A 70,154-nucleotide genomic window follows, 5' to 3' on the forward strand; every position below is an offset into this window, starting at 1 on the left:
CTGGAAGGAAAAGATGAACCTACAAGAAATTTGTGGTTAAAGTTGACGAAAATTCACAGTGCCGTACTTCTGACTATGACTATTGATTATCGTTTGTATTTGCCCACGTTATTTGTTCTTGCATAATTAATTACGTTACAAAAATGAAATGACACAATTGATAGTATAGTAGCCCTCAAATTTAAGGAAAAATGAACGTATGTAGTAATCCGTACCATATATACTAGATTATTGACACGTAGTGTGGCTGACATTTGTCTCAAATGATATGTCGGTTTCACAGTCTAGCATGTTAATTTAGGGTTTGTTTTGACATTGTTTTTTATTTTTAGTTTATAGTTTTTTTAAAAACAAAAAATCAAAAACAGTAAACAAAAAAAAGGTGTTCCACTATTTTGTTGTTAATTTTAAAATTATCATGATTTTAATGAGTTTGTCTAATTTTATTTTATTATATGATATACATCATATGAGCTTACAAAACAAAGAAAACATAAAACAGAAAACCACGGCCAATGACCAACGATCCAAGGTGTTTATTGACATTGCCTAATAGGCTAGTAACAAGATATGTGTAGGAGCAGGGCCAACTTTATGTATATGGTTTCTAATTTTCTACAACTACACAACTAAAGCCCAGGACTCGCTTTTGAGAATTTTGACCTTCTAGCTACTTTATTTCCCCAATAATTCTCTAGTGTATTGTTAATTGTTTCTAAACCTTAGGATATACGACTGTGTTTAGATTTAAATTCAATTATACATACTATGATGTCTTTAATTTTTATTTTCGTTTTTTTTTTACACTATTTTTGTTCAATAAAGGCATTGGTTTTTTTTGGAAAAAGGCATTGGTGTTTAAATCTTCTAATGCGATAGATTTTTAATTATTAAATTACTTTTAATCCGTTTGTGAGAGTCTGTCCCAATTTTTTTGGGTTTTTCCCAATTTTTTGGGATTTTGATTCTCATCTATGGATGAGAATTTTATTTTTAGGGTTTTAATAACAATTGAGAAGGTGACTTGGATTCATATGGGTTTAGGGTTCGTCATCAACTCTACGATCAAAACATCAGCGCAAATTGCGAAGGTCTCTAATTGGAATGATGCAAAGACATCGAAAATCACTACTCGCGTCAAGTTTGAAGCGGTGGAGTGTGAGCTATGCCCGATATGCAAAATAGTTATGTTTTTTTATTGTAAAAGTTATGTTATTTTCTCTAGATCTGTGGTTTACAAATCTTTATTATTGTTGTAGATGCCGTATGACTATTTATTAATGATAATATTCTTCTTCTTGTCAAAAAAAAAATGTTATGATTCTTAGTTAAAATAACGTATACAGTTAACGATAATTTCATTTTAAATAAATTTTGGCAATATTAATCTCATTATTTGTTATCATTATTTTAATTGCATACTTGTATCTATATGTATCGCATACATTTAGTTGTGATCGGCCCCTTAAAGAAATTTTTTCAAGATTTGTCACTGACCAAAACGATGTCAAACGAACCCTAATATGTTAGTTTAAACGAATTTACGGTGTGAAATGAATATCTTTTTTTTTTTTTTTTTGAGGAAACGTGTGAAATGAATAGCTTACGTGTATGTAAGTTGGAGATAAGGACGGAAGCTAGATAATTAATCTTTATTGGAGTGTGTTTGTGCTCATAAACGGGATATATGTAATAGGTATGTTTAAGAAAAAAATAAGTAGAAGTGGAAGTTAATAACAATTTTTTTACTTTGTGAGTGGTGCACTGAAAGCTATTTTAAGGGTTTTTGGTTATTTTTTTATATAAAAAGTACACATAATTGAAGGAATATGTTTTTTTTTGGGTAGCTCTTGGTTAATTTTCTTAAAAATTTAATTAAATTTAAAATATAGAATCGGTCTAGTATTAATTACGAGGATGGAATTGAACTTTGGATTTATTTGAATGAAAGTTGAAAAAAAAAACTATGAAATTATAGTTCCTCTGTTTTATAATGTTAGGCCCTGTTTGATTCACCTTAAAAAATAAATATTAAGTAAAAATAATTTCAGTTCAGTAAAAATAAGTTCAGTTCAGTAAAATTAATTTCAGTTCAGTAAAAATAAGTTCATTTCAGTAAAATTCAGTTTTCTTAAAGAAGAATTATAATAGAAAATCAGTAAAAATAATTTCAGTTCAGTAAAAATAATTTAAGTTCAGTAAAAATAATTTCAGTTCAGTAAAATTAAGTTCAGTTCAATAAAAATAAGTTCAGTTCAGTAAAAATAATTTTAGTTCAGCAAAATTAAGGTGAATCAAACAGGGCCTTAGTCCTATTTAGAACATTTTAACTCTTAACAATTATAGAGGGAATCTTTTAGATTTTTCTCCATATATAATAACAAACATACTCATATGATATCTAGTATAGTTTTATTCGTCTCGATAGTACTTATTAATGTCTAATTTTTAAAATATTTGATAGTGTTAGATTAAAGATATTTGTAATAAAAAATTTGCATTGATATACGTAAATGAGATTAACATTATGAAATGGATAGATTATAATAGATTTCTGGTGAACAACTTTAATTCACTAATTAAGGGTCTGTTCTCATACGTTGAAATTCAGTTCAGTTCAGTTTAGCTCCTAATTTACTTCTCTTACAAAATATTCATTTCAGTTCAGTTCAGTTCAGCTCCTAATTTCCTTCTCTTATAAAATATTCATTTCAGTTGAGTTCAGTCAATAAGAACAAACCCTAATACTCATTATCAATTGATTTTAGTATGGAGTTACAATACAATTAGACTTTCCACTAACATGCATAGATGTGTTTTTTGGATACCCTGTCATCCATTTATTAGTCTAAATTTGAGATGGTATCGTAATTTATGTCAATTTAAGTTTTCTTCAGCCTCTCTCCCCTCTTCTCTACTCTCTAAAAATCCTATCCTTCAAATAGTGTCGTAATTTATATTATATTAGCCTTCTGACCCGTTTAATACACGGGATTATTCATAGAAAATGGTATTAAATTTTTAAATACTAAATATAAATTTGTCGTGCTAGTTGTTGGGGGCCTTGGGGCGAAAAAGTGAATTGAAGCACATACAGTCAATTTGGTTGAAAATTCTATTACTCCTACTATGTAGATAGTTATATACTTTAAGAGTCATTTTAACCCTGACATTCCAAAACCCCACCTCTTAATTCTCATGCACCCCCCCCTCTATTTTGCCTCCAAATAACTTCCACTTCTTTAACAAAAGTAAAAATTTATTTTTTTTAAAAAAAAGTAAAAATTATTCTCCAAATAACTTTCATTTCTCCGTATTATTTTTCCTAATCACATACTAGCCGAAAAAACTACCTATTTTTATTATATTATCCAATATTTTTTTTTCAAAAACACTCTAATTTAACAAGAAATCTATATTATAATTGCCCTTTTTTTTTCCTAATTTTTTTAGCACAACGCTTGAAAACTTAATCTTTAAATTATGTGCAGTTCTTTTTTTTTAACTAATATTGCCACCATAAGAAATCTTTAGATTAAGCAATCTTGCGTTTCCCAGCTAATTAATTAAACTACTCGCTACTTAGAAGCAGTAGTGTTTTAGTTCGATTAGTAATCTGTAATCATTATTAAAAACTCAAATTATTAAAGTCCTTTCAGAAGTATTTATGTTGACAAAATTTAATTCTAAATCGATCATGAGTTCCACGGTATTTACTTCCACTCTTAGGGGACATTTAGTTAGTGTATTTTTAAGTTTGAAACGGAATCGATTAACCATACCATGTGTTTTAAGGCATGGTATGATTATCCCTCACTTGTTGTTACCTCTAAAAAACTTGGGGTAGCAAATACCCTAATCCTCCTCTTAACAAATATCAGTTTCATGGTTAAACCAAATAAATAAAAGGTAATAGTTAAATAATTTTGTTTTCTTTTCACTCCGTTTCCGTTTTCCGAACCAAACGCCCCCTTAATACTTAAAACCGGTTAGCCCACATATTACCGTAGCTTATTAGATGACATTTATATGCATGTATATGCCGACTACCTTCACATATACGTAGTACAACGGTAATCAATTAAGTCTAAAAATGAAACTACGTGGTACAAGCATATATTAGTATATATACGTAAGTAGTAGGCCCCCACCCCCTCTCTCTTGATTCCTCCATTGTTATAAATTATAATACTCGCGAAACCACAATAGTTTCAAAATCAAATAACCCTACTAAAGTTTCTTCATTAACTCCAAATAACATTGAAAAAAAAAAAATGGGAGGAGAAGATAACAATATGATCAAAGAAACCTTCTTCATAACCCATGGAAACCCGATTTTGACCGTGGTAGACACTCATCCCTTAAGGCCATTCTTTGAAACATGGAGTGAAAAAATATTTTTGAAAAAGCCGAAGGCGATACTTGTGATCTCTGGTCACTGGGAAACTAATCATCCTGCTGTTAATGCTGTTCATATCAATGATGTTATCTATGATTTCGATGACTATCCTGAAGCCATGTACCAGGTAATATTTTCCTATTTTCAAACCTTGCCTTGTTTTATACGAAGTACTAGTTTAAATAAAAAATAATAATTGTTACCATAAATATATTTCGTAATGATCTAATATCTTTACTTTTTTTCATAATTTTCCAACCGGATACAATAATTTTAAGTAATGTCACACCTTCTCTCTCTCTTTAAAAAAAAAAAAAGTAATTTCACAAGACTCACACCTCACACGTCAAGTTAGTCAGGCTTGACATTTTTTTTTTGTCTAAACGTAGGGTTAAATCTTTATGGAAATATTATACACTTGATTATGTGAATCAAGTAACAAAATTTTTTATTTGGTTGAATATGGATCAGTTGAAATATCCAGCTCCAGGGTCACCAGAGTTGGCTAGCAGTGTAGAAGAAAATCTGAAAAAATCCGGGTTCGACACGGTGCACATTGACAAAAAACGTGGGCTTGATCATGGTGCATGGGTGCCTCTTATGTACATGTATCCGGAGGCTGACATTCCGGTATGTCAGCTCTCCGTTCAGCCAAAATTGGACGGAACGTACCACTACAACTTGGGACGGGCGTTGGCGCCGCTGAAAGACGAAGGTGTACTCATCATTGGTTCCGGAAGCGCAACACACCCTTTGGACGAAACCCCTCATTATCATGGTGGTGTTGCTCCTTGGGCTGCTGACTTTGATTCTTGGCTTGACGTAGCTCTCACTAAAGGAAGGTAAATTGCACGAGGGTGACGTTTTTAGCTTAGCCTTTGATGCACATATTTTCTAATACAAGTATCAAGTATAAATTGTAGGGATGACAAATGATGAAATGACAATGGGTCAGATCTTGTCTACGACCAATCCGGAATGGATCCAAATCCATTTTCTAAATGTGGCTATATGCTGATCCAAAAATCCTAAATCCATAGGTAGATATGATGGATAAGAATCTACATGAAAATCTTGTTCTTTTTTCAGGAAAAAAAAAAAAAAAAAAACCTCTTATTAGTCTATGAATTATGTCAAAATCTGATAAAAAAATTGCTTTAAGTTCATTTATTCGACTTAAACAAATATCCTAAATTATTTTATAAGCTATTTATTGTTAACTTTTACTTGTACAATTTTGTTGTAAAATACCAAAAAAAAAAAAAAAAAAATGATCTTGGAAACATAGTTCAAATCCATATTCGATTTTCAATTCGAAAATGTACAAGTCCAAACTTGAATAATAAGCCCCAAATTTGAAGACCTTGATCTAGGAATGGAAACGGAAAAATAAGGGGTCAGATTTGAACCAAATCCAAATTTAGACCTGGATCTAGCTAGATTCGTGGATTTGAATTTCCATATCCAAATTTCATATGTAGATCTCTGGATGCACATATAATTAGAGATATTGATTCTTAAAAACATGTATTGGCAACTGTGATAATAGAAATGTGTCAATTAAAAAAAAAAGTAAGACATAACGTAGTCTATTGGGTATTATTTGATTCGTTTCAAACTTTCAACGAATATATTATTAATATTCAATTGTTATATTTTTCATTAATAAGTAACTAACGATATTTGTGATTAAAGATTTACATTGACAAACGTGCACAAAAAACCAAATGGAGAGGGAGGGAGAAATGCATAACTCACACAAACTGTAAAACAATTTTAACAGAATTTTCTTATTTATTTGATGGTGGAAGCCTGGTAGGTAAAAAAAATTAAATTCAAAAGTTGTTCCACGATATGATAGCCCTAGCTTTTTGGTAAACATTTGAATTGAGTGGGCAATGTGGATCTTGCTGCAGGTATAGTGTAAGAATGTTGAAATTATAATCTAAGATATGAGAGAAGGGAAAGAAAAAAAATAATCCTTGTATTTAATCAAACTTACAATAAAAGCATTATATAGTTATATACTTATATAGGCATAACAAACAGACAAGGGATGCATAACGCCATAACCCCATATTCCCACGTAACAACTTACTGTCCCACGATATATCCAACAAAGAATTGGTAAAATACTCATTGTTTGGGTCCAATTTAGTCCAAATTGGGCCTAAGCACTAAATGATCCAATTAAAAGCCCAAGGTCAAGGTTCAACTCTCCAATTGTGCAAAAGTCAAGGGTCAGCCCACAAAGCAAGCCAATTGGGCTAAGGCCCAACCTCTCCATATATGATGAGGTATAAAAGCTATCATATTGTCTCATTCAAGGGGGGATTCATATTCACATTCATATTCATTCATAGATTCACATGTTGATTCATACATTCTGAGATATTCCATAAAAGCCTCAAGCTACAAACTCTCTTGCATAGTGTCTTCCTCTTACACATTGTACTGACTTTAGCATCGGAGGGGCCTTCCTCGGCAACACCCCCGAGGCTAGTTTACGTGTGTTTACTGTGCAGGAAACCTTCGGCCCAACATAACTTGGACCGAATCCAGTCTTCTCCATTTCAGCGGACCTTCGGCAAGGTCCCATTGTTTTCACCCGAAACAATTTGGCGCCGTCTGTGGGGAAGACTTTCAAAAATCTTTAAGCCAAATTCCTAACCAAGATCATCTTGCAATTATTCTAGCAGCAATGGCTAAGAACCGCAAGAGCAAAAGCCTCCGTCAAGGAGCGGGCGAAAAGCCTAAAACCCCTACACCATCGCCCTCGCCGGACCGGAACTCTCCCAAGGGTGCCGGCTCGGGGGGAGGATCATACAAGGAGGATTCCCTATCTCCCGTAATTCATGACTCTCAATATAGGCCGGGCCACTCTCGGTCTAGCAGGGGTCAATCCGATCACAGGACATATTCAGTGTCCCAAAGCCAACCATCGGCTGCGCGGCCTCATTCCCACACTCGGCCGAGGACCCCTTTGACGGGGCCCAGTTCGGAAGAGGTGGCAAGAGCGCTGGCAGTACTCATGGAGGCGATGAGGGCACAAAATATGCCACCACCTCGTGATCGAACTCCTCCGCATACCCGGCATTAGCGGAGGAAGTTAGACCATGATGGTGGGAAGCTTCCTTCCTTCCGGGAACTGGAAGAGTGGGAGGAGGATTCTTGGAAAAATGAAAAACAGAGGAAAAAGAACCCTCAATTTTTAAAAGGATCCTCATCCTCAAGACCAGAAGCGCATAAGAGCAGCAGCTCAGCTTCTCGGCCAGAATCTACTCACCGAGAACCTGAGACTGTTCGCAGAAGCGTCCTTGACCGACTCGGCGGCCAGGAACCGAGCGTGCGTAGTCGCCTCTCGTTCCCTGTAGCCGAGGCCCAGACTTCCCAGCCAGGGACGAAAACCACTCCTACCTCTCTAAGAGGGCGGAGCGCGGTCCCTTCGGCCAGGAACAAGGGCAAGGCCGTTATGCTACCCGCTAGTTCACCATTCGAGCAATGGATACTGGAAGAGCGCGTACCCACGGTTAAAATCCCTTCGCACATCACATATGACGGGACCACGGATCCGAAGGACCACGTGGCCTCGTATGAGACTCATATGCATCTTTGCCCCAGATCCGAGGCGACTTGGTGCAAATATTTCCCAACCACTCTCAAGGGGGTCGCGCAAGCGTGGATCTCCAAGGGAGTAAGGCAAGGCTCCATAACAGGGTGGGATGATCTGTCCTCCAAGTTCAGGAGCAAGTTTTCCACGGCAAACCGCCGAGAGAAGACTACCGCAGAGCTCATGAGTCTGCAACAGGGGGAAACCGAAAGCCTTCGAGACTACCTGACCCGTTTCAGTAACGAGTCATCAAGCGTCTCCCAGCTGGACCAGGGGCTAGCCGTTTTCGCAATGCAGAATGGCCTTCAGCCAGGAAAGTTCCTAGACTTCATGGTCATGCATACCCCGCAGACCTTGGAGGAAGCTCTTAGTGCTTCGGATAAGTTCATCCGAGCCGAAGAATGGAACAAAGCGAAAACCCAACCTCAATCCGGGGGAGGGAAACAGAGGCAAATACCCTTGTCTGAAGGCCAAGGCCATAAGGCAAAGGGAAATTCAAAGGCCCCGGAGCAATCTTTGGCCAACGACCCAAAGAAGGAAAGATTTGCCTCATACACAGGCAGATACGAGTCCTACACTCCGCTCTCTCTTCCACGCGCCAAAATTTACAGTGTGACGAAGGAGGAGCAGAGTTACCGAAAGCCGAGACCACTCCCAGAGTGGTATCAGCGAAAAAATAAAAATCAGTGGTGTGAGTTCCACGAGTCTTCGGGCCACAACACTGAGGAGTGTATCCAACTGAAGGACCAGATAGAGGACATGGTCCGGAAGGGATACTTGAAAAAATACATCGCGGATCACCGCGAGAAAAAAGAATCCGAGAGGTCAGCAAAGGACCCTCGGCAGGACCTTGATTTCCCCCGGAAAAACAGTAAAAAGCCGGAGGGGAAATTCCCTCCGATCAATGTTATCTCGGGAGGAATATACTCTCGGAGGGAGCACAAGCGCCACCTTAGAGCTTTGACTCACCAGGTGAACAACGCTGACATTCAATCTCCCCAGCCGCCGGTGCCGAACATGACGTTCACAGCCGCCGACTGCCGGGGGATTACGTTCCCTCATGAGGATCCGTTGGTGATCATCGCCACGGTGGCCAACCACGACGTCAGTAAGGTCCTTGTTGACGGTGGCAGTGGAGCAAACATTCTGTTCCGAAAGGCGTACAATCAAATTAAGCTGAAGCCCAAGCACCTTACGCCAGTACCCTATCCGGTATCCGGGTTCAATGGGGCTTCAACTTATCCAGATGGGAAGGTGACACTTCCTGTCACCATCGGTTGCGATGAGGCAGCCCGGAACGTCATGATTGAATTTTTGGTCATCGACGCTCCTTCAGTGTACAACGTGATTTTGGGGAGACCCATAATTCACGAGATCCAAGGGGTCGTCTCAACTTATCATCAGCTGATGATTTACGTCTCAGACGCCGGCTTCCCCGAAAGGATACAGGGCAACCAAAAGGACGCCCGAAGGTGCAACTACCTCAAGCCATCCAGTAGTCGCCCAGATGACGACAAGGATGAGGAGGAGAAAGAAAAAGAAAGAGAGCCAAGCACAAAAAAGCCGAAAGACCTAAGTGCTTCGGCCCAAGGATCCGTGCCCAGAGAAAAAGGGCCCGAAAGGGAAAAGGCTAGCTCTTCAGCTGAGCCGCAAGACTCAGAGAGCCAGCCGAAGAACACAAAGACTGGGACACCTGCTGACATTGGCAGCAGACCAGATTCTGAAGAGTCCAGTCCATCGGCAATGGACATGGACCAACAGACTGAAACGGTTGAGTTGGCCGAAGGAGACGCTGAGAAATGTGTAACAATCGGGATGGACCTTGATCCGAACACCCGTTGCGAACTTATTCAGCTCCTTCGGGATAACAGAGATGTGTTTGCTTTCTCGGCAGCTGATATGCCCGGGATAAGTTCAGACCTCATCTCCCATAAGCTTAATGTTGACCCGACGTGTCGACCAGTTAAGCAAAAGAAGCGGAATTACTCCGCCAATAAGAACCGAGACATCGCAGCCGAGGTCAAAAAATTATTGGAGGCAGGATTCATTGAACCTTGCCAATATCCAGAATGGTTGGCAAATGTGGTGATGGTTCAGAAGCCCAATGGTACCTGGAGGATGTGCGTTGACTTCACGGACCTAAATAAGGCTTGTCCAAAGGATTTCTATCCCTTGCCGAGAATCGATCAGCTAGTCGATTCGACAAGTGGCCATGCCTTGCTTAGCTTCATGGACGCATTCTCGGGGTATCATCAGATCTTTATGCACCCCGACGATCGAGCCAAGACAGCATTCGTCACGAACGCTGGGGTGTACAATTACAAAATGATGCCCTTCGGATTGAAAAATGCGGGGGCAACCTATCAAAGGCTGGTGGATCAAGTTTTCGCCGATCAAAAGGGCCGAAACATGGAAGTCTATGTTGACGATTCAATCGTCAAAAGCAAAAAACTAGAGGACCATGTAAAGGACCTGGCTGAAACTTTCGCCACATTGAGAAAGCATCAAATGAAGCTGAATCCGAAGAAGTGTGTCTTCGGCGTGAAGTCAGGGAAATTCCTGGGGTTCATGGTCAGCAAAAGGGGGATTGATGCCAATCCCTCTAAAGTCAAAGCGGCGCTCGACCTTCCTGAGCCGAAAACGAAGCGGGATGTTCAGCGGCTCACCGGAAGAATGGCAGCCCTCTCGAGGTTCATTTCCAGAGCTTCGGATAAGGGGTTACCTTTCTTCAAAGCCCTAAAACTCCCGAAAACAAAAGAGCTTGTTTGGGAGGAAGAGCAAAAAGACGCCTTTCAACAGCTTCGGGAGCATCTGGCTCGACTCCCAACGCTGGCTAGCCCAGCTGAAGGAGAAACATTATACTTATATGTGGCCGTTAGCCCGGCCACCATCAGCGCAGTATTGCTGAGGGAAGAGAGTAAGAGTCAGCAACCGATCTACTTCGTCAGTCATACACTGACGGATGCCGAGACTCGCTACCCTCTACTCGAGAAAGTTGCTTTCGCGGTAGTAGTAGCTGCTCGGAAGCTGAGGCCCTATTTTGATTGCCATCAGATAGTGGTCTTAACTGATCAGCCGTTGGAAAAAGTTCTCGGCAAGATTGAAAAATCCGGTAGGCTAGCCAAGTGGGCTTTTGAGCTCACCGAATTTAGCATCAGCTACCGTCCGAGGGCTGCCATTAAGGCTCAAGCCCTAGCGGATTTCTTGGCCGAATGCTCATACCAAGAAGCGCTAGACAGTGAAAAGAAAGTCTGGACCGTGTTTACGGATGGGTCTTCCACCGAAAACGGTTCGGGGGCAGGAGTAGTGATAACTTCTCCCGAAGGCAAATCCTTTGAGTATGCACTAAAGTTTTCTTTTAAGGCCTCGAACAATGAAGCCGAATATGAGGCAGCAATCGCTGGCCTAAAATTGTGCATCTCCTTGGAAGCCGATCATGTCTGCTTAAAAACAGACTCTCAGCTAGTTGCATATCAGATCAGTGGCAGCTACGAGGCCAAAAAGCCCTCCATGATAGCTTATCTTGCCAAGATCAAATCAGTCATTGCAGAGCTGAAAACTTTTGAGGTTCAGCTGATCCCAAGGGGTCAGAATACTCAAGCCGATGCACTCTCCAAACTTGCTAGTTCATCTTTTACCGAGCTGAACAGGTCTGTATATGTAGAAGTGCGTCGAGAGAGAAGTGTCGACGAAGCACCTGAAGTGTGCTGCGCTGACCCAGAGCCTAGTTGGATGGACCCCATCCTAGCTTTCAAGCTTCGGGGAGAAACTCCTGAGGATAAAGCTTTGGCCTCCAAGATGAAGAGAACCAGTTCTAGGTTCATTGTCTTCAGGGGGGAACTTCTGAAAAAGTCCTTCTCAGCCCCATTGCTGAAATGTGTGGGACCAACAGATGCAGATTATATCCTACGGGAGATTCACCTCGGCATCTGTGGGAACCACATTGGGGGAAGAACCTTAGCCCACAAGGCATTGAGGGCTGGATATTACTGGCCCACCATGATCGCAGATGCTAAGGAGCTGGTTCGGAAATGCGAAAAATGTCAAAAATATGCTCCAGTTATCCATCAGCCAGCAAGGGATCTTCAGCCGATCCTTAATCCACTCCCATTTGCCCAATGGGGACTGGATATACTGGGACCATTTCCAGAGGCTGTGTACCAGAAAAAATGGCTGATAGTTGGTGTCGACTACTTCAGTAAATGGATCGAGGCCGAAGCAGCCTCGAACATTACAGAGCAAACTGTCAGAAAATTTATCTGGCAGAATATCATCACTCGCTTTGGCATCCCGAGAGTATTTGTCTTCGATCATGGGAGGCAATTTGATAACTTACCGCTGAAGCGGTACACAGATCAGTTCGGCATCAGACTGGCATATTCAGCGGTATGCCACCCGCAAAGTAACGGACAAGCCGAAGCTGCAAATAAACAGATCTTAAATGCCCTCAAGAAGAGGGTGGAAGATCAAAAGTCCAAATGGCTAGAGGAGCTCCCTGGAACCCTTTGGTCCCTTCGGACAACTGAAAAAGAGGCAACGGGCCACTCACCTTTTGAACTGGTGTATGGTGCCGAAGCCGTCCTTCCAGTGGAAATTGGCTCTGAGAGCCTTCGAGTGCACCACTTCTCGGCTGAGAATGAGCGACTGATGAGGGAATCTCTTGATTTCCTCGACGAAGTAAGAGACTCAGCCCGAGATAGAATGGCCGCCTATAAGCAGAGAATCAGCAAATTTTATACTCGAAGGGTCCATGCAAGGCCTCTCAAAATTGGAGACCTTGTCCTTCGGAATGCTGCTGCAGTTCAGAAAGGCCGAATCCATGGGAAACTCTCAGCTACATGGGAAGGACCTTATGAAATTTATGATGAGCTTCAGCCAGGGACATACCGACTTCGGCAGTTGGATGGAACTGAGTTGAAAAATCACTGGAACGCTGATGTACTGAAAAAATACCATGTGTAAACCCTTCGGGGCAGAAAAATCTTTGTAAGTACATTTTGAACTACTGAAAGGCCTTGGAGCCGCCATTTATATAAATATTTACAACTTTTTATCCTTTCAAAATTTTCTTTGTTCTATCTACTCTTTAAGGGTTTTTTATTCAGCCTCGTCTGAAACCTTCGCCTTCGGGTAACTGGGTTTCAGATTGCTGACAAAACTCGTCTTTTTAAAGAACACTGGTCTTTCAGCTGAAGTCAAACTTCAGTAAGACTTGTTCTCCAAAGACATGAGTCCATGGACAATTCTGGGATATTGCCTTAACTGAGCCTTGTATCCCAGAGAGCCATTATCCGAAACATTGCCTTAAGTTGGCCCTGTGTTTCGGGTATCCATTTTTCAAAGATAGACAGAAAATCAAGGATAACAGCAACAGTTGAAAATTTTTAAATCAGCCTCGTCTGAAACCTTCGCCTTCGGGTAACTGGGTTTCAGATTGCTGACAAAACTCGTCTTTTTAAAGAACACTGGTCTTTCAGCTGAAGTCAAACTTCAGTAAGACTTGTTCTCCAAAGACAAAACCATGGACAATTCTGGGATATTGCCTTAACTGAGCCTTGTATCCCAGAGAGCCATTATCCGAAACATTGCCTTAAGTTGGCCCTGTGTTTCGGATATGCGTCTTTTTAAAGAACACGGGTCTTTCAGCTGAAGTCAAACTTCAGTAAGACTTGTTCTCCAAAGACATTAGTCCATGGACAATTCTGGGATATTGCCTTAACTGAGCCTTGTATCCCAGAAAGCTAATATCCAAAGCATTGCCTTCAGTTGGCCCTGTGTTTCGGATATCCAACTTTCAGATGAAGTCAATCTTCAGTAAGACTTGTATCCCAGAAGCATTGCCTTCAGTTGGCCCTGTGTTTCGGATACCCATTTTGAAGAAGTGAAGAAATTGCTTATTCAGCTGAAGTCATACTTCAATTTTTGGGGGGGCAAGAAGCACTATCAGTGCAAGTATGTTCGGCAGAATTGAAGAAACAGAAACAGTAAAGCATTCAAAAATAAAGCAACTGAAGAAAAGAGCATCAGATATATAATTCATGCTCAAAAATTGAGCTACAAGTTCAATTTAACAGTATCGGCAGCCGCCCACAAGCGGAAAATAACAGCTGCCGAAATACGTACATAAGCAAAAAAAATAAAACTGCTGTACGACAAGGCAAGCTGAAGCAAAAAACAAGGCAAAAAAATTCAGAAAGCGGCAAGTCTAAAGTTAAGCACATGATGAACCGCAAGATTCTGAAGACGACTGCCCGAGTTCCTATGCTTCAGCCTGAGGATCAGACTGATCAGCGTTGAGCCCCATGGTGGCCTCAGCCCAGCAGCAGAAGAAGCGGGCTTTGCACTCTGCCGAGCCTCCCTTTCCCTCTGTTCAGCTTCCAACTCCATTCTCTCAGCTTCCTCTTCGGCTTCCTCGGCCTTAAGGATATCAGCTTCGGCTGGAGTTGCATACTTCATATGAGGGTCTTCGGGATTCTGGACCCACTCAGCACACTTAGACCAGTCTAGCTTCGGATCAGCATGAAGGCAGACTCTTCGGCATACTCGGAACCCGTTTCTGAAACCCATCTCATATTCCTCTTGGGTATAGACACGGACTTTGAGTAGAGCCTCAGCATCAGCCAGCTTCTTCTGGGTCTCCTCCAAGTCTTCCTTGGATTTCTTCAGCTCATCAGCGAGCTTGGAGGAGGAACCTTTCAGCTCGTTCAGCTCCTGCTGAATTTGGGAAGCCTTTGTCTGGGCTTGGGCCACTTCAACTTTTTGGATCATCAGTTGATCCTCAGCCTCATGGAGTTCAGCTCTCTGAGCTTCGGCAGCAGCAGCAGCCTCTGAGAGTTGGACATCTTTGGCATGGAGCAGCTCTTCAGCAGCCATTCGGCTGGCTTCAAGAGCCTCTAAACGTTGCTGCACTTCAGCTTGTGCATCAGCTCCTTCCTGAATTCGGCTCTCAACAGCAGCCTTGAATTTGGAGACGTCCACTCCCATATGCTCCTGGAGGAAGTTTTCCACTTCTATCAGTGGGGGAAAAACTTCCTTCTCCATAGCGTCGCAGAAGGTTTTGAGGGCTTCAGCAGCTCTTTTCTCATACTCCTCACCCTTCTGCTGCTTCTCTTCAGCTGCTGCTTGCTTCAGCTTAGCAAGCTTTACTTCCTCTTCAGCCACCTTCTTGTCGTGCACAGCAGCGTCTACCCTATCTTGTAGGGTATCTATCAGCTCTACAGTGAGAGTCTGATTGTGCACGAACTGAAAAAAGGAAGACAAAAAAAAAAAAAAAATAAATAAAAAAAAAATATAAAGAGCTGAATTTCAGAGGAAATGAAGACAAGGAAAATTACCTGCATCATCAGCAGTTGGTTAGACCTGGCTGGGTCAGGAACTGATCTGCTGGATTCGCCCATCCCAGCAGTGGCCTTCAGCGACCAGATCCTTGCCCTGTCTACTTCGGACATGCCAGCAAAATCGCCGAAGTAGGCTGCAGCTCCTTCTCGGTTCTGACCCCATATGAGGTCCCAGATGTGGTCTGGGATTGGAATTCGGGGGGCCGAGAAACCCATTTCTCCAGAATGCAGAGTCTGGAAAGAAGGGAAGGATGACGATGGAGCTTGATTAGCTTTGGTTGTCTCAGCATCATCCTTCTCAGAGGAGTCAATTACTATGACCTCCTCTTCTTCAGGGGTGAGGACGAAAGCCTCAACCTCTCTTGCGATATCTGCCGTGAAGCCCTCAGCACTGGACATCACGGCATCCTTGTTTTGGTGCTCAGCAGCACTCTCCTTAATTTCTTCTTGGACCCCTCCCTTAGATTCGGGAGTTTTCTGATCCACCTCCATCTCAGGAGGTGGCGGAGGGGTCTTTTGAGGTGATTGGGGTGGTGGCCGGGGAACCCTCGGCGATCCATTGCCTTCATCGGGTTCCCTTATTGCAACGCCGATGGTCATCGGCCTCCTCTGAAAGTCATGAGGGCCGATGATGGCCATCCTTCGGCGCCTTTTCAGAAGGGGCTGCTCGTCCATATCTGAGTCTGAAGACTCTTGTATTTGGTCTTCGGGACGAACAGGAGCTTTGCCTTCTCTGTGTCTGTTACTCTCTTCAGACTGTAACAGACAGGGGGGAAGAAGAATGTAAGTAAAAAAAAAAAAAAAAAGAAGAAAAGAAAAAAAAAAAAAAAAGTTGTCTGAAAGCTCACCGAGGTCTTCAGCAAAGCCTCGTCTTCTTCAGCTGCTCTAGCTGCAGCTTCGGCTTCAGCAGCTCTGGAGGACCCTTCTCCTCCTTCGCAAGCTTCGAGAACCCGTGCAACCTCTTCGGCTGTGCGGGCAGCTTCAGCTTCTTCGTCCAGCAGCTGAAACCAGGGGTCTCTCTTCTTCCACCAAGGCTTCTGCCTCTGATATAGAGCAACAGCCTCAATTTGGAAGTGGGAAGAGTCTAGATGAACTTCCCTATGCCTCGGCTCAGTGATAGACGGGGCCCGTTCAGTTACAACTCGTTCTCGGTTGACACCAAGACGAGCGTAGTTAATGCCAACGTTGGTCTCGTCCCGCTCTGAAAAAAGGAAAAGGGAAAGATTAGCTCAGATAGGTTGGCACAGCATAAAAAAGCAAAGCGAGAGAAGAAAAAGAGGTAGTTAAAAAGCCTCGGCCCCAGCCGAAGAAGCTTACCATCCTTAAACTTTCGGCTGAGGCCAACAGCTGCTAGCATGTTCTCTTGGAAAACGTAATGCGTATCGGGGAGCCAAGTCTCCGAGATATGCTGCATTCGGCCACTGCCCCCCCGGTTCGGCAGCTTGCCGAAGATATGTTGCTGATCCAGGTTCGGATCCGCCCCGTTATCTGCGGGGGGACCTAGACTTCCCATTTCGGGATCAGGCTCAGCGAGGTACCGGGGAGCGCTGAAGACGCAAGGGTGGCCCGGATCTGTGGGTGCCCTAACCCAAATCCATTGACCTCTCCAGTCCTTGTCTGAAGAGTCGTTTGGCCACATGGTTAGGTATTGGGGCCGGGACTCAATCCGGTACCACCCAGAACCATGGCTTCCGTGCCCACTTTGAATATTTGGCACTAGCCGATGGAGCTTTTTGAAGCAGTGCAGGTTCGGCACGTACTTGAAGAACTTGCAGACCCATAAGTAAGTCATCACCCTTCGGATGCTGGTGGGGGTTAACTGACATAGAGAGATGTTGTAATGGATCAGCAAGTCTCGGACGAATACGTCCAAAGGGAACCTCAGCCCATACTGAAGCTGTCTTGTGTACACCCCCACATACCCCGGGGGTGGACGATGGATTCTATCGGATGCCGAGGGCATTCGGCACCAGTACCCATCAGCTTCAAAAATGCCGTAATGCAACTCAATTTGCTCGGCAAATCGATATTGATCGGCATTCTCCACCCACCATGAGTAGGGGCGGTTCTTTATCATGGCTGAAGCAACTTCGGCATTCTCCCATTCTGAAAACCCGGGGAGGATATCCCAAAGGACAGCGGGAACTTCATCATCCCGTCCAGAAGCGCTCGGCTCCTCCGTTCTCTGAGGAGGAGCCGAGGAAAGGGGAGTCGCCCTAATCCCTTCAGCAGGGTCAGACTCCGGCCTTTGACCATTCCAGGTCCCAATCCTGTTCCTAGGATCGGGAATCAGCCTTGCTCTTCTTGGAGCACGGGCTCTACCTCTAACTCCTCTTGCCATTGATTATTTCGAAGAAAAAAGTCGAAAGAAAAGGGGAAGGAGTTCGAATTCGAAGAAAAATAAACTGAAATCAAAGGAATTTACCTTAATCTGAAGCGAAAGTTGCCGATTTACGAGTTCGTAGTGGCAAGTCTCAGTTTCTAAGCTTAATGCTCGGGGAATTTGCGAAGTTTTGATGCGGGTTCTTGGTTTCTCTCTCGAGAATTCTGGGTTTGTGTTGGTGAATAAGTGAGGAGAAATGACGCGCCTCTGTTTATATCTCCAGGTACGGGATACGAGGAGTCTGCGTTTTAATTTCTCTTAAGTACTCCACTAAGTAACCGTTAAACACATGATCTTGTGATTAAACTGCCCATTATCCGTCCAACTTCCACAATCATTAACCGTTGTTATCTCATTAGTTACGGTTTAAATTCAAATTTTTGGATTAATTAAATCATTTACTTCCCTCCTTTTCTGAATTAAATCAAACCCGACCCGTCATCCTTCCAAATCGGGTCTGGGGGGCAAGTTGTTTGGGTCCAATTTAGTCCAAATTGGGCCTAAGCACTAAATGATCCAATTAAAAGCCCAAGGTCAAGGTTCAACTCTCCAATTGTGCAAAAGTCAAGGGTCAGCCCACAAAGCAAGCCAATTGGGCTAAGGCCCAACCTCTCCATATATGATGAGGTATAAAAGCTATCATATTGTCTCATTCAAGGGGGGATTCATATTCACATTCATATTCATTCATAGATTCACATGTTGATTCATACATTCTGAGATATTCCATAAAAGCCTCAAGCTACAAACTCTCTTGCATAGTGTCTTCCTCTTACACATTGTACTGACTTTAGCATCGGAGGGGCCTTCCTCGGCAACACCCCCGAGGCTAGTTTACGTGTGTTTACTGTGCAGGAAACCTTCGGCCCAACATAACTTGGACCGAATCCAGTCTTCTCCATTTCAGCGGACCTTCGGCAAGGTCCCATTGTTTTCACCCGAAACACTCATTAACTAATATGGAGTAATACGTATATAACTATGATTTTTCTGGTATATTCAGGTTTGAAGAAGTGAATACATATGAAACCAAAGCACCAAACTGGGAATTGGCACATCCATTCCCGGAGAATTTTTATCCATTGCATGTTGTCATTGGGGCGGCTGGTGAAATGTGGAAGGCTGAGCTTATTCATAATAGTTGGGACCATGGTACCTTATGTCATGGCTCCTACAAGTTTACTTCCACCTAAATTAGTCTATCGCTAATTTAACGCACACACGCATTATTGTTGTCCTTGTTGTTGTATTGTGTCTTCTTTTTCAAGTATGTACTCCGTATGTATTATTATTATCTTTGATGATTGCTATGAGCCTATGATTATATTAAAAAGTTAAGCAAATAAAGAAGTTTGTAAAGTCAGTGCATAAGTGCTGAAAATCATTGTTATCATATTGTGCTTCTTAAGTTTATATACAGTGGCGGACCCAGGATTTTCCGACTGGTGAGTCACAATCGATAATCAAATATGTTAAAATCTTACATGAAAACAGTGAACATAGGAAAGAGAGGTGGAAGGAAATACCAAAGTAAGGCACCAAATGTATATATAGAATCTATGTTATTAAGTTGAGAATATAAAAACTTGTTGAGTAATTTGTATACATTCTCTAACCGTAAACAATCAAGCATTAGACATGAAGAGCAAATCAATCCATAGAGTAGCATAGGCCAAGAATAACACCACTTAAGCAATGGTAAAAAGAAAACTTACCAACTTTCTTCTGCGTTTCTTCATTGATTGAATCTAGATGAGCCTGCAAAGACATAATGGTAGAACCGTAAAAACCAATTTGTGACTTGGCCACAAAACATAAAAAAAAAAATTAAAAAAATAAAAAGTCAAATCTTATTTATATAGGTTTCTCAAAACAAGCATATTGGATGTGCAAAATGAAAGAAGTAACATATTCGATCATACACATCATAGAATTTGACATAATTAACAAAAAGCTTCACATCAAAAGCCCCAAATATAACCAAAGAAATGAAAGCCTAGCAAAATTGGTCGTGAAGATCATCCAATTACAGTCCCAACCAAAGGGGTTAGACGAAAACATAAGCATTGATACTCGATATTCAGTATCTGACAATATACTACTCATAAGATTCTCTCCTCAAATTAATCCAAAATTATCGAGCCACAACCATTTCGACATCCATCAACAAAATACACCCAGATGCTCCCCACTAATCATCCAAAATCCAAACTGGAACCTAACACACCATAGATAACAGTTCCATCATCACTAATCAATTAAGTATCAATGAATACTAATCTATAAAACCATATCAACATATCATACATTCATACCATTATTTAAAAATCCTGTTAATCGACAATATCACATTCAAAGAAGCTGCAATTGCAAACAACAATGATACCAATAACCAATTTACTGAGCTGCATACATACCAAAAATATATATTGACCCATTAATCCATTTCGACAGTCAAAACCAAATAACAGGGATTAATAACCCCCCTCAGTCAATAAACAAAAACACAATAAATTACCAAACAATCAACAAAATTAAAGGGCATTATATTATAAAATGAGCCAATCGACCAAATAAAGTCAAAAAATCGAAAACAAATCGATCAAATAAACCCCAAAATAATCGAAAACCAATCGACCAAATAAAGCCAAAAAATCGAAAACAAATAATGATCAAATAAACCCCAATAAAAACGAAGCGATTTTGCTGAAATACACCCACAAAGATTGAACCAAAAAAATTCGAATACACATTGAACATGTCGAAAACAACAGGAACATATATGCAAAAATCCACGACAATCAAACCCAAAAATTTGAAACTAAATCAAGACAGAGAAACAAGATCGAACCTGATAAATGTGACGATGGGAAAGTCAATTAGTCATCTTCCATAACCTCGGACGCGAAGTCACGAACAGAAGAATGGAGATGAGGCGATTAACAATGGAGGCGATTAGGCGGAGAAGGCGAAGTCACGACTCACGATTCACGAAGAGAAGAATGGAGGCGATTAGGCGGAGAAGGACTGAAGGAGAAGTCACGATTCACGAAGAGAAGAATGGAGGCGATTAGGCGGAGAAGGAGAAGCCAGAGCACGAAGAGGCTAGGGCTTGAAAGCCTTGAACTCTCCGTCTCTCCTGTAACTGATTTTAATTTTTTTTTTTTTTTTTTTTTTTTTTTTTTTTTTAAATAACTTAAAAAAAATTTTTGGGCCTGGTGAGTCACTTGACCCACCAGGTCTAAGCCCAAGTCCGCCACTGTTTATATATGAATACAAATTTGCTCTACACGATATTATTAAAAAAAAAATAATTTCCTCTTGTAAAAAAAATTTATAATGTATTAGATTAGTTATACTCCGTATTAACCTATTTATGAATCTATATGAAATTACACAACATTCACATCACCGACAAATAAAATAAAAAAAAAGCTGATTTTATTTCATCCAAGTAAATCCTAGCAAACCTAAAGTTACAAACTCATAAAAAAAAAAAAAAAAAAAAAAGATGATATTGTCATCCTAGACATATTATACTAGTAGTATGAAATAGCCAACATCGAAAACTAGTTCTTTGATTTCTTTCCCAGGAATACAGTTGTGAGCACAGCTTGGGTTTCCAGGGCCGCTTTCAAGATTGCTACCCCCTACATACATAAAATGTAATAGCAACAAGTCACAATAATATATATAATGATAAGAACTGAATTAAATTTCTTGAATGAAATCAAACAAAAGCATGCGATTGTCGATTGATTACCTCTTGAAGAGTAAGTTTAACCTCTTTTTCAGCAACAGAAGCAATATCACTGATATCGAACTTGTTAAGAAGAGTGATACTAGAAATGGTAGACATAGGCTTAACTTCTAAATTATCCATCACCATGTATGTGAAACACAGTAATTATTACGACACCTTCTTAACATATCCATCAGTTTTGCTACTCCAAGCCACTGGCTCTGATGATATTTCCGGGGCAACATAGCTTACCTCAGTAGACATTTTGTTGTTACATTTTGGACAAGTTGCTTCAGGGTCGTCAGTAACATACTCACGGTGACACTCATTCGGATAAGCAGGCGAATTTGAAACACAGTAATTATTACGACAGCGAGAGCAGAAGTTAGCATCAGTTGAGCAACACCTGTAGTAGTGCTTCCTGGAATAAGTTGTTGGTGCATCATTGAGCGACAAGAAAGGGGCACTGGCAGCAGTTTTTGGGTTAAGAACAGAATTTATATCGAAATTAGCCTGTAAGTAGTCACTACTTAAAGACCCGATGCTTTCATAAAGCGATCCAAGGCCACCAACCATGACTTTTACACCAAGGAGTTTGACAATGGTACCTACAGGTAATGACATAATGTGGAACAAAAAATCCACAAAATCCTTATTGGCTTCAGCAAATAAAACTTTGTTTGCATTTGTGTCTATCAGGAGTTTCAAACTTACCTGGCTCTTTGTTGCCATAGTAATTTCGAATTTTCGATAATACTGCTGGATCAGATGGAAAATTTATAAAAGGTTTGAGATCATATTTATACACTCCTACTTATACTGGAATTCTTGATCTACCCTTGAGATATGAAAAGGCTGGAAATAATTATTATTGGCAGTTGCAAATGTGCAAAATGCCAAGCATTTGAAGAGTAGGCATAAAGTCGCCTTACATATTCGTAACTTGTGTTGTTTGAGTTTCACTTCATAGTTACATGTACACGAAAAGGCACCAGCCAGTTTCACTTCATAGTTACTTCATACTTATAAATAAAATACTCTGTAGTACCACACTTCACTAACGTTGTACTGAATTAGTTGAATCAGAGTAATTAATCCAGTAATTAGAGGTTGAAAATAGGATTGTGATACAAAATAAACGCAGCATAAAAAGGCAATTTTTTGTGTCATATTATGAAAATAGCAAAAAGACCAAAGATTTATTTGTGATGATATAATAATCCAACAGATAATCAAAAGGTCATGGATTCATTCATACTAATGATTCACCAAACAAGAAAACAGAAACATCGTGAGATAACCCGAAAGGCAAGTTCTTAGCTAGCCAGAAATAATTAACAAAACAGTCCTGCTTCGAGTGACGTCATCAGTAGTGGTTAATTGAACTATATAAGTGACTACTCCCTTATAGTCACTTAGATATAAGAGTTATATCAGAAATGGTAGACATCGGCGTAACCTGCAAATCATCCATCACCATATAAGTGACTACTCCCTTCACATACCCACCACTCCCATTGCTTGACGACGGTGTACTACTAATACCAGCTGCTGATTCAGCAACATTATCTTTTGGTAACAATAATAATGGAACATCATTAGTCCTTGTCTCTGCCTGCAGCACAGAGTCTCTGTCAAAGTTCGGTTGAAGATAGTCTTCATTTAAACACTCGATGCTCTTGTAAAGCGATCCGAGACAACCAACCATACCACCTTTACCATTCAAGAGCTTTATGACAGTACCAACAGGCAAAGACATAATATGGAACAGAAAATCCACAAAGTCTTTGCCTGCTTCAGCAAACAGAACCTTTTTTTATTTTGTGTCTACTAATAGTTTTAAGCTTACTTTACTCTCGTTTTCCATTTCACTCTGGTTAGTCTTATTAACACTTCTCTTTCTTTTTAGTTTTTTCATTTTTAGAAAGGGATTCTATGCTTTCATGTTGATTAAGGTTAGGTGTGAATTTATATATGGATTATTGGTGTATTACAGTAGCAGATGAGTAATTAAATGTTGCATAGCATGCATGCGCAATAGTAGATTTGAGTTCCAATACTTTCCCACCTATAAACTTTAAGTTTTTTTTAGGGAATTTCAATAGCCTGTTTGTATTTTTTTTAATACTTTTTCCTAATTTTTAAAAAATGTTGTATGCAGTAGGGCGTACTTTTTTTTAATTATTTATTTAACATTTACAAGTATTACAGATAGAGTAGATTATGGTTATTTACTAGGTCAAAAGAGTACTAGGAACAACTAAATAAGTGCGTTTGATAAGGTAGTGCTTGGATAATTTCTCTCAATAGTCAATACATATCTTATAACTTTGTTGTTTTTGCATCAAATAATTTGACTTCGTTTTAAAAGGTACATTAAACAAGATACATATATGATAGATTGCGGGAAATTCCATGTGACAAGTGCAAAGGAAGACCCTGTTTTTCGAGGTTATACCGACATGTACAATAATGCATGCCACTTTTATTTGAATAAATGCCATCTAGATCTTCCTTTAGATCCACTTCCTCTAGACGTACTCGGGTGCAAGTCAATACATTCGAGGAATACATTGGTCAAAACAGCTCGAGTTTCCAAGGATGCCTTCAAAATTGCTACCCCCTGCAAGCATAATTAATAAATACTTTAGATACTCAACTCATGTTTTAGTACTATGTATTAGGGGTAATGTTATATGTAACTCTAAGGGCTAAATATAAGCATTAAATACACTATTGAAAATTCTATAAAATTAGGAATTCATGACAAAAACACGCGTAAATCAGTGTAATTAGTGTTTATATTTTTATGATTTCTTAACTTTTTATGATTTTCAAGTGTTAATTTAATGTTTATATGTAACCCTAAGGGCTATGTATGACATTTTCCATGTATTAGTTATAAATAGTTAGATCGTAATTGTAATCAAAATTTGAAGAATATATATGGATGAGTACCTGATTAAGACCAACTCGAACATTCCTCTCGATCAATGAAGAAGCATCCTTGACATGAAACTTTTTCATAAGAGTAACAACAGAAGAGGTAGACATAGGTTTGACTTCCAAATTGTCCATTACCATATAAGTCAATACTCCTCCCATCACATATCCAGCACCAGTTTTATTGCATGGTTTTTCAACATCCTCAGAATTAACTGGGCCATCATTATTATTTATGGACAATGAAGGAACACTAACATTGCTTAGATTTTCAACCTCATCCTCAGAAGCTAGGGCATCATCATGTATGGACAGCAAAGGTACACTAACAGAACCTCTTGGCTTCAACACCGCGTCTCTATCAACATTTTCTTGCAAGTACTCACCATTGAGAGACTCAATACTCGTGTAAAGTTCGCCTAGGCAACCCGCCATGTTTTCCTTTGATTTGATGAGCTTCATAAGGGTACCTAATGGAAGTGACATGACGTTGAAGAGGAAATCTACGAAGTCTTTACCAGCTTCCGCATAAAGAACCTTTGCCTTATCCCCCTCCATGTTTACCAACAGCTTCAAAGGCATTGTTACCTCCATTTCTTCTTTCATTCTTTGCATTCTACCCACATTTAAAATGTTAAGCCAATGATGATTAGTATTATTGATTATCTTCTTATACAATGGTCAATTTTTCTTGGTTGACTTTAAGAATGAAAATCCAATATATGTACCAATAGACCCTCAAAAAAATTACCTCGAGTCCTCGACCACGTAAAGGAATGCGCAGCTGAAAATTAAGACTTCGTATTGACGTTTTCCCCTTCTATCCCTAGCAATTAAGATCAATGACACAACTTTAATTTTTAGCCTTCAACCCATTAAAAAGATTAAATTTGTTCAACATATAATATTTGAAACAAAAAATCATTACGGAATATAATTTACAATAAAATATAAACCATTAAAGAAAAACAAATTCACCAACTAATCCCTCAATTTAACAAAAGAAATTCAATCGATTTAATTCACAACATGATTTAATAGCTTGCAATATATTTTACACTAAATGGAATACAGCAAAATCACCAACCAAAACATCAATAAATCAACACGGTAGAAAGAACAATGGAGAGAAGGGTGCAGGTGGTGATTTCGAAGGAAATAAAAAGAAAAAAGAGAGGAGAAGCCTTCATACCAAAGATACGAGCATTGTTTTTGGCTTCTAATTTTTTAAAACAAAATCTTTAAAACTACTTTAAGGGGTTTTAGTCTTTAGATTTCTCCGAAAAAGTTGTAATGATGTTTTTAAAAGCTATTTTGCCACTCTGTTTTGTTCTATTTTGAGGAAAAATTTCAACAACAAAAACTAAAAATGACAACGATGCGCTTTGAATGAATGAAAAAAAAAAATGACAACCCTTAATTATGCTAGTTAGTATTCACAGTTATCCTGACAATTAGAGCTAATACAAATATGTGATACATGGAACTATGGAAGTCAATTAGAGACAAATTATCTAGACAGTAAAAACACAATGTAGTTGATAAAAATGACTTTGTTTTATTTTTCTTATGAAATACTCCTGCATTCATGCTAATCTATTAGCTATAACTCTATAAGTTGTTTTGAAGAATAAACTTATGTTTTAAACTTAATTGCGCAATAAAATTACTATGGAATAATACTTCTAATAAAAGTATAAAACCACATAAGTGGTTAGTCATACACAATGACGGGATATACAAAATTAATCATATCAAATTGATAGTCGTCAATAATAAATGTCTAACGTGAGTGTAAAATGAAAATTTTTCTAATTTGAAATATTATGCTTAGAGCTATTAAAATCTAACTCGATTTGATTATTTTTTTTATAACGGTTAAATTAATTAACCCCATTTTTAAAAAAAAAAAATCTACTACATAATCAATTTGTATGACAAACTAATCCTACGTCAATGATTCTATAAAATTACCCAAAATAGTTAGTCACTATACATTACCGACTATAATAATTTTTTTTTTTTACAATGTGATATACTATGAGCCGACCCGCTAAAAACCCGAAACTGGCTTGAAAAAAACCCGAAAAGTCCGATTACACCCTTAGACGGTTAGACATTAGTTGATGGTCATTAGGAAACACGTGCATAGAAGTGGGTTATGTAACTCGCACACCAAATTGGCCAAATGTATAAACCCACCGAATAGGCCCAATTGAAAGTCCAATACCCTAATTAAACCCTAGCTTCGTCTCCTCTTAAACTTTCAGCCCCTGCCTCTTCCCCCTTTCCCTTCCCCTGCAATCTTAAGCTCAACCGCCAGAAAAACTCAAAAATGGTGAAGGGTCGTCAAGGCGAGCGCGTCAGGCTCTATGTCCGTGGATCAATCCTCGGCTACAAGAGGTAATAACCCAGATTTCTCTCTTCAAATCTTCAACTGGGTATTGTTTGATTTTCTCAAATCATGAAAATTTGATCTGGGTTTTGATTGTTGTGTTCTGTAATTAGGTCAAAGTCGAACCAGTACCCAAACACTTCTTTGGTTCAAATTGAAGGAGTTAACACTCAAGAAGAAGTAGCCTGGTATTTGGGTAAGAGATTGGCTTACATTTACAAGGCTGAGACTAAGAAGAATGGGTCCCACTATCGTTGCATTTGGGGCAAGGTTTGCAGACCTCATGGTAACAGTGGTGTTGTTCGTGCTAAGTTCACCTCCAACCTTCCTCCTAAATCCATGGTAAATCAATTTTTATTTGCGTTCTTTGTTTTTTGATTCAAAGTTGTTTGAAAAGTTGATTTTTTGCTGATTTAGTTGTTTATATTGTTGTTGCAGGGTGACAAGATTAGGGTTATGATGTACCCCAGCAATATCTAAGGTATTTGTTATTGTTAATTTCATTTATAGTTTATGATATTGCAGCTTTATCCATTTTGATGGTAAATTATATTGGCATATTATAATGATATTGAATATGCAGTTCTATGTATGCTATGTGAATGAAATTTTAGCCCATTAGTTGGATATGCTCTGTGACTAATGTGATGATCAGGGGTTAATCAATTGCAAACTGTTTAGGGTAATGTAGTGTAAATGTTGTTGATTCTTATCGTTTTGTTGTGGTACGCAATAGTAGAAGGTTTCATGTAGAAATATTAGTACAGTAGTGCCAATTATGCTTGTATCTATTGGTGTTTCATTGGAGCTTGGAGAGATGAGTGCATATCAGGATTGAAACTATTAAAGACTGATCATGTGCTAAGATGCATTAGGTACTTCCGTACTTGGGAATATAAATGTACCATTTAATCCTGTTAAAATACACTGAGATGTCATTATAGTCTAGTAGAAAACCCAGTATTTTAGTTTAGGACTTAGGAGCTTAATATGTATATGTAACTAGGCTCTAAGTCATGGGAGCGTCCTGAATTAAAATTACCGAATGTTGATCAAATATTATAAAATTTTAAGTTGAATGGATTAGTGAGCTGTTTAGATCTAATGAAATTGTTGTTTAAAGCTGTAACTTCAGACATTCCTAAGTCCTAAGGCAGGATAGTTGTAACAAAGATTGTAGTGATTATCTATAATTGAGTTGTTGAAGAAGGTAGTTTATCAGTGTGATTATGTTCCAAGTTGTTAGATCGCCTTAGATGTTTTTTTTTGGTTAATTATGTAGAAAGAGTTGCGGCACTAACTTGACAATAGTTTTAAACCATTGTTCATTGATTTAAAAGCCAAAGACCTCTCCAAATACACTTCCACAAACCAGTGAACCACAACTAGTGAAGACATTTTGTAGTGTCAAGTAGAAATAGATAGATGTGATTTCTGAAATGCTGTTGTTCGAGTTAGAAATCAAACTTTCTTGGGTCAAGAATAGTTTTATTAACTATAGTGATTAGTGAGTTTGGCTTGTTTTATGTAGTGTTGTGATAAGCCTCTTGGCTGTTTAGAGGATGATCGTTTTTGAAACCCTGGCTCACTTTCTACTGCCATTCATGTTTGCCTTTAGGTTTCCCATCATTCTTGATCTGTGCCCGACTTAAATTCTTTTATTCCTTCACTTTTGAATTTATTAGTCTTCTCCATTAATATGATTATCCAGTTGTATACTTGTATTATTTATATGCAGATGAACCTATTATAGAGTGATACCCTGTATGATTTATTAGTAGATTCTTGCATTTTGGAGTTTCTGTTTTCATTTCTGTTTATAAACATAACAAGATTTGTTGGCTAATTACTTGATAAACAATTGTCTTGCAGAAATTAGCAATGAGAAGAGATGGTGAAGTGCAGAATTGTTGGAGGATAGCTATTCTATTGAAATCCAAGAAGGGCCATTTTCTTGACATTTCTAACTTGTATGTTATGTGGTCATCATTTTTGCACTAGGATGTATTGAAGATTTACCTGTTTCTGACATCTGAAATTTTGGGTCTAAATTGATATGTTTAGTATATTACTGCTGATATTTATGATCGCTTGCTTCATGGTTCATGATTGTTCATTTTGTGATGATCTACATAGTCTCTCCAATACTTGCTGCTTTATGTGCTACAACTACTGGTTTTGGTAGGTAACTGCTAATTCGTAAGCTGGGTGTAGCAATGGAGTAGAACTTTAGAGCACTCGTCTAGAGCTGTAAAAAGCAAGTCTGTTAAGAGAATTTTCCCACCCAAGACATGAACCAATATCTGATCTTCATGATTATATTTACTTGGCATGACTCAAATGCTAGAATGACCTAAGTCGAACTGTGTGCCCAATTTTGTTGACTCATCTAACTGAGAAATTAGAGTCAGCGCAAGTTTCTATGTGGTAGAAAATGGTCATTGATCATTCAGTGTCCCTTGTAAGTTGTATACGGAGTACTTCTATGGCTGTAAGCTTTGTAATTAGTGAGCTTGCATCTTCCAGTTCATAGGTTAATTTTGTGGAAATTACCTAGTGTTTTAATATCAAGATTTGTGTTTCATGTCAAATGAAACTAGCTTGTCTCCAGGGTGCTGATTGTGTTCCAATGACACAATCATTGGTACCATGCCATTTGAGTTGTGCTATGTCAAGCAGATTTTGGTTGTAAAACAGAAAATGCGCAAGACTAAGTAACTTAGTATAGTATATAAAAACTCTGAATTTAACACAATTAAACGCACTTCTCAGTATAAGAAAGAGTAATTGAAATCATGGTCTCACAAATACATGAAATAAACTTGGGAGTAAGGTAACTCCTTATGTCACTTTAAAAAGCTAAGTTGATGCAACTATTGTTACTTGTGAGCAATGATCTTGTATTCTTCTATCCCTTTTTTGTTTGCCTTATACTCTACTTGGAGTCTTAGAGTGCTCCTTTGAGATTTGTTTTATTGACTTATATATAGCTAGAAATTTCAGTACTCGCACTTGTTCTTTCTTTCCCTCTCCTCATTAACCTTACTTGCAGCCCCATGTGTGGAGCAATAGAAAAGGATCAGAGGGAATATATACTTGGTACAAATCGTGTGACTGTGTGAGCATGACTACCCAGTCGATAGTCCAGTATAAGGTGCATGTATGTTACGAGTATGATGTTTGCACAATTTATGTCAATAAATAAGGGCATGTTCACATCATTATTTTTCTTCTAAATTTAAAAATTCCAAGGACTACATGAAAACTTACCTAGATGACATTGTTAAATTATAATTACACATTTTTACAAAAAAGAAAATAAATAAATTATAATTATACATGAACCGAAAGTAAAAGAAAACGTATATGATTCATGATGTGCATGTGTTCCTTGTATCGGATTTCTGTTTGTTCTTGATTTATTTAAGAAGGGTCAAGTTGCGTCCTTCCAATTATTTTATATTCGTAGTACCTGTACTAATTACACCCTTGGGAATTTGGCCTTTCAAAAAAGGCTATATACGAGTACAAATTATTGTTATGTTTGAAAGTTAGTTAATGGGTATCTTTCTGTGACAAAGAATATAGAAAAGATGGTTAGGTAAATGGTTATTTTATTAGGTTTAAGTAGTTAGATTAATAGGTTATTCTACCTTTGTTTTAAGTTTCATGATACGGTTATTATTTATATGTTTTTACCGTTTACCAAACAAATTGAATTTCAGTTCAATTCAGTTCAGCTCAGTTTAGTTCAGTTCAGTTCAATTCCTAATTTCCTTCTCTTATAAAACATTCATTTCAGTTCAGCTCAGCTCAGTTCAGTTTAGTTCAGCTAAATTCAGTCAATGAGAACAGGTCCTTAATCACAAAGTAGAAATAAAAGCAGCCATAAAAATAAAATTAATACAAAGTACTTCGCTAGGAACTTATAGTGGCATGCCTGGAAAATCATTGCTTAAGAAAGTACTGTAGTTAATTTTATGAAGTATTATGGTTATGTACTTCGTAAAATTTCTGTTTATTTTACAAGAATCTCTTTGTGCTTTCTTTAAAAAAAAAAAAAAAAAAACTATAATTATGTGCTTATCTTGAATCAAAATATCTAGGATAGTTTACCATATTTCTTGATCATACACTTAAACAATTGATTAATTTATCATAAAGATCTCCTTGAATTGTTCGAAACTGATTTCACTCTTTATGGTATATCCATATATGTAAACTTGTAAAGTATGAAATTGAGTGGATCATCATCTTCAATCACATGACATTTGCAAACAATAAGGTAAATTATCACTAAAGCAAAAATTAAGTTGTAAATCCACATGGTAGTAGACCCATAAATTGTTAGTGGGAGAATCGTAGAAAACTTAATAAATTAAAGCGACTACTTTTTTAGTCATGGTACGAACTTAAATAAGACTTCAAAAATTGTTAATTTTCCACATTTGCTTGGTCCTCCCTAGGGTTGGGTGAGTCACTCAAATAATGTCGAGAATTAAAATAATAAATGAATGATGAGATTATTACCTTTACATTTTTTAAATGAGTTGGAGTATAATATTATCTCCAATATAAAGACATATATTAGAGCTTATGTTGACATGTCTTAGCTATTAAAGTTCAATATTTTAGATATAGTCGAACTATACTTGGTAGATCATGGCGGATTAGTGGAAGTTCATTCATTCTTATTGTGCACACCTAATAAATAAAAAAGTAATCAATGAGAATTATTGCAAAGTGTTTATTTCTAAAATAATATTGAAAAATTGTTATTTTATTGGGTTAGTTATTGAAATTTAAAATAAGTGGATGCCGATATGTATGTATTTTGTATGATTAATTTATACAATTTTCATGAATAAATAATATAATTAATTTATCAATTGGTTGGCAAGTTAAGATCAACCATTTTAGTTGAATTTTATATAAGCAAATAATTTTGTATTTTATTAATCCTTATAAGTTAATTATGTATCATTGGAGAGGGTTAGAAGATGATTTTCAAACAATCAAATGCTAATACTCTTTAAATTTCAGACTTGTTCCCTTACCCAAATGCTGAATTGCATAAGTACCTTATCCATCCATTACTCATCTCACTCATTTGCTTCTAACACCTACCAAATTCAAGTATGCAACACCAAATCAAGTACTCCGTATTGTAATTTAGAATATTGATCAACACAATTGTTTGATAATTTAACACACATTTTATAAAGTGAAATTAGCACTAACTCTAAAGTCTTACAAAATTTACAAATTAGTATAATCTCAATTCCATTTCTCATTTTCTTTTTGTCCTATCATATTTGTGTTGATTGGGTATATGAATTTTGCATTTATACCCCTATTCTACGCAAAAAGACACATTTAAAGTCCACTTACGCTATTTTAAATTACCAATCTTCTTTTACCGCAGTGGTGAATCACATGTGAAAATATAAAATACAAGTAGTTATATTCAAAGACATTGTTAAATATACAAGGGTGAAGCAAGTGGGTGCCATATTATTATTATTATTTTTTTTACATTTTTATCTCTGTATTTTCATGCCTATATTCAATTTTATAACTTGATTTAAACTAACGTGGGACACAATATCCACAAAATTGGCCCCATTTCACACCCTTAAATTGTTAGAGAACACAAACTAAACTTCACTATCTCAAGTGTTTTCAAATTTATAAATTTTCAATTTTCGTCACCAATAAATTTCCATAAATTAAAGGTAGAGTAATTGAGTAAAGGACAAATAAAATAAGCAAAAATTAGAAACAGAAAACGACTCTACAAATAAATATTTTCCTTTTTTTTTCTCTTTAATAAAATTAGAAACGACCGACGACTCACCCATCATCCGCCATTGCCAATATCTTCAATCTCTCTCCTCTTTCTCTCTCTACAAACACACAATCAACGCGTTTTCACCTTCGAACTTTCTCTCTCCTCCCTCACCTTCTTCTCACATTCCCATTTCACTATCCCTAAAACTCGTGGTCTTCTTCAACCTACGACAATCCAAATTCCCCATTTTCAATTTCTTCAATTTTCTCTCTCCTCAGATTTTCGACTTGATTGATTGGTTGATTAATGTGATTCGTACAATTACAGCAATCAAACCTCTTTGCTGTTCGATTCACTTTTCGAATTTTCGATTCCCTCAAAAATGTCAGATCTCTAGCAAAAATTGAAGATCCACAAACAATTTCTAGGGTTTTGAATTAGTTCGTCGTTTTTCCGGGTCTTAATTAACCAATAATACGAGGTATCTGAAATTCAGAAGAAAATTTAGATGAAAACGACGAGCAGATTCTTCACAATAGGGCTGGTAACAGCATGGTATTCATCAAATATTGGGGTATTATTGCTGAACAAGTATTTGTTAAGCAATTACGGGTTTAAGTACCCGATCTTCCTTACTATGTGTCATATGACTGCTTGTTCATTGCTGAGCTACATTGCTATAGCTTGGATGAAGATGGTGCCAATGCAAACAATCCGATCTCGAGTTCAATTCTTTAAGATCGCAGCTCTTAGTCTTATTTTCTGTGCTTCTGTTGTTAGTGGCAATATTTCATTGAAATATCTTCCTGTTTCATTTAATCAAGCAATTGGTGCAACTACGCCTTTCTTCACTGCTGTTTTTGCTTATCTTATGACATTTAAGAGGGAGGCTTGGCTTACTTATGCTACCCTTGTTCCTGTTGTTACTGGAGTTATTATTGCTAGTGGGGTAATTTCTTTTTTCTTTATTTCAACTTCAATTTCATTTTATTGCAAATTGTTGTTGATTTGTCCTGTAAAGATTGTGGCTTTAGGTTATTTGTGAATTTTGTAAATTACATTAATTTGTCAATGAATAACAAAAATTGGATGTGTTAGTTAGGCTGATTTTCCTTTCATGTCTGGAGGAAGTTAATGTATTTTCTTAGGGGTGCTTTTTGTTTTGTTTTAAATTGAATATTATAAATCGGATTTGGGTGGTTGAAGTAGGCATTAGCTGTAGCTTTACTGATTTATTGGTAAATTTGCTAAAATTTGTGAGGTATTAAGTGACATATAGATTAATACAGTAGATGTTAGCTGTTTGATTGATCTGATTGGGTTTCGAAAGCAATTTTTGGGTATTGGGTTGCCTTTCAATGTTTAGATGTTCTGATTGCTGTTTATAGATGATGCTTTGATTTTAGTAGTGGTTGATGTTTTTTTGGTTGCTTTGGACTATTGTAGAGTGAACCGAGTTTCCACCTTTTCGGATTTTTAATGTGCGTAGCTGCAACTGCTGCCAGAGCTCTTAAGTCAGTGGTTCAGGGAATTTTGCTATCATCTGAAGGGTAATGAGCATATCCTTTTCATTGTTTTGTAGTTTATATATTCTCATTATAGTTGATGAGTTGCTCATTTGCTCCACATTTGTCATTGTATGTTTTGTTCCTTGGAGACTAATTATAATCTATTATGCTTGCTTAGGGAGAAGCTCAATTCTATGAACCTCCTCCTTTATATGGCTCCCATAGCTGTGGTTTTCCTTCTCCCTGCAACACTGTTCATGGAAGAAAATGTGGTTGGTATTACACTGGCACTTGCTAGGGAAGATGTCAGGATTGTCTGGTACCTATTGTTCAATTCTTCTCTGGCATACTTTGTGAATCTGACCAACTTCCTGGTCACTAAACATACCAGTGCTTTGACTCTCCAGGTATGCAAATGAGATTTTTACTACCATTGTTTGGTGGGAATGTTGTATCGTGTGATTGCATGCTGCTACGATATGATTCCTTGTGTTACTGGTTCGTGAACTTGTTTTGTTTCTTGACGAAGATTCTTTCATGTGTAGTTTGGTTAAATACCCCATTTTCTCTTTCTGAGAACCAATCCTTGAGATCTGAACCTACAGCATCTAAACATAGATTATGAGGCTGTATTTTTTACCATGCCCCTTCATGCATGCATGTGTTTTAACTTACCTGAGCTGCAAGCAAAGTGGGTGTCTGATTTGCAGTTATGTTAAGTAAATAATAGTTTGGGACAGTATTAAAATTATTTTCATCTACCGATGATTAGAAAACTTACATAGCTTGTTAGATTTGAGATTGAACATTGTTGGAGGTGCAAGCCTACTATAGTAGACGTATAGGTGCTCTTGTGATAGTTATAAATGCATGGATAATATTGAATCAATAAGTTTGCATTTAGGAAATCTCTTGTTGTACGTTATTTATAATCTCACTGCAACCACACCAATTTAATTCTTGCATGTTTACTAATGTATCGGTTGGTCAAGATTGAAAACAAATGTTTTAACGGGTAAGAGTAGAATATTTGCACTCCATTAATCCTTTTCATTTAGCAGTTGACAAAGTTGTTTCTGTGCATAATATCTAAATTTGGAGCTTCGTTGTTTGATATTTTATTTAGAATATGCAATTTAGCTCGAGACCTTGAGTTGGTCTTATTGTTGGACTATTCATTGGGTCCCATACTCAACTCATCCTGAAGTCATTCTTGAGATGATGTTGATGAAAATGATCTGAATGAGGCATTTACCTGTTTGAATTTCAATTTTATCAAGTCACCTATAGCCAGTCTCACTAGAGTCCAACCAAACTCCCCCCCCCCCCCCCCCCCCCCCCCCCCCCCCCCCCGTCTTTAACAATCCCCTACTACTCGTCCTTTTCATTTCTCATCTCTAATAGAAGTTCATAAGAGAGGCTGAGAGAGAGATATTACGGAATAGAGGCAGTATACAAACTACAAAGATGCTTGGCTGAATTTCCTAGTGATCTTTTGTAGCTTTTATTATGCTCTTGAAAATGAGAGAGGTAACTTGTGTTGCCATTCTTCTTATTACTGTCACATAGTAGTTGAATTAGGTAATAATTTATTCTAAATTCTAACTTAAATGTTATATACAAGTGCATTTTACAAATCTACTTGTGTGAATTCTGGATCATTGCAGCTGTGGTCTGTTCATGTTATTTGTGAATCTTTCCCTTTTTCTTCCATTTAGGCTCTTCTTTTGTTTTAAATCATGTTGTTGGCAAATAATGGGTTATTTCATCATTAGATGAAATGAAGGCGTTAACCTTGACCCTAAAGTCAATTCCTTTCTGTTTTGTAAGTGGATGTATATGAGGCTCCTTTGGTAGATATAGTTATTGGAGCTTGGAAGTGGGTGGAGGAGCGAAAAAAATATTTTATGGCATATTACAAGTTACTGATCTTGATTTGCTCACGGAATGGATATATGGCTCATGAGAAAATGTTTGGTGATCACATTACAATTTTGTATTGTGGTGAATATCTATTGTCGTGTTTGTCTGCTGTTTGCATCCATGTAAACCAGTATAACGTTGGCCGATCATTCATTGCCTCGTTGGTGAATGTTGTGTTTGGATGTCACTTATTCTGCACTTATATTCTGTGTTGGAAGTAGAAAGCTTTTCTAACCTCTAAAATACCTTGTCATCCATAAAACATCTCCTTTTAAAATGTATGAATGTCTTTAGTTAGCTTAGCTTCAGTATCTCATAACTTCATAAGCTTCTGTTGTGTTAATCCACGGTTATGTTTCTAGTTTGGTTTTTTTAATCCTTCAAGGCGGGTATTTGCAGTTTTGCGCTTAAAATCAATCTCCAGCCTTTTAATCAATTAACCCTAAGCCTCCAATATGAATGATTTTGACTGTTTATGTCTACGTTTATTGTACCATTACAGTTCAATAATAAAATTTTATTTATTATGCCAGGTCCTTGGAAATGCAAAGGGAGCAGTTGCTGTTGTAGTCTCAATTTTGATCTTTAAAAACCCTGTCTCAATTACCGGGATGCTTGGTTACTCCCTTACTGTCCTTGGGGTCATTCTTTATAGTGAAGCAAAGAAAAGAAGCAAATGAACGAGCTGAGATAAATGATAGGACATAGTTTTGCGTTTATTATTCCTACCTCCGGGGAACATAATTGACATCACGAAGCAAAGGGTTGACAATACACTTGAAATTGGAGCCAAAGGTTCAGCTTTTGTATTTCAGATTCTCCCCTGTAAGTCTATGGGGATGGGTTTTTGCTTGTAATATCAACACAACAGATGAGTTAGTCAACTAAATATGTAGGGGTTAAAAAGAAAAAGGAAATTTAAAGGCAATAAGCAACTGCTGTTTCTTTATTCTTGCTTATATTGGGTTCTGAGGGGGGGAAGATTTTGTATTCTTTTAGCAAAAAGTTGTAGAATTGCATTCTCTATACAGTCTGTCCTTGACAGTTCAAATTGAGTAATTAATGAAATACATTCATCGGTTAAATTTTCTTAAAAGTTGCTGGCATATCTGCTAGTAAGGTGTGATTCTATCAAGAATATACTCATTGTACAAGTTTCTTTATCCAGATCTCCAGGTTTCGTCTGTCCTTGACAGTTCAAATTGAGTAATTAATGAAATACATTCATCGGTTAAATTTTCTTAAAAGTTGCTGGCATATCTGCTAGTAAGGTGTGATTCTATCAAGAATATACTCATTGTACAAGTTTCTTTATCCAGATCTCCAGGTTTCGTATGTCTGATCATCAGGATATTTGTCTGCCTGCCTTTTCACTTGTGTTTTGGTCCATGATTATTGGCACTTCCATCCCTTGTTTTGGTTCAGATGTAAATTCCATGCAATAACGAAGGACACACTATTTTAATCAAGGCAAGAAACAATTTGCTGCTTCACAAGTTTTCAACAAGAAAGCTGACAGTTTATATTCAATCTAATCAATTATCATCCAGGTATTCCGACTGTTATTCTGCATGCGAACTTTGGAAGGTTCCGCGACAGTGGGTTGCTCCGGCTCAATGGTTAGCGATGAAAGCTCGTCGTGATATCCTTTTTTGGTCCTTTTAGTTTGTTGTTTGTTTTGTTTATCTGTCCCTTCGTTGTTAGCTCTTGTCCAAAAAAAAAATAAAAATAAAAATCATCCAGGTAGGAAATGTTTCGATTTTATAAATAAACGGAGAAGATAGTTTACGTTCTAAGTAGAGCTATCAAAAGTTGACCCAACCCGAAATACCGACTCAAATCCGGTTATTAACCGACCCATTTGAACAATAAAAAATGGTGGCCCAAACCCGACCTGAAACCAACCCTAGACCCGAGTTGACCCGGGTATGTGACACCCGAAGCCGAACATGAACTGACCTGGAGATGACCCGACCCGAATGTAACCCGTAAATTATTGACCTGAACCGAACTCGACTTGAACCGAAATTGACCTAAACTCGTTTTAACCCGTCAAACTCGAATTTAACCCGACTTGTTACTAATCTAACCTAGATTCAACTCGACCCGAATTTAACCCAACCTGCTATAAACTCGACCCGAAATCATCTCGATTTGTTATTGACCTGACCCGAAACCTCCGAAATTTCTCAAAAAGCGTGGATATTAGTCTTTAATTTTAGAAATTTTTTGATTTTTTTTTTTTCACCCGGAAATAAATATTGCTGAAATGTTTACCATGGTTCCTAATTCCTTCCGGGAGTCTAATTGGTTGGGTAGAACCATCCAATTAACCTTTAAACGACCAATTTATCAATTTACAACTTGCACCGGTTTCATTAACTCAAGCCTACCACGAACATGTATGACAACATAAAATGATCATATATGGTTCCAAACATCATTATATGACCCCGAGATGTATCCCCTAAAATCTCAATGCTTTTCGACACTGGGCCCGAAACATTCGAAATTTCTCAAAAAGCGTGGATATTAGCCTTCAATTGTTGAATTTTTTGACTTTTTCGTCCGAATATAAAAATTGCCGAAATGTTTACCATAATACCCTCCGAAAGTCCAATTCGGTGGATGAAACCATCCAATTTGCTTTTAAGCAACCAATTTACATGTTTACAACTTGCACCGATTTCATTAATTCAAGCCTACCACGAACATTTATAACAACAAATAATGATCATATATGGTTCCAAACGAAATTATATGACCACGATATGTATTCCCTAGAATCTCAAAACTTTTAGACACCTAGCCCCGAAGACTCTTAAATTTCTCAAAAATCATGGACTTCATTAACTCAAACCTAATACGAACAATTATGACAATAAATAATGATCATTTATGGTTCCAAACGGCATTATATGACCCTGAGATGTATCCCCTAAAATATCAAGACTTTTCTACGCCGGGTCCTGTAACCTCCAAAATTTTTCAAAAACCGTGGATGTTAGCTTTTAATTTTGGAATTTTTTTTTACTTTTTTTTCGCCCGAAAATAAAAAGTGTCGAATTGTTTACCATGATCTCTAATGCCCTCCGAGAGTCTAATTGGGTGGGTGGAACCATCCAATTTGCCTTTAAACGACTAATTTACCAGTTTACAACATGCATTGATTTCATTAACTTAAGACTACCACGAATATTTATGACAACATATAATGATCATATATGATTCCAAACAACATTATATGATCCCGAGACGTATCTCCTAGAATTTCAAGACTTTTCGACACTGGACCCTGAAACCTTCAAAATTTCGCAAAATGCGTGGATATTAGACTTCAATTTTGGATTTTTTTTTTTTTTTTACTTTTTTCGCCTGAAAATAAAAATTGTCGTGATGTTTACGATGGTCCCTAACACCCTCCAGAAGTCCACCTGACTGAGTGCAACCATCCAATTTAACAGCCGATTTACCAGTTTACAACTTGCACTTGTTTCATTGTCTCCTGTCTAGTGTCTACCACTAACATTATGACAACAAATAATGATCATATATGGTTCCAAACGATATTATATGTCCCCAAAATGTATTCCCCAAAATTTCAAGACTTTTCGAAATTGAGCCTCGAATTCTCTAAGATTTTCTCAAAAAACGTGGATGTTATTAGCCTTCAATTTTAAATTTTTTTTGACTTTTTTTGGCCCGGAAATAAAAATTGCCGAAATGTTTTCTACGATTCCTATTCTTCTAAGGTCTTAATTTCTCTTGCTCTTCTTAACTTACATGTACTAATAATATATGGTTTGTTTAATTCATGTCTTTGTTTAATTCATATCTTTCAGGACAACCCTTTCCAAGGTAGGCAAAAATGTATTCTATAATATCGTTGATTATAGGTAGAATTCAGATATACGAAAACAAATAAAAATATTACTAGTAAAATGACCATTCAATATAGAAACCTGCTGCACCAATTCCTTGTTTTTCTGGTAGCATACAGCAACTACAAAAGTGAAGGGAATTCTTGGAAGAAAGCCCTAAATTTCTACTTCTATCCAACCAATTACCGATTTACATCAAAATGGTTTCAGGACCAAGAATTATCAAAGCAAATCAAATGCCAAAACGGTCCTAAGAACCTACCCAGCCGGATAGAATGCTGCCGAAAATCCCTACTAAGTCTACTATGAACATGTTTCAAGAGATCAAAGATATAGGTAGGTGATTCAGCTCAAAGAGATCACTCCACTTCCATAACTTCAACTTCCGCCTTTGGTTGGGTTGCTTCTGTCGTAGGCTTTATCTCAGCCTCAGAATCAGTTTCCATCTTGAAGTCTTGATCCGTAACTAATTCTGACTTCACTGGCTTTTTCTCCCCTTTAGGTTCTTCAGCTCTTCTTTCAGTTTCCATCTTTACCTGGGAATCTTCTACAGTTTCATAATCTTCTACAATTTCATCATCTTCTCCGTTTTCTTGCTTGGTGCCCGTTATAGTCAGAGGCACAGCTTCTTGAGCCTCGGTTTTAGTGTGGTTTTCTGCAGGAGGCTGTGTTCTAGGCCTGGTTTCAGGCTGAGGGTTGGTCTCCAACTCTTCTTCAATCTTAGGAGCCAGGTAGTACCTGACATGGCCCATTTCAGCGATCTTGTATTCCACCACCACTGGCATATCTGAGGATAAGCTAATGGTCACTTGGCTGGACAGCGAGGTTGCTTTAGTGAAGGTAGTGATATACTTGAGAGCAAATGTCAAACAAACTGGTTCCTTCATCTCAATGATGGTGGCTTCCTCTGGCTGCCAAAACAACAACCAAATAATGAGATCGCATAAGCGATAAACTTTCCTCACTGACCAAGATAATTCCTAATTCACGATAATTTTTGCAAATGAAGACCAACCTTCTCTGTTGAGGAATTCTGTCTGCAGGTAATGTTCCCAGATCCAATGTCACCTTTGGTAGAGAAAGTAACACCTTGCTTTGACACAGTGATAGTAACTACAACCACAAGTGGGTAGAAGTTAGCAAACCTTTCTCTGTTGAGAAGGGCAGTAGGAGAAAGCAACACTAGTTATATACAAATGCAATTAGTCCATCTTACCAGTATCACCAATCGAGGAAAGACTTGAACAAATACTAGAAAACTCTGATGATGGCATTCGAACAATTGCATCATATTCAGCATCTGGGATCCCCAGGTGATCGCTGTCAATGTCCATCAGCTTCATTTCGATATCTGATATCTTATCTTGTGCTGCACATCAAAGTGTATGATCACCAAAGTCAATACTTTTTGGATAGCAGTATGAGCAAGGGAAACACTTATTATTTAGGATACTTTGTTAAATTGTTAGCGATAAGACACTTACAGTCTGACACTGCATATAAGTTACATTCATCACATTGCTAGCATATGATCATTGCAATTCATAGTGCAATTTGTTACAAGACAATAAGAAAGAAAATCAAAACACATTCTACTAAAAACACATGCTGAACAACTGATAAAGAGATCCAACATTGCTGTGAATCAAACCAAAGCAATAAAATTCAGACAAAGATTACAAACTCCAGGAACTAATTCAAACATATTGACTTTGGAAATTACGACATTCAATGAATTGACCGAACAAGTGTCAGCCCTAAAAACCGATAACTTAAGACAATCAACTTGTGTACCAATGGTTTGGAATAACAAGATAAGATTAACCCCAAAAGCCATAATCATTCAAGAAGTACTCCTTTCACTTGAAATCCAAGATTCTTCCCACATTTATAAGATGAAATCTTATAAAAACCAGCAATATTATCACACTCTATCACCTATGCATTATCGTTTAATCTGTAAAAGGGTAAACAGACTATCCAGAAATGAATGCAAGAGGCAACAAAACCCTAATACAGTACAATCTGCCATTATTAACTAAAAAATTACCATAGCAAATTAAGTCATTTTCTTGATATCAATCGTCAAAATGTAATCCAAGAACAACCCTTAATCAATTTATCATTTCCCAAAACCCTAATCCAATTTAAACCCAATTGAGCCAGAAAAACAAATTAAGACCCAAAATCGAAACAAAAAGAAGCTGAATTAATAAAAAGTAGTAACACTTACAAGGGCTCTCGAACATGAAGGTGACGGTATCAGTGCCATCATCAGCCTTAATGGTAATGATATCATCATTGGAAGCACACCTGAGCATCTTAGCCATATTAGCAATGCTCATACCCATGGAAAAGGTTCGGTCACACCGGAAATGCTCGAACCCTTCGGACCGAAGGAGGAGGGCAACAAGAGCGACATGGCTAGAATCCATGGCTTGGAGAGAGAATCCGGTGGAAGAGCAGTCGAAATTGGCGTCATTGACAAGATCTTTAATGGCGTCAATTACCCTCTTCAGCAAACTGCCCTGTACTAGCCTTAATTCAAACATTTTTCTAGGGTTTTTGTTGAGGAATTGGGGATTTTCTTGAAATCTTGAAGGTTGAAGAGAGAGAAAGAGAGGAGAGTGTGGGAGCAGGGGAAAATGGGGAACCCTGGAAAAGTAGCGTGCTATATATTTACGTGGGTAGTGGAGTGGATTTGGCGGGAAATGGTTCCCGCCAAAATATTGATAACAGTATCAACGGCGTCTTATTAGGTAAGTTTTGGTTTTTCTCTTCTTTGGGTTTCTCACGGTAATTATGGTGTTCGTTTGAATTCCAAAACTAAAATTCGGCAATAATGTTTTATTTATTTATTTATTTTTTAATTTTTTTTTAATGTATATTTACAAGTTTTGGTAGTGGCATTATTCTCCTGTCAAAAAAAAGTAGTGACATAATTCACATTTGAGATTTGAGGAAGTCCTACTTAGCAATTTGTATGGCATCTTAGTAAAAAAATTAATAATTATGCGCTTAGATTATATAAAAAAAGTTGATTTATATACAAATTGCTATTTGTTAACATTTTTTCATTTTCCATCAATGTTCTGGAACCCTATTTATGATGTTTGATTGGAAGTTTTGTATACCATCCCTTAAAAGTGTAAAACTAAACCATTAACCAACATACATATGGAGTACTTGTTGATTTGCAACTTCTTGTACAACCTTTCTACCAATTTATTATTTTAACATTTACGACGGTGAGTGGTGATTAAACAACTCTTATGTCATCTTTAATTTGAAAATTATTTTTTCTTATGATTGTGTACTCCGTACAATTACATAGTGACATACTAATTGATATAATACGGATTAACATTTTATATAGAAAATGCAAGTTGACCACATAGTTAAAAAAATTTGTGACAATTTTGTAATTAAATCAACATTTTTCATTACACCTTGGTAAATTTATTTATTTTTGATTTCATTACAAAACGTTATAATGACTAGATAAAATTGTTGATTTATCATTTGATCTATGGTAATATGGTATAGATGGGGCTTCATAAATTGGGTCTTCCTCCCTCATATACGTGCCTTAACGGCTTCAAGCCTTAATTCTATAATTGTACAAAAAGATTTTTCTTCTTTAGGAGAAAGAGTCAAGGGGCTAAGGCAGCTGACATAATGTCTTTCTTCATCTTCTTCCCTTTTCTCGTGCTTCAGATTTTCAGGTATGTTTCTACAATTTCAACCCACGCTTCACCCACGATTTACCCACTTTCCATGTTTTCATATTAATGTTAACCTTGAGTTGATAGTTGTCAAATTGTCCCGTCGTCATTACCATAAATTAATTTAAAATAATTAGAATATTTGAAATAATTTGACCATGTCTATTGAGTTATCAAATACGGAGTATTACATCACCTTCATAGTTTTTTATAATCTGAGTAAAACCCATTTGGTTTTGAACAATTCTGGATATGGGTTTTGAGTTTTGACTTTGACAAAGTCAGTTCTTTTCTTTTATGAGGTTCCTTTCTGTAATTTCTTTAGGGTGGTTGGCATTGGATAATAATTAATAAGTACATTACTAATTACTAATAAATAAAGAAAGAATCATCATTAGCTTTTGCCTTCTTTTTTACTGATTATTTCGAGCGCCTTTTTAAATTACTAATTGGCAAGAGAAATTTGTTGTGTATGTTGATTGTTGAGAGGAGAAAGTGGAGACAAATAGGCAACCTGGAGTTATGAATTCAGGCATTTTGGTGTATTTGCTGCTTTTATGCTCATGTTATTGTGTTGTAATAGCAAAAACAGATTCTGGTGACTGTAAGTTTTGATTGCAAACCTGTGATTATGCACCTTTTGCTTGCTCTTAACATGTCATTGAGAACTAATGAGTGGTGTCTCTCCATTATGATAAGTTGCAATTGTTGTGATTTTGTTCCTGGATTTTCGGCTTTTTTGATAATTTTCATGCTTGAAGAGTTAGGGGTTCGAGTTGCTCATTATTAAGGTTGCTAAGTGGGTTAGTTGGAACTTGGAAGGATGGTGTACTTCAAAGCATGCTTCACCTTGTGTAGTTTCATGCTGGTTAATGCATCTATAGTTGTCTGGATTGCCTTTGCTTTCAGGAGCTGTGTTTTAATATGATCATGTTTGCTGGAACTATTTACTCCCACAGCCTAATATGGATGGTCTTGGTTGGGTTACGAGGCCTTTCAACTTTCTTTCTTGGTCAGTGCTACTAATATGCTGAATATGAACCGAATTGTGTAGTAGCTTTGGATCCTCTTATTGAAACTGTCATATAGCAGAAATCCTAGACAATTTATTGCTAGATTATTTGGAAAAGTTTGCAGAATTGAGTAGAAAATGTTTGCAGTTCTTAAGATTACAAATTCTAGCTAATAGAATACGAAGCAATAAATCTACGACAGAGTTCCTAAAGATCAGCTCAACTCTACACTTTACTATGCTTAAGAGGCTCTTACTTTACCCTTACCAATCACCAGCTAGATACACATCCATTCCCTTAAATGGCTTTCCTATGTTTGTTGTTTCTTTAATTAGAACCTGAAGTTACTCTGTGACACTTGTATTTCATACTGGACCGTCTCAGCTTACATTGAATTGGTATATGAAGAGATTCTTTTGATTGTTGCATTGCATGAGATATCTTCTGAGCAATTTTTTTCAAAGTTTCTTTTACATGGTTTATGCTATCATCTTTCTTATTGTATCTATATAGATACTTATTCGATATCTTATGCAGTGGATGCTTTAAGATCTGTCAAGAACCAGTGGCAAAACACACCACCCAATTGGGGCAAAGGGGATCCATGTGGTCGGAAATGGGAGGGCATTTACTGTAATGATTCACGTGTGATTAGCATGTGAGTATTGCTCTTGACTTATAAACTGTGAATCAGTTGTTACAAGTATGTTACTTGATAAATATGGCCCATTTCCCTACTAAGTACTAACCCAATTTGTTTGACATTGCAGTAAACTATCAGGCATAAATTTAGCAGGTCCTTTTCCTGAAGATATCTTGTCATTATCTGAACTACGGACTTTGTAAGTTGTATGAATCTTATGTTGCTAAAATAACTAGACTTATTATTTTGTCTTGCAGCTAAATTTTGAGTAATGGTTGACATAATATAAGTAGTGATTTTCTTTGAAAGATTACTTAAGGCAGTTTCGTAACAAATGGTGAGATGTTGGTAATTTTGATTGGAAAAATGGGTTTTAGGTATTCTCTGTTAGCTATTTTAGAACAAGTTAAAGGATAATTATCAAAGATCATTGTTGTATATGCAACTGAAGACCAGTAGCTTGTGGGTTATACTGATTTTATTTATGTGTTCTCACTGTCTATCTAGATGAGGCAATATTATTTAGAAATTGGCCTTGGGAATGCATGCATGGCTATTTTCTCACTTTTGCCTCTCAGTCCCCATGTGCGGTGTGCATCAGAGTTTTAAATTCCCTTCCACATATTTGGCTATGAACTCTATCATGTTACATTAGCATCCCTTTCTTTCTTGTCTTATTCTTCATCACCCTTCAAGAGTTTCAACTTCCTGAAACTGATCTCTTTACTAAATGATAAATCGTTCTTATATAGGGATCTATCAAACAACAGAGGTCTGACAGGCCCTCTTCCGTCAAATATTGGGAATCTGCAAAATTTAGTACACCTGTAAGGATACTTTTTTTCTTCATACTTGTAAATTATAATGTCTGAATTTTTTTATTTTTTTTTTCCAGAAATTAGAAAAAACTATGATTTATCTCATTGCCTTCTTTTATTGCAGTGTACTTGTGGGCTGTAATTTTTCTGGCCCGATTCCAGAGTCTATAGTAACTCTACAGAAACTGACTCATTTGTAAGTGTCTCCATATTCCCCCCCTCCTCCTCCTTTCTGATTTTGTTATTTCCAATCTTCCTATACATCCCATTGTAAAGATGATTGACTAGCTTACTATGATCAACCCTACTTTATCTCCTATCTAACCCTTGTTATGTGAAACCTTCACAGATTTCTGAATATGAATCACTTCAGTGGAAACATACCACGTTCCATTGGTAACCTCACAAATCTTGTCTGGCTTGATCTTAGTGAAAACCAGCTTGGTGGAACGTTACCAGTTTCCAACATGACTACAAGTGGCCTCGATAAGCTGCTTAAGGCCAAGCACTTGTATGCTTTCTTTGCAGCAGAGTCTACTTCTTACCAATTTTCTCTCTTTCCGTATAGCAATAACTATATGTTCTCTGTGCAGTCATCTTGGACGAAATAAGTTATCAGGTGAAATTCCAAGTGAACTTTTCAGCTCAGGAATGTCCCTGATACATGTGTAAGTTCTGAAATTGATATCTGAATTTTACTATATCACTAAATGCAATATGTGCATTCAGGGACCTCTTCCACAAGTAGATTTTTCTTGTATAATAACTTGTTTAGAAGCACTTTGTTGTATACTGCAAAGGATTTATATAACAATATTGAGAGCAAAAGTAATACTGAAAAACTGAAGAGAGCACTATGGGGCACTCCAAAATGGAATGTGAAAGTTGGTATGACACAGCTAAAGCAAAGAGTACTGTGGGGAATGGCATGTGGAGGAAGCTGAGGATTAGTTAGAGACTTAGAGGTGAGAGAGGGAAAGGAAGTCAGACTTATATTTCTAAAGAGGAAAGTAGATCAAAATGAATCATGGAGCAAATTAGTATGTATTTTGGGTGTGTATCACGCCTTTTCAATGCTTGAAGATTACATCAGATTTTTGTGATCAATCTTATTATTGCCCTTTTCTGCTCTCAGTTCTTTTATCTCAAATTCCAATCTGTTACACAAGTGATTCAAGTCCCTGATTTCAGTCTATGCAGACAAGGCTAATCTTGTAAAGAATGTGGAATAGTATTTCCAAATAGCAATTCCACATGATTTACCTATTAGTAATGAGTTAATGAATAGATGTCCTTATGAAATTACAATAGTACAGAGAAGCTGGCATTTATTCCTTATTGATCTGGTAGCCTTAATCAAGTCAATAATTTGCTTAATCATAGATTTATAGAGAAAACCTTTTCAACTTCTTGCTCTCACACTTCAAATTTATTGACTATCTTAATGACTTGAACAGCATTTTGAATGAAAACCAGCTCAATGGAAGTATTCCAGAAACATTGGGGCTTGTACAGAATTTAACTGTAATGTGAGTACATATTAGATCTTTTTTAGTGTAGTTTACTGGAAAGAATTAACACCAGTTCAGGGTAACTAACTTTTCTCTGGTTTGCAGTCGTTTGGACAGGAACTCCTTGAGTGGTTCTGTACCCCAAAATTTGAGCATGCTCACTAATGTGAGTGAGCTGTAAGTAGTTCGAGATTTTTTTTTTTGTTACTCTCTTTACGTCATGATTTATGAGTTCAAATGCATATTGATTATGTCCTTTTTTTTTCTTTGGTTGTTGGTACTTTATTACAGCTACCTGGCAAACAACAATTTGAGTGGTTCAATCCCTGATCTAACAAGAATGACTCTCCTTACATTTGTGTGAGTAGTAGCAATATCTGAACTTTTGGTAGCTTGACATATTGTTCTTAGAATCATCATCAAAATATAGCTTATTACAATTTATATTTTCTGAAGCTATCTGCTAGAATTTGTGAATTTTAGTTGATTGCCCCCTATGATTTGCAGAGACTTGAGTAATAATAATTTCGATGCAACGTCTGTTCCTCAGTGGGTTGAGGAGTTACCAAATTTAACTACATTGTGAGTTTTTTCTACCTTTTTCTTTTTTCTGTACTTTGATTTCTTAGGAATGATCTGGAATTAATTGTAATTGTGTAATACTACTTCCTTTTCTTATTATGTGCAACAATATAATATTTTATGTCTCTTTGTTGCACATAATAAGAAACAAAGGTAGTATAATTATAAGTTAACCAAGTGGAAACAATGGTAAAACACATTAATTAGCAAGACATGTTTACACAGGTAGAAATAATGGGTGTAAGTAGGTTTTATAAATGCTGAAAACACAAAACTCATACTTGTATCTTAATTGGGTAGTACTAACTTCTAACTTTCATCTGACCCTCTCTTCCGTACCATTTAATCAATCAATCAAAGCCTTAATCCCATAAGTGGGGTCGGCAACATCAACCAAAAGTGATTATACCATATAGTCATCCCCCTCCCCCCTCTTCCCTACCATTAGAAGGCAAAACTTTAGTAGATATATTGGGATCATTTTGATGTTAAGGATACATAAGGAATGACCATATGAATGGGTATTAGGGTGCATCATGATCGTATATCTTTGCCCAATTAAATTATATTACTGGAGAGAAAACTTTTTAGCTTTGAATTACTGCTGTCTAAATCGATCATGTTAATGACCTATCCTTAGTTTCTCAATTCTTGTGAATGAACTGACCAATATATACATACCTTGCCACCGAGGGCCTAGTTGCAAACACACCCTTAGCATTGGAGCTCGTAAAGTTATGTAGAATTGAACCTGCACCAATCTTGAGCACGAGCAGTATCAGATGCACTAGGTATGGTATGGGTAAAATTCTGATTTATAGAGACGAATGATGCTAGAATCGTCATTGCTAAAAGCTGAGAAAAATTCTGATTTATGGTGACGGGAATATGCGTGTTCCTATTAGAGAAGGTGTTTCTTATATATCATGGTGTTTCTTATTCATTAAAAATGAGAACTTTTCAGCAATATGAAGGCCTTGAAGCAGCAAAGAAAAAGCTGTATTTTCCTTCAAAAGACTGAATAATCTTCTTGTCTTTTGGCTCCTTTTGTAATCAATCATTTTGAATGGGATACATATTTCTTCATTTTAAGGCCATGAGAGTTACAATCAGATTTGAGGATTCTAAGGTCTTTAGATACAAAGCAATGGCAGTTTAATAGTACTCAGGAGACTCAATCACATTTCTTTTCTAGATTTTGCAATACAAAGAATTCACTTTGATTTTGAGTATTGATTGGTGGACCCTTGTTTCGTCCTGCATCATTGATGGTATCTTCAAGGATGTTGTGACCATGGATGCAAGATCAGTACAATAATTGGCAACACATCTACATTTTCGTAGGCAAATTGTCAGTTTTCCCTGCATTACTAATCTATCGGCTATGAATTTGCAGAGTGATGGCAAACACTAGTCTTGAAGGGAATATATCGACAACACTGTTCAGCTTACCTCAAATACAGACTGTGTACGATTTCCCTTTTCCTTTCCTTTTCTTTCTTCTTTTGGTTTTTCTCATTTTCTAAAATTACTTTGTTTTATTGTCCTCTTAAATTAATTTGGCTTATGAACTTTCATATTGGACCATAGGGTGCTAAATAACAACCAGCTAAATGGCACTGTAGAAATTCCAGCTAATGTCAGCATGAATCTCCGCCTTTTGGATTTGCGGAATAATTCCATTGATGGCTTTAGTTCTGGAATATACAACAAGAGCATTCTGTAAGTGTTTTATCTCTACTCCTTCCATCCTTATATGATTCCCTTTTACCTTAGAATTCTGATAATTTTGTTACATGATAAACATTACAGAGTACTATCTTTTTTGTCTTAAGATTTAATTGAACATTGTACAATTTCTCCAGGCTTGATGAAAATCCTTTTTGTCTGAGGCCAGAAGCTGAAGGAAACTGCACTACTGTTCAGCCTTCAAAATATTTAAACTTTATACCACTACTTAAATGTGCCCCTCCAACTTGTTTTTCAGACCCAATAATTCCATCTGATTGCAAACGTCCTTACCTTGGTAACCTGGTATTCAAATCATTTAACTTTTCTGATCTGGCAAACATGCGCTACTATGACTTTCTAAACGACACTTTGCAACCTCTTCTTTCACCCCAAGTTTCAATAGATAGAGTGTGTTTAGTGAGCTCAATGATAGATACAAATGGGTACCTTGTATTGAATATATCATTCTTTCCTCCTGGTAAAAATTACTTCAATCGAACAGGAATTTCTTTAGTTGGGAATGCCCTTAATAATCATGTTTTTGATTCGCCATATGGACCATATTACTATATTGATAAGGGTTATAACTTTCCAGGTAATTTTTATTTTTTTATTTTTTGTAGGATATTCTTTTAGAATTTTAGTTTCTTTGCTCAAACAAAAATTCTGCAGGACGAACCAAGAACACTGCTCTTATTATAGGAGTAACAGTTGGTGGCTTTGTGCTTTTGGTGCTAACAATTGCTGCTGGAGTTTATGCCTATCGCCAAATGAAAATAGCCCAGAGAGCTGCTAAATTAAACAATCCTTTCTGTAAGATTAATCCCTGTGTCTTTTTTTCTTTTTCTTTTTTTTTTTTGCATTCATGTGTTTGAATTAATAAATCTTGCTTCTTTATGTAAACGCAGTATCCTGGAAGAAAGGTAACATTCCTCAAGTGAAGGGAGCCAGATGGTTCTCATTTGAAGATGTTAGACAATGCACCAGTGATTTTTCTTCTGAAAGCGAGATTGGAGTTGGGGGTTACGGGAAGGTGAGTTTTGCCATCTCCCATTTCTTTTAGTTTTTGGCTGTCTTGAGAATTGTCACCTTCATCTATTTCAGAAAATCCTCATATGGACTGGCATAGCTCGTGATGAAAATGACTATGTGTTTGTGTTGTACTGGTGCATTAGGTTTTTTATTCACAGCATTGAGAATGTCTATCTATTAGGAATTCATAGATTTCTTGTAACAATTATCGAACCTATAATACTATCTCAAAAGGAAGAATATAGTCTTTTCACACGGCTTCAAGAGTTGATATCTTGTTGTATCTCCTTTTGCATTGTAATTTTGAAATCTTAGGCATAAGATCTGAACTAATGAAGTCTTACAACATATTTAAAAAAAATAAATGGGATACTTTATAATGGACGTATAAATTGGTTAGACCGCACCAATTGATACTCTGGCAATCTGAGAACTTCTATTCCTCTATGGATTAAGGATACAACCCGAAGCATAGGAAATAGAACCTTGAACATCTTGCCACCTGCAAGTACTCTAGTACTACTTATTAGCATAACGCCAGTAGAATCTCAAATGATTCAATAAATTTTTGTTCTTTTGGGAAGAGGTTTCTACATTTTCTTGATCAAGCATTTTTCCTTTATTTTGTTGATATGTATCAATTTGAAACTTTCTAGATAGAATAATTGATATTTGACTTTGGGCAGGTTTACAAGGGGAAACTCATCACTGGAGAAGTAGTAGCGATCAAAAGAGCTCAGAAGGGATCAATGCAGGGGGCATTGGAGTTCAAAACCGAGATTGAACTCTTATCAAGGGTTCACCACAAGAATGTTGTCAATCTAGCTGGCTTCTGTTATGATAAGGGTGAACAGATGCTGATTTATGAATATGTTCCGAATGGGAGCCTGAGGGCAGCTCTGTCAGGTACAATTTCACTTTACCTAAGACAGATAAACTCCAAATAGTTGTGTATGACTATGTATAATGCTAATCCTAAATTAAACAACAAAAGTATATTTTTGTTACATATATGAAGTATGAACCTTCATCCCAACCAATTTAGTACTCAATCACTTAATTATAAATTGTTAGCCTTCGAATGTTATGAACAGTCATTCTGATTTCCGAGTACTATTATAAGACACTGATGCGTGCCTTTATATTATCCTGGGTGAAGCTTTAAAATCCTGTGATCCAATTGCAGGGAAATCTGGAGTTCGATTGGATTGGACACGGAGGCTAAATATTGCCCTTGGTGCAGCTAGAGGTCTGGCATACTTGCATGAGCTTGCTGACCCACCCATCATACACAGGGACATTAAATCAGATAATATATTGCTGACTGATCACTTGAATGCAAAAGTGGCAGATTTTGGTCTGTCAATACCTTTCAGTGATGATAAGGGTCAGGTGGCCACCCAAGTTAAAGGAACATTGGTTAGTCCTTGATGCCTATGCAATTATCTTTGTTATATTATGAGATGGACGAGAGAGGAAAGATGGGTTAGGAGTGAATTACAATCGTGTATATGTTTCACCAGTGGTTTTGATCATTTGATATAATGCCATGCAGGGTTATTTGGATCCTGAATACTATATGACTCAAATATTAACTGAGAAGAGTGATGTCTATAGTTTTGGAGTGGTGATGCTGGAGCTGGTCACTGGAAAGTTGCCACTGGAGAGACACACATACATTGTGAGAGTAGTAAGGGATTCATTGAAGGAAACGGGGAACGTTTACAACCTTGTGGACCCTGCCCTTCGTTCAGACATTCTTATTGAGACAGATGAATTTGTGAATCTGGCTATGAAGTGTCTTCAAGACACAGGGGATGAGCGACCTTCAATGAATGAAGTGGTGAAAGAGATCGAGAGTATAATTGAAGCAAGTAATATGTACTACGATGTTGAATCATCTACCACCTCTGCTAGCTTCGATGTAACGAGAGATAGTGGTTATCCTTATAACAGCTATGGATCCATGGACAGCAGGATGAGCAGCCCTTTTATAAAATGAGAGAGTCAGAGAATTCTGTCACAAATTCTATCTGTTGACTGCTCCACTCTGATTGATCTTTGTATTGGAGTGTACTAGACTTCTCTGACTACATTTTTTTTTTTTTTTTTTTTAATATTGATAGGTTATTATTGTGTATATAAAATGAGGTGCTACTATTTTACTTGTACATATATACATATGCATACACAATAAAGAACATTTAGTTTTTTTTTTTTTTTTTTTTTTTTGAAGGGTGATTTCCCATTCAGTTTGAAAGAACATATTTTAGACAAAATCAACTCAGATAAGGTCTGTAAGCACTGGGTGATGATGGCCTCATTAGCCAAAAGCCAGGAACGAGCCAAAAGCCAAGCCGTGCCGTGCCGTGCCAAGCCCAAGCAATGTAAATGGCATGCAAATCGACTCGTCTCCGAACACATTTGTCCATTTACCTATTTTTACCACCCCTGAAACATCACCAAATACATGATTTTTTTTTTTTTTGAAAAAAAAATAAAAAACATCACCAAATACATGAATTTTAATACCACATAATTCATTTTTAGAAAATTGCTTTCAAAAAATAATTTTACTACAAGTATATGAGATTATGGTTAATGTAAAAGACCACAATACCCTTACAAAACCAAAAAATAACTTGATAGAAATATAAAAAAAAAAAAAATGGGGGGAAATTACAAAAACAAATGACTTGGGGAGAGGTTTTACCTCATTTTATTTTCCACATTTAAATTTTTATTTCATCAGCCAATCAACAAAAATTTTGGACAGGTGTCAACGTGTCATTACCCCTCCTTTCATCCAGAAAGGCAAAAACCTAGGGATCTTCACTATAAATACAGTACAACCCATTTATCACTCCCTCTAAAACTCACAGTTTCCATAATTTCACTACAAAGTTTCTTCAAAAATGCAGATATTTGCGAAAACACTCACTGGTAATACTACCACCCTTGAGGTCGAACCCAGCGACTCCATTACCACTCTCAAGTCCAAGATCCACCTTAAACAAGGTTTCACATCTTCTTTTTTGAAGCTATTACTGATTTTAATTCTTTTTTTCTATTTTTTTTTGGCTGATTTCATAGTGTTTTTAGAGATTACAACTTGTATTTTACTTGAAATTATGAGTTTTCATTTGTTATTTTTGAAGTTTTACTCCTACTGATTTCACTCTGTTTTTTAAGAATTTACGTCGATTTTCAGTTTTCACAATAATGTGTTTTAATCTTTGCATATTTTGTGTTTGTTTTTGAAGGAATAATTCCAGAGCAGCAGCGCCTGATTTTCGGTGGGAAACAGCTTCAAGATGACCGTACTATTGCTGACTACAACATTCTCAAAGGTTTACCTCCTCTTTTACCCTGTTTTTCTCTCTTTCCAGAATACAGTTCGTCCTTACTTTTTGTGGCGTTGATGATGATAATGTACTTATTTATGCGTCATTTTGTTATTTTTTGGATGATTTCTGCATCTACTATTGTTGTGCTCTTCTTACTCTGTTTTAATGCCATGTCGCCATTTCTCATATTCCTGAAACTTCAAACTTCTTCATATTTGTAGTTGATGCTTTATTTCTACTCTGTTTTATTTTTTTATCTTGTTTTCATAATAAATTTTTATAGTCGCATTTGTTTAGTATATCTCTGTTTTGTTTGTTTTACATTTTGTAAATGGCTTTTTCTTCAAAAAAAATCTTGAAATCCTCTGTTTTCCTATGTAGTTTTGAAATCCAGTTTCTGTTGATATTTTTGAAGCAACTTTAAAGTTTCACCGTTTTCTGGATTTAATCGCAAATTGTTGTTGGCTATTTTACAAAAAAATAAGTTGCTACCTCTAGTTATCAGTGCTGATTGTTAACACAATTTTTATTCAATCTATCAAAATTGTTGTTCTGTCTTATCTGTGAAATCTCTGACTTCTCTGTTACAAATAATCGTATTGTTGTTGTGGTGGTTGATAATGATTAATGATGTTGATTTTTAATAAACAAAAATGTAGAATCAACACTTCACTTGCTGCTGAGGTTGAGGGGAGGAGGCTACGGAAACTTCCACAAATTCAACCCGAGTATGGTGGTGTTGGCTCGTCAGTATAATCAAGACAAGAAGATTTGCCGCAAGTATGCATCAAATCTATCCTCAATAATTTTATTAATTCAATCTCTTTTATAATATGAGCAAATTGCATTTAATTTGTTGAATGATAATTTTTCAGGTGCTATGCTCGTCTGCCATTGAGGGCTACAAACTGTCGCAAGAAGAAGTGTGGACACTCCAATGAGGTACAAAAATAGTATCACTAATGTTCATAATTATTATGCGAATTATTTGTTTTATTTTCATGTAATCGATTAATTCTAATGGTATGTGTATTAAATTTATGTTACAGCTGAGGGCTAAGAAGGTTTTCTTAGCAAAGGGAGCCAATCGGGTCACTTGAATGAAGAAGGGCAATGGTTGCTGCGACTTTGGTTGAGTTTTTAGCATAATAGTAATGAAGTTTTACTAGAGGACACTACTACTAATACTCTGGTTTAAACCTAATTTCTGTAGAAGTATGAAAACTGTTTTAGTTTTGGTGAAGTTTATGGCATCAAACATTATAATATCATGTTGCTATATCAATACTACTACTATTATGGTTTAATTATGTACTGGTATATATTTGGACAAGTATGTTTTAAAATTGGATGATATGATTTTGCCTAGCTTTTGAAGTTGCTATAAAGTTTTAGTCACCAAGTTGAATGTTTCTCTTGAGTACAGTTGGTAAAACAATGACTGGAATTTGATTTTGCTTAATTATTTTCACCTAGCTCCTTGTGTATTGCATGTTAGAATTTTAACTTTTAATTGCTTTGATAGGAAACGAGAATTTTCTCAACAAAAAACAAAAAGATCTATTACTAAACCAGTTTTTACAAGTTTTTTGCATTTTTCAAAAGAGGAAACAATGAAAAATCCTTTAAAAAAAAAATTAGAATTAACAAATTAACATTGATTATAATCGGGTGAGATTTAAAAAGATCTGAAAATATTTCACCAATATGTCTGAATTAGATCACACAAATACATAAGGGAAACAAAAAAGGGATAGGGGGTTAAACTTCTTGTTTAATGAAAGGAAAATGTTCAAAAAATTGAGAAAAGTAATGAAAATGCTACAAGTAAAGGTGTTTAATTGAAATACAAGCGTGAGGTTCAACAATACTCGAACCAATTTTTTGGCTAAAAAGTCATTATGGGTTCGGCACTTTTTTATACAACCAAAATTTGCTTGGTAGTCTTTTATCATGGAGTAATTATAATCATCCAATTTAATTTCTTACTGTGTATTATTTTGATTAATTGTCTTATAATATACGAGTAGTTGTATAAATTTGGGGGTGTATATAAAATTAGTTGTACTACTCTAAATTTGTGTTTATAAATGTAGATGCGTGAACCCTAACTTTCAACTTTCAATCGAGTTCAATTTTTTTTATCAATAAATCCGATTTATTAAGGTTTATGTATGATCTGCTTAATTATTCTATAAGTCGGATAATCGAGTTAATTAATTTAGAAGACGAGGCCAAAAATTTTCTCACCACCAAAGGAGGCATGCTAAATTGCTAATATGGTGGTGCACTGGTGCTGTACTGCTGATGTGTAGGGGGTAAATTCTTATCTCTTAGTAGGGACAGCTGCCAAATATTTTATTTTGTCTTTTTGTGATGTCAGAAATCAGAAGTTAGTAACCTGAGGTGTAGTGGATGCATGGCATAGAGCTACCATTGCACACATACGTTTTAATTTGACGTTGAATCATTACTTTCTCTTTCTATCTCAATATATTGCTTTATTTGATTCTAATCTTTCATTTTACTGCCCTCACAGGTCACAATATTAGCTATTCCTATCTCGATAGTCTTTAACTTTATGATTTTATCCTTGGTGTTAGTAATTAGTCCATTATAATTATAATTTTATCCTTGTTATTAATTAATGATCAATGTTAAGGTGCTCATGTCCATTATGATTATAATATAATATATAGTCTCACAAATCGCTAATGATAATCATATGACTACACGAATTTTCCAATTAATATGAAATATATATACTACTCCGTACTCCATAATAGTATTTTATCATCATAGATCATACTACATTACTACCTAATATACCTTAATGACATCCAAATGTGCATTGTGCTAAGGTTTAATTGTGGCATCCATAAATAAAAAAGTATGATACAAGTATAACTAGTCAACTTACTTAGATAATGTTTTGGGTTATGTTGTCGTGTATTATAATTTATTGTTACTTTTTTTTAATAGTTTTTTTTTTTTTGAAACACTTTTTTTTAATAGTTAATTCCTTCCTATTTAAGGAGAACTACGTTGTTGTGATAATTAATAAATGATTATATATAGCCTATAGAGAAGGAAAAAAAAACCAACGATATATATATCTTAAAAACAGTTCTATATTTTTGGGTATAGCAAGTTTTGAGATGATTATCGTATTATGTACACTAATTCATCATATCACAAAAATTTTTATTCCAATAAAATAAACCATTAGCCCTAAAAAAATGTACAAGTACACCATTTCGTTTTCACAATACATTATTATAGAGTATTATATTGTCGTATTAATTTTTATTTCTTTTACAAGTATATTTTCGTATTATTATTAATTTATTATATATTATAATATGATAATGTTAAAGATTTTCAAAATAATTAGCCACAACTCATACCTTTTTTTTTTACACACACAACTCATACCTTATAGTCCGTATTAGTGGTTTTAATTAAGTTAAACACTCAATAATCAACAAACATAATTCTGTTATTTATCCAAGTAGCTAGCTACCCCAAAAGCCCAAATAAATGTGCATTTCCTTACTGAAATTTCAGTAGTGAGTGAGTACAACTTTCTCGTTTAGCTTGCTGTCCAAGCCAAACCCTAAAAACCTACCATCCTTATCCTATAAATAAGACCCCCTCCCTCTCTCCCTTTTCACCCTAACTCTCAAACACAGTACTACTACTACACTCTTCTAGAATTTTCTTCCATTTCTACCCTTCCTGCAATTCCAAACCTCCAAAAATGGCGACCCAAGCTTTTTCCGTTCATCTCAGCCCTAACTCCAGTCTTTTCCCCGAAGTCCTTCCCATCCACATTCCTGTGTCCATGAGCTCTGACGACTCTCTCTCCAAGAAGAAGAAGAAGGCGTCGTCGTCTTCTTCTTCTTCTTCGTCTCCCATTGAGACGAGCTCACTCAGCTCACTCTTGTCTTCCTTGGGAATCATGGCCCTTTCTTCTGGAAACTTCCAGGTGGCGGTGGACTGGAAGGAGACCTCTGACTCTCATGTCCTCAAGGTCGAGCTTCCTGGGATGAACAAGGAGGAAGTTAAGATTGATTTGGACGATGAAGGTGGTCATAACGTGCTTGTCATCTCCGGCGAGAAGGAGAAAGAGAAAGAGAAAGAGAAAGAGAAGAAGAAGCAGAATGAACAAGAGGGTGACAAGTGGATCTTTGCTGAGATAAGGTCTGGAAAGTTCTGTCGTCGTTTCAAGCTCCCTGAGAATGCTAAGGCTGATGATATCCATGCTACTATGGTGGATGGTGTTCTTACTGTTACTTTTCCCAAGGTTCAACTTCCTAAGAAGCCTGCTAAGTCTATTCAGATTTCTGCTGCTTGAAATTTCAGATCAAGTTTTGGTTCGTTTGATTTTCTGGGTTCGTTTTATGATGTTTAATGTTCTGGGTTTTTCTTTTTAGGTTTTATTATGATGAAGAGAGAGAGTGGTAGTAGTATTAAGTAATATAGTATATGTAGTAGTGATCTAATGAAAGAAGGCTAGATGCCAAGAGTTGGATGCCATGAAAATGAAATGATGTTATCATCATGTTTTGTGAATATAATCAAATCTGGGTTAAGTTTACAGTATATTTATGGCATGCATGACATTTTTTACTTTAATGTTTTTAAATCTTATGAAAAAATGGTGCATGGTTTATTTTGGTGAATGGATAAAACAGTATTATTAAGTCATTAACGTATTAAGCACTTGTACAACACCTGGCCTGAAACTTGAAAGGAGTAAAAATGTTAGGCAGGCCTCAAAAATAAGGTCCCAATTTGGGATTGATGCTCAGTGGAGTATTAGGGATAAATGGATGATATTAGTTGAATTTCTAATTTCATTAAAATTGATTATTCATTTATTTGTAATGCGTAGCATGAGACATGAGTACTTTGTGCGAATTAACACTTTAACAGAAGCAAATTTTAGTGAATTATAACAAAATTTTATTTATAACACAAATTTCAGGAGGGTGAAATTATGAATGGAGTTTTATTTTTTGGTGAAGTATAAATGGAGTATTATAAAATAATTAGGAACAATAAGAAAATGTAATTTGTTAAGATACCTCCATATAATTAGCAATTAGAATGAAAGAAAAATCATAACATAATGTGTTGATCTATAGGATACTTGAATGTTCCTCATTTGGCCCTTATTCATGATTAAGTCAAATTACTATACGGATAATTTTGGCATCTTTAACAAAGAACAGATTAATAGAAGCAAATTTCCAACAATCAAACGAGATATTTTATGGGAATATTCTTAAGTTGTGATTTCTCCGTAACTTGTAAACGAGACTATATTCTCTAAGAACTGAAAAATGTGTCCGATAGAGATAATTAGTACATAATTCAATTAGCCTTAAAACCAAAAGTAACTGACAATTGAAAGGGTCGGTCTGGTCAGGTCCGAAAACTGAGGTTATATAAACGGAGGGTTGAGAGAGATGTAGAAGTCTCGCAAGGGTAAATTGGTCATTTCATGCGGGATTTAAATTATGCTCTTTTAGATTCAATGATACAAAATACACTCTCAGTGGTACAAAATATATTTTAGTGGTATTTAAAAAAAGGTTCAAATGTCTAATTAGACGGTCAAATAATACAATTAGAGCTCAATGGTACAAAATACATTGATACTCAATGAGGTTTTAGTGGTACTTATAAAAATCGTCAGTGGTACAAAATATACTCTTAGTAGTTGTAGTCTCAATTTTTTTTGTCGTTTTTGCACATGAAATCATTTCTGAAATTTTTTAGTGGGGCCCACACCACTTTTTTTCACTCTTGGTATCTCTCTCCTCCTTTCTCTCTTTTCTTTTTACTTTTATGTTATTTTAATGGTTGTGAGACATTTACATTTGTCTCACAACACTCCATTTGTACTTCCTCCCGAAAACTTTATAATACATATTAATTAACCCTAATACATGGGCCAATATTTGATTATTTTCCATTTCCAACCACAATGAGAAGTAATGAGAGCCCAAAGGCGGAGAGAGTGTCCAAAATCCAAATTGTAACATTTCACCCGTACGTGAATGCCCGCACATAGAATGAAGTTGAAGACTGAGACAGTGAGATTTGATCAACAATGGGAGTGGACGTCAAAAGAATGTCTCTGCCACTTTCTCTACTGGTAAAATTTCAGTTTTTCTAATTATTAGTGGAAATCATTTCTTAATTTGAATGCTTCAAATGATGAATGTGACCCAGATTACTGTATTAATTAATTGGGTTATGCCATTTTCTTCGAATTTTATAAACTGCATCTTCTACAAGTTTATTTGTTCTTCACATTAATTTTTCTGCAAATGAATTGACGCTCATTAGTCTATTTGTTTATCACATTAATTTTTCTGCAAATGAATTGACACCCAGTAATTTAATTTAATTTAATTTAATTCTATGGAAACTACTTGTATATTTTAAAATTGAATGATTCTGATAATTGGGGTGCCCGGGTTATTGAATTGGTTACCATTGTCAATTTCTTTCTAAAATTTAGTCATGAATCACAGAATTCAGGTCTATCTTCTGCTCATATTCTTACAATGCTGGGTTTTACATGTGTCAGCAAAAACAAATTCAAGAGATTGTAAGTAGCTCTTGAATCATCTTGCCTAGTTTTATTTTGTGGCTGCACTCTTTAATGTAGCCCCATTTTGGTCAATGTTGCATTGTTCTTTAGCATTGATGAGGTTGATTCAATTCGAGACGACTTCTTATGTTTTCATTAACTACAATGGATTTGATTTACATCTAGCCATAATTTGAAGGGATCCATCCAGTGTAGAGATTTCATGCTGTGTCATTTCAATGATAATTAGATATCTGGCTCTTAAGACTCTGTGTTAAGAGAGTCCCATCTGCTGACAATCCCAAAGAGGCCTTAGTATTGTGGATCCTTTTACGTGATGATCCTCTATATCGGTTGGACCGTGTGCATGTCTATGCTCAAGATTTTCTGTTTTCTTTCACAAGTAGTAGTTTAAAGTGATGTTTCCATAGCTTTCATGTTTGAAACGTGGCTCTTGTCGAATTCTATTTCTGACTTCATGAAATGTACTGATGCAGTGGCTGTGTTGGAGAATCTCAAGACACAATGGAAAAATATGCCTCCCAACTGGGTCGGGCATGATCCATGTGGTAAAAAATGGGATGGTATTTTTTGCAATGGTTCGCGTGTGATTGCTATGTTAGTCTGCTGAGAAAGTGTTTTTTTACAACTTTCAATCGGTCATTTTTTGTCAATTTCTTGATGAACACTAGCTTTGTCAACTGAGCTATTAAATTTAATATTGCAGCTTATTATCAGGTACAAATCTGACTGGTCCTTTGCCTGAAGAAATTGTTTCATTGTCTGAGCTGCAGAGACTGTAAGTTGTATTTATATAATGTTGATATTGCTATTATTCGGCATGTCTTGATTTTCCAGAAACACATCATATTCTAGTATAACCAATTTATAGAGCACCTAGGCAGATGACTACTTGGCAAATGCAACATTGTTTTTTTAATGAGAAAGGGGAGTTTTTGGCTTTAGATAGTGTAGGTTAGGATAGCAGTGAACAACATTTACCATCTACCACCTACTGTCTAAAACTTCAGTTTACCATCTACTATCTAGCAAACTTTAGTGCTTTTTTTGTTATTTGCTTAATCAAAATGATAGTGTGCTCAACACCCCAAAGACACTTGGTGCTGCAACACACTTACACACAACTTGGATTTCTTCTGTAGTGCTTATAGTTCTGTACCGTGTTAAAGTTTACTCTTTATTTTCTGTATGTAGAGATCTATCTGACAACAGAGGTCTGATTGGCCTACTTCCATCAAATATTGGCAGTCTGAAGAATTTAGAACGGCTGTAAGCAATTTCTTCTATAAACATTGTAAAAACCAGCTTGCTAACATCTGAAGTGATCAACCTTGCTGTGTTTTCTTGATGTAGTGTTCTTTCAGGCTGTAATTTATCTGGCCCAATTCCTGAATCAATTGGATCCCTCCTACATCTCCAGCGTTTGTAAGGCTTTTCTCTGTTGTCTGTATTGTTCCCCTCACCCCTTCCTTCTCCCCCAATTTGGTAAGAAAATTAGCTCACCTCTCCTTTCAAGTTTAATTGAGGATGATGTCTATCATTTCTCTTTAAATTGTTGTTGCCTCAGTGGAATACAGCTTCATGCTCCATATGTTGGCTATTGCCTTTCTTCATTGCTGAATACCAAAATCTATGTGAAGTCCTTGTTGGTCAATTCATTAATATTTCATCTGCTTCTGATTCGAATTTGTTTGATCTTCATTAGGTTTCTCAATTCCAATCACTTCAGTGGACCAATACCACATTCCATCAGTAATCTTGACAAACTTGTTTGGCTTGATCTAACTGGCAACCAGCTGGATGGAAACCTACCAGTTTCCAACAAGACTACGCCTGGCCTGGATAACTTGTTAAAGGCCGAGCACTTGTACAAGTCTTTGATGCAGATTTTCTGATGCTTCTTTTCCTTACTATGTATTGATGGTAAATCTAACAGTATTTTGATCTGAATGCAGTCATCTTGGGGAGAATAAGTTCTCTGGTGAAATTCCTCTTGGATTTTTCCGCTCAGATATGGCTCTTAGGCATCTGTAAGATTTTTCAAGTTGCTGTAGACTGATGAGATACATTCATAAATAGATTGCATCAGTTTGACTGAAAAAGTAGCCCACCTTTTTGTCTTGTGCGGTGGCTTCACTTGTCATTTTTCATTTCTGGCATATATATTGAAAATTGTACTCTGTAGAATAGTTTAAACAAAGTAACTATCTAAAAGCATATCGTACTCTGGCACATGATAAACTCCAAAGTTATGAAAGGCCTCCACTGGCCTTCAGCAAAATCCATAACCAATGACAGTAAACTTTCGTCAAATTTAGTTTACATTACAGCCTCCGTCTTCCCTATTATTTCTATCTCTGTTGCTCTAGGTTTAAGGATTATTACAAGCTATTTCTACTTCTTTTTTTTTTTAATTTTATTTTTAACTAAGGATTAATGATTAGTTGAGTTAAATTAGACAAACTGCACATGTTTGAAATATGATCTACATTAACCTTGCTTTCTGTGCTAAAACTATAAAACTAATTCAGCTAGTTTGTATGAACCTACTTTTGTAATTTTTTTTTTCCTACCATGAATTGATATATGCAAAATTGATGTTCTACTATATTCATTTTTACAGAATTTTGAATGACAACCAGATAGAAGGAACTATCCCAAAAACACTAGGGCTTGTGCTGGCTCTAGAGGTCATGTGAGTATACCTTTGAATTATATTGTGATGAAATGAATTTTAGTTTAACCACTGACCCTCTTACACTGACTGCAGACACTTGGACAGGAACTCCCTTAGTGGCATGGTTCCCCAGAATCTAAATGACCTCATAAACGTGGGTGAGCTGTAAGTAAAACAACCTATAATTCTCTCCCACTTTACAGTAAGCCATAGAGTGGATGTCAATTTTACTCTTGTCTGTCCAAGTCCTACACTGATGGGCTGATGGCTTATGTTTTCAGGTACTTAGCAACAATAACTTGAGTGGTCCATTACCTGAGCTTTCTGGAATGAATCGCCTTACATATGTGTTAGTAGCTTTATCCAATTTGTAATTATCATATATTCATGTTGTCAGATTATTGAATAGTGCACTCAACCATGCATCATAATTGTTTTTTTTATTGCGAGGTATTACAAATCTTCCTAATGAATTCACATTACCAACCTTTGTTTTGCAGAGATCTGAGTAATAACAGTTTTTTTGCTTCAGATGTCCCTCTGTGGTTCAACACTTTGCCACTTTTGACTACATTGTATGTTCCTGTAATCCTGTCCATTTTATGTACTCCATCTAGATACAAATTGTTATTAAAAAAAAGGAAGTAGAATAAGAGATGATCAGCAGAGAGAAGACACTGCCAAAAATATATGTTTGCAATTCATGTTGACCAGTGGCAATGGTGGATATAAGATCCTTGGGACAGACTAGCTTGAGTCTATCCTATCCTTGTTATTAGAGAAATTACCTGTCTCTGGATATGGGCTTTCTTAGGTTACACCTCCGTACTATAATACGAAGTACTGTACTATTTGCATATTAGAAATTCTTTTGGTGGAATGCTTGGCACACACTTCTAACTAGAAGTTTTTATGAAACAGAACATCTTCCTTTTAAAAGCCAAGTAGCATTATAATTATAAACTCTTAATTCAGTTAATTGGGATTTGAAGATCAAACAGACAAGAATCGTTTCATCCAATAAAATATTTGACAAGATGGTATTTATAGGATTTACACACAGGTGGTGTTTTGCAACTTCAGTCTGAAGAAGGTGAAATTATGAGCTTCAGAGAGAAATGATTGATATTCCAAAGGAAAATACTGAATAAGGGCTTGTTCTGATTGACTGAACTGAACTGAACTTATTGAAGCTGAACTGAACTGAACATTTTATGAGAGAAGGAAATTAAGATAAGAACATAACTGAACTTATTAGAGCTGAACTGAACTGAACTGAAAATAAAGTGAAGAGAACAGGCCTTAAGTTCATATGTCATTAGAACTATAAATCGTTTGATATAGGACAAGAAGTGTTCATTGCAAGCTTATGCTGATTCTGAATTGCTTTCTCGCTTTTTTTTTTTTTTTTTTCATTTCACAAAATTCAAGAATATCATGATCAAAGACAGGATATGTAGATTGTATTTTGTATATCGTTTCTGTTTCTTTCTCACCCTTTTGTGTAGATTTAATTTATTGTTTGAGCTTGCACAGAAGGATGGAAAACTCTAGCTTAAGTGGGCAACTACCTGCAGTTTTGTTCAACCAATCCAATTTGCAAACTGTGTATGACTATCCTTCTCATTTTTTTTTTGGGTTTTTCTACATGGTACCCTCTAATTATCGCATTTTCTATGTTGTGCCCTTCTTAATCCAAACTTCTACACGGTGCCCACAAATTTTATGTATTGTTTAATATTTGCCCTTTATAAGCGGTTTTGTTGATGGTAATTAACTAGTAGTTAAGTTAACCACCCACCTTAGTTAATTGCTACTTAATTTAAATGACATAATACAAAATAAAACCTCATTCTGATCAAACCCCTCAAATTCCTTCTCTCGCGCACCCTATTTGATTGAAAACGGCTATATCATTGAATTCCCAATTGTTACAAACCCTAAGATTTTTACTCGGAAATGCGAAGCTAATAAGGATCGATTAATATATACACATATCACTTCATCAAAAATGAGAGGCAAATAATACAAACTTAACTACTATGTTTTTGGATTGCTACTTTCATGTTTTACAAATTTTTTTGGATTACATTTGAGTCGATATGACATGGGAGAATGACGATACGGTGAATATGGGCCTGAATTTTAGGGGTTTACGGGGGAAAATTTTCTGGGTTTTAACGGGGAAGTTTGCGGGTTAGAAATTGGTTGAGGTTGTTTGCTAATTCATTGTTGCAGAATTCAGATATTAATTAGTGATGAGGTGATTGAGAAAGTTCAGAGAAAAAGAGTTCTTTTTATCAATGTTCATTTTGGAGAAGAAGAAGAAAGAAGCTCACAATGATGGAAGATGGTGAGTTTGGGGGAAATATAGCTAAATTATCTTATAATTTTAAAAAAATAAAGTGAAAAAAAATTATATTGCTAACCATAGTTAGTAGTCTATTTAAAAGTGTTTAACATTAACTTAATAAATAGTTAAAAGTAATTAAGTTAATTAAACTTGTGGGCACCGTGTAGAAGTTTGGATTTAGAAGGGCACAACTTAGAAAACGCGATAATTTGAAGGTACCATGTAGAAAAACCCTTTTTTTTTAAAAACCTTTTGCTTCTTTTTTTGACCTTTGGTGAGTTTGTCTCAGAAGCTAAATGTGTTAATCAACAATATGATTGTAATTTTACTGATAAATTAATTTTATGTGTCTGACAACAGGTTACTAAGAAACAACCTACTCAATGGCACTGTCGATATTGGGACCGGCTTCGGTAGTGAGCTTCGCCTTATAGATTTGCGAAATAATTTCATTGAAGAACTTATTTTAGGAGGATACAGTCACAGCATTCTGTAAGTACTACTGTATAGATTGCTTTTGGTCTGTCTTAATCGTGAATTGATTCAGATGTTTGTTGGTATCTATATGATCATTTTATTGCTGGAATAAGTAAGAACCCGTGTAATTTGTGGCAGACTTGATGACAACCCATTCTGCAAAAGTCAAGAAGCAATAGGAATCTGCAAGAATAGCAAACCATTGAATGCTTCAAAGTTTATACCTGAAGTGCATTGTGTTTCTCTGTCTTGCTTTACAGATTTAACAGGATCTGATTGTAGACGTCCCTATCTTGCTCGACTGGTCTTTCTATCTTTTAACTTTTCTAATCTAGAAAATTTGATTTACTACGACTTTTTGGATGGAAATCTGAAGACTGCTATTGGTTCCTTTGTTACAAAAATATGCTTGGTTAGTTCAATGATAGAAACTGATTTTGATTATCTTGTGTTGGAAATAGCATTATTTCCTCCTTATGGCGTTCATTTTGATCGAACAGATGTATCTAGAATTGGGAATGTCCTCAACGACCATCTTTTCCAAACACCATATGGACCTTATCACTTCAAATTTGTTGTGCCTTACGCTATTCCAGGTGATAATAAATCATTGAATAATTATTATTATGTTTTGAACTAGATTTCACCTTCTACTTTAATTGATTTTTTTCCCTCCTAATTCTGCTCATGCCACAGAGAATCCTGCAGAACGAAGCAAAAAAATTACCCTCATTATTGGGCTCTCTATGTCTGGATTTGTGCTTATGCTGCTTACAATTTTTGCTGGAGCTTATGCGTATCGTCAAAGAAAGATTGCTCAAAGAGCCTATAAATTAAATAATCCTTTCTGTAAGATCATATGTTAATGTTGAATTGCTCGTATTCGATACTAAATTAATATGCTTGAAGATTAATGGTTGTTTTTTTTTTGTACAAGTGCAGCATCTTGGAGTGATGGTGACATTCCTCAACTAAAGGGAGTTAGGTGCATCTCATTTGAAGATGTCATGCATTGCACAAATACATTTTCTCACAAAAATGTGATTGGAATAGGTGGCTATGGAAAAGTAAGTTCTTATATTTTCTATGAGCAGATGTCAAAGAACGGATTGTAACTCATCATGAATCAGCTTAGCTTGGTGTGTTTGCCCCTAGATTTCTCTCTCTTTCTTACTTGTTTTATTAGCGCAATAGAATTTTTGAGATCTGCAGCTGAAGCCAACCTCAATATTGTTACCAGAACTTAAAGCATCTAAGATTTTAAACTCGTACTCTATGTTGCCGAGTCTATTCACAACGCTTGTCATAACACTCTATACTTTCATTTAGAATATTATACCACGAATGAATTGAAACGCTTTATCATTGCCTGCTCCTGGTTCTGCTCATAGCTTATGCTTCACAAACTGCATCAGGTTTTTTGTAGTAGGAAATTTATGTTGCTTGCCTTAGTCAGCAAGCTTTGCTCATAGTTCTAATAACTATAGGTTCTATTTTATTTAACAATTTACACATTGAAAATTTTCTTTTCAGATGATTTAATCACATCTTATGAATTTCTGTATAAAAAGAAACTTGTATTTTGTCTATAAAAGGACTCATTTAGCATTTTACCATCCGATCTTGTATTTCTTATATAAAGGTGTTTTGTTGAACATCTGGATCAGGTTTATAAGGGAAATCTTCACAATGGACAACTAGTTGCAATCAAAAGAGCTCAGGTTGGGTCATTGCAGGGTGCTCTAGAGTTCAAAACTGAGATTGAGCTTTTATCAAGGGTTCACCACAAAAATGTTGTGAGTTTAGTAGGCTTCTGTTATGATAGAGGTGAACAGATGCTGATTTATGAGTATGTTCCAAATGGAAGCTTAAGGGGAAGTCTTTCAGGTACTTCTTTGCTTATATTTAAACACTAATATTAGGCTTTGATGCTAGAATAAAAGAGTAAAAGACTGTTAATGCAAATTCATGTTCATAATCTGTGGCGTTAATTTAACAATGATTCCAATAATGCAATTTAACAATGATTCCAATAATGCAAAGTAGTCACGCAAGCCTCTCAATGCTTCTAGCTGTATAAACTGAGTAAACCATCTGTTCTTCACTAGCCAGCACAATTCTTTGTTAGCTGCACCAACCATGCTGTCAGATATTTCTTTTTTGAGATATGTCAGGATTGGTGTGTTTGGGGCCTTAAATACCCACCAGTCGGTCACATAAACAGTTGTGGTGGCCTTGAATTTATTGAAAAGAGCTTTTTATGTAACCGGCCATATTGAAAATCTCAAGGCAAAGTGCGTGGTTCCAACCACCCAAATAGCTACCTGGGGTCCTGTGGAGTCATTATTCCCCTCAACCTCTTTTCTATTCGGGCATAGAAAATATCGTAAATTATCTAAAACTGAAGGCTATAATCCACGCTTTGGGACTCTTTTCGGGAAATTTTTCAAAATTGAAGTGGATGTGGGGCGTGTCTCCCGGTGTCATCAGCTCATCAAAGATAGTTTCAAATTATAAAAGGCCTTAAAGTCCCAAAAATGATTTTGTTTCTATATTAAGACTATTTCGGAATTATATTGTACTGGTAGTCAAGAGCTTAGTGCGTTGCTCATCACTTATGCAATCCTCATGTCTATTTGGGAGGGAATGGATAGAGCCATAGATATTAGGGTAAAGCCAAGGCCCAGGGAATAAGCCAAGGATAGGCACGAATCTTGAGCCAAGGATAGGCACAAGGCATGAGTGCAACGGATAAAAACACCTAACTCTTAAAATGCTCCTTATATTTGCAATAGGGTTATTAGGGTAGCGTCTTGACCTTGCTTTAGGGCCAAGGAAAGGCAAGGTCAAGGATAAGTTAAGCCCAAGCCAATGCAAGACATCTTAATACATGATAATGAGGTGGGGCTGGTGGGCCAAGGCATTAATAAGATGGTTTTGGGAACCAAGTAGATCTTCTTAGGCCCTATGGGAACCCTAGCAAACTTCTCAATGCCTAACCTTTCCTGATATAAAAATGCTTTCCGTAGGCTAAATCTAACAGATACAATACAAAAAATCATACCATTTTTTGGAGAGTTTTTAACCCGATGTCAAAAATTCAAGTGATGGTAGAGGATGCATCCCATAACTATATAATGTAGTTTGGAGCCTTAAATATCCTTTAGTCATTCACAATTTCACATAAATGCTTGTAGAGACCTTCGAATTCAATACAGGGAGTCGTGTACGTAACCTCTTAACTTGAAAATTTAAATGCAAAGTGGATGGTTTAAAGTTTAAACCACCCAAATAGCTTCTTAGGGTTTCATGGGGTCCATAAAAACACCTTGACCTCTTTTTTTCGGGCTTGAAAAATTGTGTCCATAACTGAAGCCCATAACCCACGTTTTTGGACCAATTTTATGAATTTTTTTTAAAAAAGTGAAGTGGATGTGGTAGGTAATCCAAGGTCTAATTAAAGATGGCTTGGAGCCATAAAAGGCCGTCGATAAAGTCTTAAAATGAGTTTAGTGCAATAAGATGACAATTTTGGAATTATGTTGTAATGGTAGTCAGGATCTACAAGAGATGGTTCCAATCACCAACTTGCACTCCTCGGGTTCAGATTTCTGCTCCTACAGAGGGAGTTGATTTGTGAAGGAATACATAGATCTATGTTAGGATAAAGCTATGCCAAGGGCATATGCGTTTCTGCCTAAGCCA

General features: G+C 36.5%; 8 protein-coding genes and 1 pseudogene across 8 annotated transcripts; 7 read left to right on the plus strand and 2 right to left on the minus strand.

Moving 5' to 3' along the window:
- Positions 1–4,143: 4,143 nt before the first annotated feature.
- Positions 4,144–19,980, plus strand: LOC110733386 (4,5-DOPA dioxygenase extradiol 1-like). The gene is made up of 3 exons (XM_021913425.1): positions 4,144–4,526; positions 4,871–5,241; positions 18,733–19,980. Exons 1-3 carry the CDS (start codon positions 4,275–4,277, stop codon positions 18,920–18,922), a joined length of 813 nt encoding a protein of 270 aa, XP_021769117.1. The 5' UTR covers positions 4,144–4,274; the 3' UTR covers positions 18,923–19,980.
- A 3,631-nt stretch (positions 19,981–23,611) lies between these two features.
- On the minus strand, positions 23,612–25,856 carry LOC110733256. The gene is made up of 4 exons (XM_021913271.1): positions 25,607–25,856; positions 25,166–25,240; positions 24,430–25,030; positions 23,612–24,094 (listed from the first exon to the last, which is right to left on the minus strand). Exons 3-4 carry the CDS (start codon positions 25,027–25,029, stop codon positions 23,957–23,959), a joined length of 738 nt encoding a protein of 245 aa, XP_021768963.1. The 5' UTR covers position 25,030; positions 25,166–25,240; positions 25,607–25,856; the 3' UTR covers positions 23,612–23,956.
- Positions 25,857–26,661: 805 nt separating this feature from the next.
- Positions 26,662–28,915, plus strand: LOC110733388 (60S ribosomal protein L35a-3). The gene is made up of 4 exons (XM_021913428.1): positions 26,662–26,817; positions 26,923–27,151; positions 27,248–27,290; positions 28,682–28,915. The coding sequence occupies exons 1-3, from the start codon at positions 26,750–26,752 to the stop codon at positions 27,287–27,289; spliced, it is 339 nt and encodes a 112-aa protein (XP_021769120.1). The 5' UTR covers positions 26,662–26,749; the 3' UTR covers position 27,290; positions 28,682–28,915.
- Positions 28,916–32,610: 3,695 nt separating this feature from the next.
- Positions 32,611–37,267, plus strand: LOC110733387 (probable sugar phosphate/phosphate translocator At3g11320). Its single transcript, XM_021913426.1, has 4 exons — positions 32,611–33,549; positions 34,047–34,150; positions 34,287–34,515; positions 36,565–37,267. The coding sequence occupies exons 1-4, from the start codon at positions 33,109–33,111 to the stop codon at positions 36,709–36,711; spliced, it is 921 nt and encodes a 306-aa protein (XP_021769118.1). The 5' UTR covers positions 32,611–33,108; the 3' UTR covers positions 36,712–37,267.
- Positions 37,268–39,359: 2,092 nt separating this feature from the next.
- On the minus strand, positions 39,360–42,464 carry LOC110733389 (proliferating cell nuclear antigen-like). The gene is made up of 4 exons (XM_021913429.1): positions 42,146–42,464; positions 41,129–41,281; positions 40,928–41,025; positions 39,360–40,823 (listed from the first exon to the last, which is right to left on the minus strand). Exons 1-4 carry the CDS (start codon positions 42,462–42,464, stop codon positions 40,272–40,274), a joined length of 1,122 nt encoding a protein of 373 aa, XP_021769121.1. The 3' UTR covers positions 39,360–40,271.
- Positions 42,465–43,968: 1,504 nt separating this feature from the next.
- Positions 43,969–53,159, plus strand: LOC110733390 (probable leucine-rich repeat receptor-like protein kinase At5g49770). The gene is made up of 19 exons (XM_021913430.1): positions 43,969–44,241; positions 45,188–45,308; positions 45,421–45,492; positions 46,046–46,120; positions 46,236–46,307; positions 46,461–46,622; positions 46,705–46,779; positions 47,569–47,640; positions 47,728–47,799; positions 47,914–47,982; positions 48,130–48,204; positions 49,601–49,672; positions 49,795–49,926; positions 50,070–50,530; positions 50,608–50,748; positions 50,844–50,968; positions 51,654–51,873; positions 52,154–52,386; positions 52,523–53,159. The coding sequence occupies exons 1-19, from the start codon at positions 44,160–44,162 to the stop codon at positions 52,967–52,969; spliced, it is 2,778 nt and encodes a 925-aa protein (XP_021769122.1). The 5' UTR covers positions 43,969–44,159; the 3' UTR covers positions 52,970–53,159.
- Positions 53,160–53,312: 153 nt separating this feature from the next.
- LOC110733391 (ubiquitin-like) lies at positions 53,313–55,624 on the plus strand. Its single transcript, XM_021913431.1, has 5 exons — positions 53,313–53,985; positions 54,231–54,317; positions 54,974–55,094; positions 55,190–55,256; positions 55,364–55,624. Exons 1-5 carry the CDS (start codon positions 53,883–53,885, stop codon positions 55,412–55,414), a joined length of 429 nt encoding a protein of 142 aa, XP_021769123.1. The 5' UTR covers positions 53,313–53,882; the 3' UTR covers positions 55,415–55,624.
- Positions 55,625–57,866: 2,242 nt separating this feature from the next.
- Positions 57,867–59,112, plus strand: LOC110733392 (18.1 kDa class I heat shock protein-like). The gene has a single exon (XM_021913432.1). It carries the CDS (start codon positions 58,075–58,077, stop codon positions 58,669–58,671), a length of 597 nt encoding a protein of 198 aa, XP_021769124.1. The 5' UTR covers positions 57,867–58,074; the 3' UTR covers positions 58,672–59,112.
- A 1,739-nt stretch (positions 59,113–60,851) lies between these two features.
- LOC110733688 overlaps positions 60,852–70,154 on the plus strand; it is a 17,055-nt pseudogene continuing 7,752 nt past the window's right edge.

Source organism: Chenopodium quinoa, unplaced genomic scaffold (genome assembly GCF_001683475.1).
Source record: "Chenopodium quinoa cultivar QQ74 unplaced genomic scaffold, ASM168347v1, whole genome shotgun sequence".
Classification (NCBI taxonomy): Eukaryota; Viridiplantae; Streptophyta; class Magnoliopsida; order Caryophyllales; family Amaranthaceae; genus Chenopodium; species Chenopodium quinoa.

Coding starts and splice junctions, on each gene's coding strand:
- LOC110733390 (XM_021913430.1), top strand. CDS start 44,160: ATGAATTCAGGCATTTTGGTGTATTTGCTGCTTTTATGCTCATGTTAT. Junction 47,641..47,727: donor GTACAGAATTTAACTGTAAT/GTGAGTACATAT, acceptor TCTGGTTTGCAG/TCGTTTGGACAGGAACTCCT. Junction 50,531..50,607: donor TAAGGGTTATAACTTTCCAG/GTAATTTTTATT, acceptor AAAATTCTGCAG/GACGAACCAAGAACACTGCT.
- LOC110733391 (XM_021913431.1), top strand. CDS start 53,883: ATGCAGATATTTGCGAAAACACTCACTGGTAATACTACCACCCTTGAG. Junction 54,318..54,973: donor TGACTACAACATTCTCAAAG/GTTTACCTCCTC, acceptor ACAAAAATGTAG/AATCAACACTTCACTTGCTG. Junction 55,257..55,363: donor AGTGTGGACACTCCAATGAG/GTACAAAAATAG, acceptor TTTATGTTACAG/CTGAGGGCTAAGAAGGTTTT.
- LOC110733389 (XM_021913429.1), bottom strand. CDS start 42,464: ATGTTTGAATTAAGGCTAGTACAGGGCAGTTTGCTGAAGAGGGTAATT. Junction 41,282..42,145: donor CTTCATGTTCGAGAGCCCTT/GTAAGTGTTACT, acceptor TTTGATGTGCAG/CACAAGATAAGATATCAGAT. Junction 41,026..41,128: donor TTCCTCGATTGGTGATACTG/GTAAGATGGACT, acceptor TTGTGGTTGTAG/TTACTATCACTGTGTCAAAG.
- LOC110733256 (XM_021913271.1), bottom strand. CDS start 25,029: ATGCAAAGAATGAAAGAAGAAATGGAGGTAACAATGCCTTTGAAGCTG. Junction 24,095..24,429: donor TTCGAGTTGGTCTTAATCAG/GTACTCATCCAT, acceptor TTATGCTTGCAG/GGGGTAGCAATTTTGAAGGC.
- LOC110733387 (XM_021913426.1), top strand. CDS start 33,109: ATGAAAACGACGAGCAGATTCTTCACAATAGGGCTGGTAACAGCATGG. Junction 33,550..34,046: donor GAGTTATTATTGCTAGTGGG/GTAATTTCTTTT, acceptor GGACTATTGTAG/AGTGAACCGAGTTTCCACCT. Junction 34,516..36,564: donor CCAGTGCTTTGACTCTCCAG/GTATGCAAATGA, acceptor TTATTATGCCAG/GTCCTTGGAAATGCAAAGGG.
- LOC110733386 (XM_021913425.1), top strand. CDS start 4,275: ATGGGAGGAGAAGATAACAATATGATCAAAGAAACCTTCTTCATAACC. Junction 4,527..4,870: donor ATCCTGAAGCCATGTACCAG/GTAATATTTTCC, acceptor AATATGGATCAG/TTGAAATATCCAGCTCCAGG. Junction 5,242..18,732: donor GTAGCTCTCACTAAAGGAAG/GTAAATTGCACG, acceptor TGGTATATTCAG/GTTTGAAGAAGTGAATACAT.
- LOC110733392 (XM_021913432.1), top strand. CDS start 58,075: ATGGCGACCCAAGCTTTTTCCGTTCATCTCAGCCCTAACTCCAGTCTT.
- LOC110733388 (XM_021913428.1), top strand. CDS start 26,750: ATGGTGAAGGGTCGTCAAGGCGAGCGCGTCAGGCTCTATGTCCGTGGA. Junction 26,818..26,922: donor TCAATCCTCGGCTACAAGAG/GTAATAACCCAG, acceptor TTCTGTAATTAG/GTCAAAGTCGAACCAGTACC. Junction 27,152..27,247: donor ACCTTCCTCCTAAATCCATG/GTAAATCAATTT, acceptor TTGTTGTTGCAG/GGTGACAAGATTAGGGTTAT.